Here is a 72,089-nt window from a genome sequence, read left to right as displayed (position 1 = left end):
GGGGGAACACACACATGGGGGAGGGGGTGGGGATGGGAGTTTATGGACAGAAAACTTGGAAAAGGGAAATGTTTGAAATGGAAGTAAAGAAATATATCTAATAGTAAAATTTAAAAAGAATGTTGGTTTCTTAATTGATCCCTATTACATGAATATGCTTTCTTTTAATCACAAATTTGGGATATGGTGCTGCATAAGTTTGTCCAAAGCCATTTTCAATGATTTTTTTGTGCTCTAAGAGGAGCATTTTTCCTTTTTTTTGATATTTTTAATCCAGCTATAGATATTATAATTATTATGGTGCTCAGGATGGAATAAATTTCAGAGTCTTGAGGTGGCAGGTTTTTCTGATTGAGCTGCTACTGTCCCCTGCTGTGCCTGGATGCTTTACTTGATGTTTTTCAAATAATATTGAGCCATGAGACTAGTGAAGAAAATATCATAAATAAGAATATTGGACTTGCTGCAAGGAATTTACATTTTTATCAACAGGAAAGTTAGTAGCCTAAAGAAATCTATTTTTCCTTTCTCGTCTAACCATTCTGTGTTTAGACTACTCCTTTACAATGTTGCTATAATGTAGTCCTATATGCATGTTCATGTTTTAGAAACATCTTGATATCATTATCTTTTAACAGTTTGAAAATAAAATAATATAAAATTCAGTTGATTTTTTGGTGTTACTTTGTTTAATGAAGTCAGCATTCACTAAAACGTCTTTCCCTATATTCAATCATGCTTATCTCAAAAACTTACATTGAAAGTTCTCCAAAGATAGGCAATTCATATTCCTTCCAAGATACAGAACACACATGTTACCACGAACAAAGAAGAATGCTCTGTACATTAATATTGATCTAAAGGTCAAGAAAATTGCCAGGAAGGGGAGAATTCTGGCATCCTTTGCCCACAATACTCTCTTCTGTGGTGCTCAACAACTGTGAGAACTGGGCAGAGAAAACATTTTATTCTGCCCAGAATTTATGTGTTCTGATGTTGTGTATAATGTTGTCAGAAACAGAGGGCAGTATAAGGTTGAAGCTACTGATACAGAACAAATATAAATTTCAAATATTAGGGGGCAATTGGACAGGAAACCGGGAAAGGGACTAACATTTGAAATGCAATTATGAAATACACAATTTAATAAAGATTGAAGGAAAAAAGAAAATTAGACAGTTCACTTCCTGAGGACCCAGGTATAACTCTTTTGGGCACATGCCCAAATATGCTCAAAATATAACAAATTCACCCAGATGCCCTTCAACAGAATAATGGATACAGAAAATTTGGTACATCTACACAATGGAATACTACACTGCTATAAAAAACAATGACTTTATGATTCATAAGCAAATGGATGGACCTGGAAAATATCATCCTGAGTGAGGTAACCTAATCACAGAAAAACACACATGATATGTAGTCATTGATAAGTGTATATTAGCCCAAATGCTCGAATTACCCTAGATGCACAGAACACATGAAACTCAAGAAGGATGATCAAAATTCGAATGCTTCACACCTCCATTAAAAGGGGACAAGAATACCCTTGGGATGGAATAGGGAGGCATAGTTTAGAACAGAGGCTGAAGGAACACCCATTCATAGCCTACCCCACATGTGGCCCTTACATAAACAGCCACCAAAGTAGATAAGATGGATGAAGCAAAGAAATGCAGGCAGACAGGAAGTGGATATAGATCTCTCCTGAGAGACACAGCCAGAATATGGAAAATACATAGACAAATGCCAGCAGCAAACCAATGAACTGAGAACGGGACCCCTGATGAAGGAATCAGAGAAAGGACTGAAAGAGCTTGAAGGGTTTTGAGACCAAATATGAACAACAATGCCAACCTACCAGAGCTTTCAGGGATTAAGCCACTACCCAAAGACTATTCATGGAACTTGGGCTCCAATTCATAGGTATCAATGAATAGCCTAATTGGGGCACAAGTGGAAGGGGAACACCTGGGTCTGGCCAAGGCTGGAACCCCAGTGAACAGGCTTGTTTTGGGAGGGTGGTAATGGGAGGAGGATGGGGATGGGAGCACCCATTTAGAAGAGGAGTGGGAGGGGTTAGGGGGATATTTTCCTGGAAAATGGGAAAGGTAATATCAATTGAAATGTAAATAAGAAATACACAATTAAATAAAATGGAAAAATAATACATAATTTAATAAAGGTTGAAGGAAATAAGAAAATTTCAAATATATGCGAAAGAAAATTGACAAATTAGTAAAGTTCATGAAATATCACTTTCTTCCATCTTCCTTGGTATATTGATATAGTACTCGTGAGATTTGATGTATAGTAATTATCTAGGTTTTGCATTGTTCAGCTACTTTCCATGGGAAGCAGAAGTGAACTTTCCTGAGAGCTCCTGTCTTTCCTATTACAGACTGAATCCTCATTAAATATAAATCTTGAGACGGACAAGGAAATGCATTTCTCTGATGGCTTCATCCAAACATGTGTTTGAAAGAAAAAGCTGGGCCTTACAATCTTTATCAACAGGAAAGTTAGTTGCCTAAAGAAATCTATTTCTCCTTTCTCACGTAACCATGCTGTGCTTAGTTTACATCTTTACAATGTTGCTATAATGTTTTCCTACATGCATGTTCATGTTTTAGAAACATCCTGATAGCATTGTCTTTTAAAGTTTTGAAAATAATATGAAGATCTTTTGATCATAAAGTTCAGTTGATTATTTTTACTGTTACTTTGTTTAATAAAATCAGCATTTTAGTATATGTTCTTTCTCTATTTTCAATCATGCTTATCTCAAAAACTTACAATAAAAATTGTCCAAAGATAGGCAATTCATATCCCTTCCAAGTTATAGAACACATATGTTACCAAGAACAAAGAAGAATGCTCTGTACATTAATACCTATTTAGCAGTGCAGAAAATTGCGAGGAATGGAGACATCAGGCATCCTCTTCCCACAATACTCTCTTCTGTTGTGCTCAACAACTGTAAGAATTGGGCAGAAAAAAACATTTCACTCTGCCCAGAATTTTTGTGTTCTCATGTTGTTTATAAAGCTGTCAGAAACAGAGGGCAGTATAAGGTTGAAGCTACTGATAGAGAACAAATAGAAATTTCAAGTATTAGGGTGCTAATGGACAGGAACCCTAGAAAGGGAGTAAAATTTGAAATGTAAATGAGAAATACACAATTTAATTAAGATTGATGAAAAAGAGAAAATTGGACATTGCACTACCTGGGGACCAACCTATAACTCTCTTGGGCATATACCCAAAAGATGCTCCAACATATAACAAAGAAACGTGCTCCACTATGTTCATAGCCGCCTTATTTATAATAGCCAGAAGCTGGAAAAAACCCAGATGCCCTTCAACAGAGGAATGGATACAGAAAATATGGTACATCTACAAAATGGAATACTACATTGCTATAAAAAAAAGATTTTATGAAATTCGTAGGCAAATGGGTAGAACTGGAAAATATCATCCTGAGTGAGATAACACAGTCACAGAAAAACACACATGGTATGCACTCATTGATAAGTGGATCTTAGCCCAAATGCTCGAATTACCCTAGATGCACAGAACACACGAAACTCAAGAAGGATGATCAAAATGGAATGCTTCAGTCTTTCTTTAAAGGGGAAAAAGAATACCCTTGGGAGGGAATATGGAGGCAAAGTATAGGACAGAGGCTGAAGGAACACCCATTCAGAGCCTGCCCCACATGTGGCCCATACATATACAGCCATCAAACTAGATAAGATGGATGTAGCAAAGAAGTGCAGGCTGACAGGAACCGGATGTAGATCTCTCCTGAGAGACACATCCAGAATATGGCAAACACAGAGGCAAATGCTAGCAGCAAACCACTGAACTGAGAATGGAACCCCCTTTGAAGGAATCAGAGAAATGCCTGAAAGAGCTTGAAGGGGATTGAGACTCCATATGAACAACAATGCCAACCAACCTGAGCTTACAGGTACTATGCCACTACACAAAGACTATACATGGGTTCGTGGGCTCCAAATTCGTAGGTAGCTATGTATAGCCTAATTGGGGCACCAGTGGAAGGGGAAGGTCTGGGACCTTTCAAGGCTGGACCCCCAAAGGGTGGGATTTTGGGGGGGGCAGTAATGGGAGTAGGATGTGGAGGGAACACCCATATATAAGGAAAGGGATAGGTGTTAGGGGGATATTTGCCAGGGAACTCAGAAATGTAATAACAATAGAAATGTAAAAAAGAAGTACCCAATTTAATAAAGACGGAGAAAAATGCACAATTTAATAAAGATTGAAGAAAAAAGAAAATTTCAAATATATGAGACAGAAAATTGACAGATTAGTAGAGTTCATGAAATTTCACTTTCTTCTGTCTTCCTTGGTATATTTGTTTACTACTCATGAGATTCGATGTATACTAATTACATAGGTCTTGCATTGTACAGTTACTTTCCATAAGAAAGCAGAAGTGAACTTTCTGTGGGCTCCTGTCTTTCCTATTACAGACTAAATCCTCATGAAATATAAATCTTAAGACTGCCATCAGAGTCAACACCTGACAAGTAAATGGATTTCTCTGATGGCTTCATCCATACCTGTGTTTGAAAAAAAAAAAAAAAACAACCTGGGTCTGGACCATCTTGGGTGTGCATGCAGCCATGGACAGACTTACTTCTATATTCTACCTGCTGACTGTCTCTCCATTTGAGTGTTTATTTTTTTTTCAGTTAAAGATTTGTTTATTCAAGTGTCTGAAAACATCCTACAATGGAACTTAGTAGATGGGTGCTTGTATTGTAACATGAACCATGCACATGGTGTTGTTTCTTAAGGGATAAACTTTGTAATCTCATCCTATTCCATCATTAACTTCTGCTTTTTTTCCTTACACAGTTGTCTTATCTTTGGTTACCTTACAAAGTCAGAAGGAATCTGACTTTGGGATGTTGCAGTCATCATATAACCTGACCTGTAATTTCTCTGACTTATCACTAAGTACATCTAGCATGGTGTGACCTGATTTTCTAAGCTCTCAGAAAAGGTTCTGGAGTATCTGATATACATTTGGAGGCATGATGGTAAGAACTGAAACCCATCCATGAAATGCTGGCTCACAATTTCCCAAAACAGCTTCAAAAAACAAACATTACTTCAAGATCACCAGTGTGAATACTGTGTATAATGTCACATACTACTTTCCTTGAAGAACATAATGACACTGTCTAATTTTTCAGCTATACAGTACTTTAGGATGGTTCTCAGCAATGTGCTTACTTTTTGTCATTCATAGGATTGTGAGGTAGCACCCATTCCTGCTGGTCTTTGGGGTTTCCTTTTCACTCTTACCTTCAGAGTTCTGCCTTCCTGTTCAATAACAAAAGCCCCTTTTAAATTTTGTTCAAGAATGATACTCTTTTTTTTTTTAAATTAATGTTCTCTGTTTTCTAATCCAGGTGTTCAGATGGGTGGATATACAGTCTTTGGCATAAAATTATTATAACAACAGATTCTAAATTATTGAAATGCTCACCTTCAATGAACAGTTATCTATGGTTAGCTTAACCATTTTGAATAAGCATTCATAAATTGAGTCATTGGAGGATGTGTTGTATTATTATGTAGTCATTATACTATTATGTTGTAATATTATGTATTCATTATAGAAGAAATAATGAGACTACAAGGTGGTCTTTCAAAGGAAACATGTTCAATCCCCATTGTTCACATCAAAGCTTTCGAATCTCTGCCAATCTAATTCCACTCTAAGAAATATGAAATCCTCACACATACAGGCAAAATAAAAATGCATGTGAAAATTTCACAAATAAATTAATATTTAAAAAGTACAAATAATAATTAAGGCTCTAGAAATATTATTCTGAACACATAATGAATATTTTAATGAAATCACTGTTATGTTACATCATTTTATCTGAGACATTTGGACTGTCTGTTGTTGTCCTTACGGCTCACAGAGCAGAGCAAAGACATAGCAGAAAAATATGCAAAAAGTCCCTCTCCTTCTCTTTAAAATCTGCCCAACCCAGACAATGAAGTCCAGGCAGAAAACTCAAGCCCTGTCTTCCCACTCAGCGTTCACACTGACAACAGAACATTAAGCACAATCTTGGTGCTGGACCTGGTTTCTGTGATTGCTTTTTTACAAGGTAATTATCAATAACAAACAATAATGCATGCATGAGTTGTCATGTGTGAGAATGACAGTGGGCATGTTTGACAATTTTTTGATCAGAATTCTTTATATTTGCAGGTACACTTCGTGAGTTGCATCTTGTTGTATCTGGTGGAGGATTGGTGCAGCCTAAAGGGTCATTTAAAATGTCATGTGCAGCCTCTGGATTCACCTTCAGTACCTATACCGTGAGATAGGACCACAAGGCTCGAGGAATGGGTCTGGAATAGATTGCTTGCATAAGAAATAAAAGTAATAATTATGGAAAATATTATGCTGATTCAGTGTAAAAGTGAATCACCATCTCCAGAGATGACTGACAAAGCATGGTCTACCTGCAAATGAATAACCTGAAAACTGAGGGAACAGCCATATATTGCTGTACAAAGTGGGAAGTCTTTATTGTGAACATAGACAAAATCCTCCAGTTCTGATACCCAGGACCTGCAGGAGGCACTCACTACACACAAATCACAGGCCAGTACCGATTTACATGCACACATAATTGATACCTTACTGTGGTATGTGGACTCTCTATTTGATGACTTTTTGGGAGTTGTTTACCTTTCCAAATATAGAATATAGTAATTGAGCATGTCTCAACAAATATAGTTTAGAGTTCACTTTTGAGTGTCAAATTTAAAACAAATATATCATCAAACCCTTCTATTTGAAAACAGAGTGACCTTCCAGGAGTTCAGAGGGAATGTGTGCCTTGGAGCAACCTGGGATGTGACACCACTGGTATCCACATGCATTCAGAGGTGGAGCTGTCCCACAGCCTTCTGGCAAGAAACCTACCCACAGAGACCTGGAATCCCAGGAGTGGTCTCAGTCCTAAGCTAATAGATGGGACCCCACTCTAACTCCACTGACTGTCCAAGAGGAGACCCCTGAAGCATGCAGCATGCAGGAGCCACTGGAAGGCATTGAACAGGACCATTCCTTCCAGTATCCTAGATCTTAGTCTGACCCACAACCCTCAAGGCACACATTTGCACAGAAGAGATTATCTTCCAAACGTGCTTTCTCTTATAAGATCACAGGCTCACAGGTCCACAGAAGGCTCCATTCAGAGACAAGAAGACCAGTTATACCAAGATCAGGTATAACAAGATGTCAAGAGGCAAGTGCAAGAACATATGCAACATGACTTGGCATCATCAGAACTCAGTTACACACAACAGCAAATATTTGATATCCCAATGCACCTGAAAGGGAAGATGTATATTTAAAATCACCTCTCATCCTCAAGACCCCATATGAACAACAATGCCAACCAACCAGAGCTTCCAGAGTCTAAGCCACTACCCAAAGACTGTACATGGACTGACCCTGGGCTCCAACCTCATAGGTAGCAATGAAGAGCCTAGTAAGAGCACCAGTGGAAGGGAAAGCCCTTTGTCCTGGACGCCTGAAGACCTACTGAACATGATTGTTGGGGGCAGGGTGGTAATGGGAGGGTGATGGGGAGGGGAAGCCAATATAAAATGGGAGGGCGAAGTGTTAGGGGGATGTTGGCCCGGAAACCAGGATAGGGAATAACAATCGACATATAAATAAGAAATAATCAAGGTAATAAATATTAAAAAAATTAAGTCTGGTCCCATCCCTTAGTACAGAAAATTGAAGTCTAGATTGGTGAGATTTACAAACATTATATTAGAAAATAGTTTATTCTTATGTTTAACAAGACAGTAGCATAGCAATAAAGCAGTTGGTGTCGTTTCATTGTCTTTAATAGCCATATTCATTGTTTGCATTTTTAATTCGGTAATTTAATCTTTTCAAAGTATTTTGGTAGTCTGATAATTTGCTGAACTATGTGTGTAGTTTCGGTAGTAGAACTCTTTATATATATATATATATATATATATATATATATATATATATATATATATATATATATTCGAAAAGAAATGCAGGGCAAGTGAAACCATTCGATGTTTGATAGTTTTGTTTTGTATTACAATAGAGCAAAGACTCTTGTGGGCTAAACAGATCTGGCAGTGCTATTTCTCCCAAAAGTGAATCAATCACAAATACTAATCATTTATTAGCTTTTATGATCATCTTTAGTATAGAATTCTAACTTCAACCTGTCTGGTAAAGAAAAATCACGTTGAAATATGTATGCATTCCTATATATGTATATAAAAAAATCACATCTCATGATGATGAAAAGGGACTTTAAGAAGGAATTAAATAGGTCCATTAGAGAAATATGGGAGAACACAGGAAATCAAATTGAATCCTTTAAAGAGGAAACATAAAAATCCCTTAAAGAGTTGGAGAAAAACGCAACAAACTGAGGAGTGAATTGAAGAAAACCATCCAGGATCTAAAAATAGAAATAGATACTATAACATAATGACAAGGGGGAGACAACCCTGCAGATAGAAATATAGAAAAAGGATTAGGAGTTATACATGTAAGTACCTCCAAGAGAATGCAAGAGATTGAAGAAAAAATCTCAGGGACAGAAGATACTATAGAAAATATTGACACAATTGACAAAAAAATGCAAAGAAGCAAAATGCTCCTAACACAAAACATTCAGGATAGTCAGGACCCAATGAGAATACCAAATCAAAATAATAGGTATAAAAGAAAGAGAAAAATTATAACTTTAATGGCCAGTAAATATCTTCTAGAAAATTATAGAAGAACTAGGAAATGCAATCAGAATTAAATTAGACTTCTAACCACAGACTCTCAATGTCATAATATCCAGGGCAAATGTAATACAGAACCTAAAAATAGACCCTAAGGGAACACAAATGCCAGCCCAGGCTACTATGCCCAGAAAAACTCTAGTTAAGATACCAGAAGAAAACAAGATATTCCAGGACAAGAACAAATTTGCACACCATCTTTCCTTATAGCCATCCCTACAAATTGAAAGAGATGGAAATTCCAACACAAGGAGGGAAACTACATTTTAGAAAATAATCTTTTTTCAACAAACCAAAAGAAGATAGGGACACAGATATAACTGAACTTTTAACAGCAAAAATAATAGGAATCAACAGTCGTTGGTCCTTAGTGTATCTCAATATCAATGGACTCAATTTGCCAATTCACTGACTGAATATGTAAAGAGGACCCAGTGTTTTCCTGCATGACAGAAACACACCTTGGTGACAAACAGAGGGTACAACCTCAGAATGAAAGGATGGAAAAAATGTTCAAGCTAATGCTGCCAAAAAACAAGATCAAGTAGCCATTCTAATATTGGATGAAATAAACTTGCAATCAAACTTTATCAAAAGAAGTTAAGGACACTAAAAACAAAGGAATAATCTAACAAAATGACTCTTACATATGAACATATATGCTCAAAGTGCAAGGAAACACATATTCATAAAAATAAACTTAAATAAAATTCACCCCTTCCATGAAAAGCTGGCTCACAATTTCCCCAAACAGCTTCAACAATCAGACATTCCTACAAAATAGCCAGGGTGGATAGTATAGATACTACAACTTAAATTCCAGTATGGTTCTCAGCACTGTGCTTTCCTTTTAGAAATCAGAAAGTTTGGAGGTACCACACACTCCCTGCTGACCTTTGGGGTTTCCTATTTACTTTTGGCTTCAGAGCTCTGGCTTCTTTTTACATAACAAAACCGCCTTTTAAAGCTTGTTTATGAATAACAATCTTTTTTTTTTTAATTAACAGTGTCTCTTCTCTAACAATGGTGTTCAGAGAAATGGATACAATCTCTTTGTCCTAAAATTTTCTTAACAACACATTCAAAATAATTGTAATGCTCACTTTCAGTAAGCTATTTACTATGGAAAGATTGACAATTTTGAATAAACATTTATAAATTGAGTCATTGAATGAAGGGGCTCTATGGTAATTCTATTGCATACTCATGAAAGAAGAAATGGTTAAGGTAATGCCTGGTCTTCCAGAGGACCCATGGTCGATTCTTATCATCCACATCAAAGCTTGCAAATCTCTGCCACTCTAAGACTCCTCTAAGAAATATGAAATCCTCACACATAATCAAAATAAAAACGCACATAAAATTTCAGAGTTTAATTTTTTTAAAAGGACAAATGTTAATTAATTGTTAAGTAATAAGTAATATTATTTTAAATACATGATGAATATTTTAACGAATTCATGGTAAATTCACTTCATTTTCTCTCAGAAATTTTTTCTGTATATTGCTATCCCTAAGGCTCACACAGCAGAAAAATGATATAGCAGAAAGATATGCAAATAAGTTCTTCCCCTGCTCATTAAAATTAGCCTAACACTGACCCTGAAATCCAAGCAGAAAACTCAAGCCCTGTCTTCCCATTCAGCCCTCAGCACTGACAACAGAACCTCAAGCAGAATGTTGGTGCTGCAGTGGGTTTTGGTGATTGCTGTTTAACAAGGTAATTATGGATAACAAAGAAAAGTGCATGCATGAGTTGTCACATGTGAGAATGGCAGTGGGCATATGTGACAGTTTTCTTTTTTTGATAAGTATTCTTTTTGTTTGCAGGTGTGCATTGTGAGGTGCAGCTTGTTGAGTCTGGTGGAGGATTGGTGCAGCCTAAAGGGTCATTGAAAATCTCATGTGCAGCCTCTGGATTTACCTTCGATACCTATTCCATGAATTGGGTTCGCCAGGCTCCAGGAAAGGGTCTGGAATGGGTTGCTCACATAAGAAGTAAGAGTTATAATTATGCAAGATATTATGCTGATTCAGTGAAAGGCAGATTCACCATCTCCAGAGATGATTCACGAAGCATGGTCTACCTGCAAATGTATAACCTGAAAACTGAGGACACAGCCATTTATTACTGTACAAGGGCACAGTGAGAAGTCTTTATTTTGAATACAGACAAAAACCTCCAGTTCAGATACCCATGACCTGCAGGAGGCACTCAGTGCACACAGATCACAGGTCAGTAATGATTTACATGCACACATATTTGATATTTTATATCAAATATTTTGGTTTTTGTTGGTTGTTCAACTTTACAGCTATAAGCTCTAGGAATTGAACATGTCTCAAGAAATAAAGTTTAGAGTTTACTCTTTTGAGTGTCAAATTTTAGAACAAATATATTACCAAACCCTTCTCCTTGAAAACAGAGAAACCTGCCAGGAGTTCACAGGGCACAGGATGATGTAGGAACCTGGAATGGGACACTTCCAGTATCTGTCTGCACCCAGAGCTCAGGCTTTCACACAGCCCTCTGGGAAAATCTTACCCACAGAGGCCTGGTATCCCAGGAGTGCTCTGACTCCTAAGAGCACATGTGCAACCCCACTTTCACTCTGTTGACTTTCCGAGAAGAGTCCCACCATAAGCATGCTGCATGTACGAGCTACTGGGTGGTCTGGCACAGGAACCTTCCTTCCAATATCATATTGTACACAGAACTAAGGTTTCCCCACAACCCTCCAGACCCAAATTCTGGAATAAAGAACTGGTCTTTAAAGAGTGCTCTCACTTCTAAGATCACAGGACCAGAGGCCCGCAGAAGGTACAAGTGCCAATCAGAGATAGCAAGACCAACTAACATCAGATATAACCACAATCAAGAGGCAAGTTCAAGAACATAAGCAACACTGCTTGGCATCATCAGAACTCAGTTTCCCCACCACAGCAATTATTGGATATCCCAACACATCTGAAAGCCTAGATTTAGATTTAAAATCACATCTCATGATAATAAAAACGGTCTTTACTGAGGAATTAAATATGTCCCTTAGAGAAATAAAGGAGAACACAGGAAATCAGGAAGAATCCCTTAAAGGGGAGGCACCAAATCTCTTACAGAGTTAAATAAAGTCTCAAGCAAATGGGAGGCAAGGGGTAGGGGGAATTGAAGAAAGCTGTCAGGAATCTAAAAATAGAAATGGAAACTACAAATAAATCACAGAGACAACCCTGTGTAGGAACAGAAAAAGGGCTCATGTCTCATATATACAATTATCACCAAGATGATACAAGAAATTGAAGAGAAATATTAGTGCAGTAGATACGACAGAAATTATTTACACTGTTGTCAGAGAAAATGTCAAAGGCAAAAAGCTCACAACCCAAAACATCCAGGAAATTCAGGACTCAAAAACAACAAACCAAGGATAACTGTTACAGAAGAGAGCAAAGAATTCCAACTGGAGGAGCCAGTAAATAAACCCAAAAAAAAATTATAGAAGAAAATTTATCCAATCTAAAGAGCAAGATGCCAATGAATACACACACACACACACACACACACACACACACACACACACACACACACAAAACTATAGAACGTCACATACACTGCACATAAAGAGAAATTCCTTCTGTCACATCAAAATCAAAATACCAAATGCCTAAAACAATGAAAGGATATTAAAAGAAGTGAGGAAAAATGGTTAAGTAAAATATAAAGAAAATCCAATCAGAATTACACTAGACTTCTCAACACAGACTCAAAAGTCTGATGATCCTGTGAAAATGTCACACAAACCTACAGATAGAAACTAAGAGAACACAAATGCCAGACTAGGCTACAATATTCATCAAAACTCTCAATTAGGATACACGAAGAAAACAAGATATTCCATGACCAAAAAAAAAAAAAATCGCACAGCATCTTTCCACAAGTCCAGCCCTACAAAGGGTAATACGTGGAAGATTCCAATAAAAGGAGAGAAAGTACATCCTGGAAAATGCAAGAAAAATAATTCTATCAACAAACCCAAAAGAAGATAAATACACAAATATAATTCCACATCTAACAAAAAAATAACAGTAACTAACAATCATTGGCCTCTAATACCTCTGAACATCAATGGAATCATTTCTCTAGCAAATACAGATAAACTAACTGACAATATATGTAAAGAGGACCCAGTATTTTTCTGCATGAATAAGACATACCTTAGTGACAAAAACAGGTATAAGCTCAGAGTAAAAGCTGGTAAAAATTTCCAAGTATTTGGTGTGTAAAATCAAGGTCAAATAGCCATTCTAATATTGAATAAAATCACCTTTCAATCATAAGTTATCAAAAAAGGTAAGGACACTGAAAACACAGGAAAAATCTAAAAAAATAAAAAATAAAAAACCATCTCAATTATGAACTACTATGCTCCAAATTCAAGGAAATGTATATTCATAAAAAGAAACTTTACTAAAATTCAAAGCATACATTGCACCTCACACAGTACTAATGGGATACTTCAACATCCCACTCTCAGCAATGGACAGATCGTGGAAGAAGAAATACAGTGAAACTAGAAGGTTATGAACCAATATATTTAACAGATAGCTATAGAATATTGCATCCCCCCACAAAAAAAATAGAATGTAGCTTCTTCTCAGCACCTCATGGTACCTTCCCCAAAACTGACCAAATAAATGGTCACAAAACAAGACTCAATTGATATAAGAAGACTAACAGAATTCCCTATATCTTATAATATCACCACGAACTAAGGCTTGTCTTCAATACCAACAAAATGACAGAAATACCACTTATGCACGTAAGCTGAACAATGCTCTACTCAGTGACAACTTAATCACTGAAGAATCACAGAAATTAAAGACTTTTTCAAAGTTAAGGAAAAAGAAGGCACAATATACTCAAACTTAGGGAACACAACAAAAGCAGTGTTATGGAAATGAGTCATAGCTCTGAGGGATTCCCAAGAGAAGCTTCAGAGAGGATACACTAGCAGCTTTACAGCAAACTAAAAACTCGAGAACAAAATGAATTAAAAAGACCACAGAGCAGTAGACAATAGGAAATAATCAAACTCAAATTTGAAAACTAAAATATCGGAATATAAAGAAGTATACAAAGAATCAAGTAAACCAGAAGCTAATTCTTTGAGAAAATCAAGAATATAAATATTGCATTAGCCAGACTATCAAGAGAGCACAGGAATTAGTATCCAAATTAACATACTCAGAAATGAACAATTAATCATAATAACAGAAATTTGGCTAACTTAAAAAAATCACCAGATCTTCTTCCATAAGCTATACACAACAAACTGGAAAATATGGATTAAATGGAGTTTTACAGACAAATACAGGTACTAAAGTTAAACCACATTCAGATAAACCATCTAAACATTTCCATATCCTGTAAATTAATAGAAGGAGTCATTAACAGCCTCCCAACCAAAAAATATATCCCATTACCAGATGTGTTTAGTGCAGAAATCTATGAGACCTTTAAAGAATTCCTAATAGCAGTACACATCATACTCTTCCACAAAATTGAAACAGAAGGAACACTACACCAATTCATTCTATGAAGTCACAATAATTCTTATATCTAAACCACAAAATGTATCAAGACCATAAGAGGATTTCAGACCTATTTTCATTAAAATATTGATGAAAATTACTCAATAAAAGTCACACAAACAGAATCCAAGAACACATAAAAATGATCATCAATTATGGTCAAGTAGGTTTAATCCCAGTGATGTAGGGATGTTTCGCTATTTGAAAATCCATGATCCCAACATGGACATGAGGGAAAATTTCCTGTACAAAACAACAATGTCTTTTCCTCTAAGATCAAGTGTCGGCATAAGGGATATCAAGAAATTTCAAAACTTCTTTATGTAAAATGTTGTTGTCAATAGGACAAAATGGCAAATAACTGATTTGGAAAAGATCTTCACCAACCCATTATCTGATAAATATCTAATACATACAAAGAAATAAGTAATTAGACTGCCCTAGAGTCAAATAACCCAACTAAAATGGGTACAGAGATAAAAAAGAATTGTCAACTGAGTAATATTGAATGACTTTGCACAACCTAAATGAAATTTCAACATCATTAGTCATTAGGAAAATGCAAATCAAAACCACACTGAGATTACACTTCAGAATGGGGATAATCTCAGGTTATAGTACAAGCAAGTTAGTGTGAAAAAAGAGGAACACTCCTCCAGTATGGCCTGGGGGATTGCATACTGGTACAACCACTCTGCAAACCATTCCACTGATTCCTAAGAAAATTGGACATAGTACTTCCTTAGAACCTAGCTCTACCCCTCCTGAGCATATAAGGAAATGATGCCCAAAAATATAACATGAAAATATGCTCCAGTCTTTCATACCAGCCTTATTTCAATAGCCATGAGCTGGAAAGAAACCAGATGTTTTTCCACAGAGGAATGGACACAGAATATATGGTACATTTACACAATGGATCTATTACAAGTATAGCTACTTTAAATTTGCAACAAATGGATGGAACTAGGTAATATTCTGAGTGAGCTAAACACATCAAAAAAAAAAAACACACATGGTATGCACTCACTGATGAGTGGATATTTGCCCAAAACTTTGGAATACCCACAATACAATCTACATTCCATATGGAGATCAGGAAGAAGGTAATTCAAATGTGAAAGCTCAGTCCTCCTTTAGAAGAGGAAACAATACTCACAGGATGAACTACAGCAACATAAATGGTGGATCTGGGAGAGATTGACAGGCCATTTAGAAACTGTTGACCTTGCGATCCATCTCATATGCAGCCAACATACCCACAGAGTATTGTGGATGCCAAGTAGTGAACGATGACACCTACTTGATATTGCTGTCTCTTGAGGGGTTCTGCCAGGGCCCGAAAATACAACGACAAAAAGTTCTTTGGACTCCATGTAATGAAACTTTTGATACAGTTTCTTTGAATAACATATAATATGATCTTTACCATTAAAATTTGCATAAATAATACTTATTCAAATAAAACTAATCTAATATTTTAAGTGACCTGAAAGTGTGTTGTAAACTCTGGCTTTGCTGTCTATCAGAATTTCTAGTCTTTTAGAATGTAAAATATAGAAGAGTACACAGTACCATAAGCATGATTTGTATAAGTTGATCAAATCATATCTGACAGAAACCATATATCAACTCAATATATGTACATGTAAATTGAGTTGGGGTCTGAGACTATACATAAATATTTTATTCCTTCCATCTTTATTCAATTGAGTATTACTTATTTACAGTTCAAATGTTATTCCCTTTCCCTGTTTCCAGGTCAACAGCACCCTTATCCCTCCCCCCCAATACGCCCTCCCCCCAACAATTCCACTCATTGTGACTCCGTCCTTGGCAGGACACAGGGCTTCCCCTTCTACTGGTGGCTTTACTAGGCTATTCATTGCTACCTATGAATTTGGAGTACAGGAGTCCATGTATAGTCTTTAGGTAGTGGCTTAGTCCCTGAAAGCTCTTGTTGGTTGGCACTGTTGTTCATATGGAGACTCAAGACCCTTCAGTTCTTTCAGTCCTATCTCTGATTCCTTCAATCTAGGTCCCGTTCTCAGTTCAGTGGTTTCCTGCTGGCATTCGCTTATGTATTTACCATATTCTGGCTGTGTCTCTCAGGAGAGATCTATATCCATTTCCTGTCAGCCTGCACTTCTTAGCCTCATCCATCCTATCTAGTTTGGTGGCTGTATATGTATGGGCCACATGTGATGTAGGCTCTGAATGGGTGCTCCTTCAGGTTCTGCTCTAAACTTAGTCCCCCTTCTCCCTCCCATGGGAATTCTTGTTCCTCATTTAAAGGAGTGAAGCATCTGCATTTTGTGCATTTTTCTTGAGTTTCATATGGTCTGTGCATCTTGGGTAATTTGAGCATTTGTGCTACTATCCACTTATCAATAAGTGCATACCATGTCTTTTCATAGATACTTCCTTCCTAGTCCCAATACATGAACAAAGCATCTTCTCTCACAGTCACACACAGGTATTAGGGCCATCCTTACTCTATAGATCATTTGACTTTGGACAATGAGTGACTATTAACTAGCACATAGTGGTATTTGGTTATTTTTGGATTTGATTAATAATATTTCTGTGTAGTCAGAACACTAATTTTGCTTGTGCATTTAGCAAGCATTCCCTCGAAATGTTGTATGCCATGTGCTTAATATGAAAGAGATCTCATGGTCAATACATAGTGACAGGAATCCTCTTGCTCAATTCTATATTAGACATCTTACAAAACTCTGTTGAACTCAAGGTACTGCTTCAAATACAAATTATTTCCTAAAACATCCTAATGTCTCCTCCACCAAACAAAGAATGATCAGAAGTCAAGGAAATCTTCTCTTTTGGATCCTGAATTGAACGGGACTTTCCTGCAAACCAGGAGATTTCTGTCCAGTGTTTATAATATCTTAATTCAAGGAATTGTCCGTTACATGTTGCATAAAGTGCTATGAAGTGCCCAGATACCTCACTCCACTGTGGGAAACACTATGGAGACCAGTATGACTGTTTCACTTGAATCTGGGGATGGATCTATGAAGTGGAAAATTAAGGATTCTTTGAAAAGTCAATTGTGTTGGATGGAGTTTTGCTGGGGCAAACATGTTAAGGAGTGTTTTACTGAAGTGGATACAGCTGATTGACTAATTCAGACTCATGATGGAAAGTTACACTAAAAGAGACACAGGAGATAGGGTATTTCACTAAAGCACACACAGGAAAGGGCACGTGTTAAAGTCTTTGTTAAAACATATGGATATTTCTCTGTCTTACATTATATTGTTGAGCTACGTTGGTCAGGACTCCTTGGACTCAGGCTCATTAGATACATGTGTTGCAGCATGACATGTAGAGAATACATGATGTTTGTAGGGAACAAATAGGACTCTACAGAGTAACAGAGGCTGAGCTAGACTTGTTATAGAGCTAGTTGTACAACACTTGTGGGTCTGAATCATTGTTGGCCTTTGCATTCCTGAAAGACTCATAGCCAAAAATTTCTACTGGTGTTACTACTGCTCCCTTCCTGCTAACTCCACCTGAGTCAGAGTCTTGGCTGTCCCTTCTAGATTGGGTCACCATTGCTACTAACCTGCCTCTATGGAATTAGTCTACTGATATATCTGTAAAGTGTTTGTGAGTAGAAAGAGCTGTCATTCATCACCTGCTAAACTGTAAACTAAACTATTTCCAGACAATACCAAAAACAGTTGCTCAAAAGAACCATTCAAACAGGTCTAATTCTCCCAACCCCCAGTATCCTTTCTTTTGCACTACCTCTGTTGGGTGGTGGGGTACATGAGAGGTTAAAGCATTTAAAATCATTATTTAAAATGATTCAAGAATTAATGTAGCATATATACCTCAGTTTTCTATACCATCTTGGATCATACACCCAAAGGACTCCACATCCTACTAGAAATACTAGCTCAATCATATTCATTTCTGCTCTATTGATATTAACCAACATATTAAAGACCCTGGATATCCTCAATGGAAAAAAACAGAGAAATGTAGTCCTACATGGAAAGTTGTAATATATACGAAGAGGATCTTGTGCTGATCCATATCAGTACAGTTTGCTGCTTCAGTCTCTTTGAGTCCATATGACCTCTGTTCAGTGGATTTAGGTGGTCTCTCATATCTGTTGTCCTCCATCTACTCTGGCTCTTACCCTCTTTCAGTCCCATCTCCTGTGGTTTTCCCTGAGATCTAATGGCTGGGAATATTTGGAGGATTTACATTTAGAGCTGCATGTTCAAAGATCTCAGTTGCTGCACAATGATTACCACGGGACTCTTTATTTGTTTTCTTTAATTTTTATGAGAATCCTAAGTGTATGAACAAATGGGTCTCTCATTTTTTGCCTCCTTTTGTGGCTTTATTCTTTCTTTGTTTTGCCTTGTAAACTTCTGTGGTTTTGTTTAGACCATTATAATGTATTTCTGTCCTAAGCCACATGGGGTTTAGTGTTGAGACACAAGACACCATCCCTATCCTGGAAGCTATCACCCACTGAAAGATTTTCAAAAAGGAAATTACCTTCCTCCAATTGAGTTTCACTGGACATACAAAGACAATTCATATCAGACCTATGTCTTTCTGTAAATGTAAAACACAAATTAACTCAATGAACTGTTAAATATTATTTGTAAGGAAGACTGTAATCATAACAAACCCATATAAAAGACACATTATCCAATTATTTTATTCAAAAACCATAATTCTAGATTGGGTATGTCTACAGCTATACTTACCTATTCTCCACTACACAGCCCTTGTTATTTCTCCTGGACATGAAGTTTTGCGACAGGGCAGCTTCTTTCTTCTCAGGATTCCTTCCTCCTCTCTGTACCTGCAACCCCTAACTCAAAGCTCTGGTTCCAGCTTTCTCACTTCAATGCCCAATAGTAATATCTACTCGTTTATTGACCAGTTACATCATGGATAAGTTGCACGTAGCATCACTTTGAGTGTGTGACAATCGGCTCATTTCGGCAACAATACCTTTAGAAACAAGTAGATCGCATTAGAATACAAGGAAAACCATATGATATGACTCCACTACACTCTCTCATGAATTTTGTATGGGCTCCACCCCTCATGTGTCTTATTTGTATGTATTACAATGTTCTCTTTTGTGTATTTATGAATTTTCTATGTGTTCAAATTTGTTTCTTTCTGTATTATCACAGTCATATCCACTGCAAAGGGTAAAAATCATGAATCTAGCATTACTCATTGACACAGTTTTACTGAATCCAAGCAGATAGTTACAGTCATTCTCCCTCTATCTCTAACTTTTGGGGTTTGGTGTTTTGCAGTATTGAAAACTTTATGCTTTTTTATTACATTTTTGTCTTTACTTGAGAACGATTATATCTGATCCTGTTTAGGAAAATCTTAATATGCACTTTATCTGTCTATTCCTTTGAATTCTACCTTTTGCCCTGCAGATCATTAAAGATAGAAAAGCACAAAGCTAATTGAGGCCATTTCTCTAGGCTTCTTTTCTGTGTATCTGCCCTTCAACAAACTCAAACAGTAATTGATGAAGGGTAAACGGGGACAAATGAAAAATTATGACTGGTCAGAAAAATAGGTTGCAGATTCAGGGTCTTCTTTTAGTATAGGCTTAGAGGTCTCTGAAAATGTACTTTAAAAATAGTAGTTCATACAGGGTATACCTCTACAAGAATAGAACTTAGTAAATAAGAAAGAATGGCTAATATATTCTTGTCCTACTTCATGGTGTAAACGATAAAATATATAGTAAAGAATGTCATTTTTATTATTTGCGATTCATAAAAAAATTGGTTCAGATATTTTCTGTTTGTCTGGCATGCCAAATATTGCCAACGAAAAGATCAGGCTGTAATTCATTAAATGTTTAATTTGGAGGTGACATTCCTTACATTCTTTAAATTTTAATTTAGGTTTAATAAAAATAAGATTACTCTCCTATGCTTGTTAATTCTTATTGTGACTAACTATTTAACCCTGGAAACATAAACACAAGTAAGATATATATTCTGTATCATTAGGACAATCATTAGATTTTCTTTGATCTGTGAAACTTTTATGAATAAAGACGCATGCAATTGCTACTAAACCAGAGCACACAAGAAGCCTTATTGATAGCAGTGCATTTGCAAGTTTTCTCTATCATATCTAACTTCCTCCCTCCACTCAACATAGGTATTTGATATATGACCAAGTGATCTTTTGATGTCTGTTATTATGCCCTCCCCTTTTTTCTGATTTTGTCAATTTGGATATTTTGTCTTTTAGTCAATTTAACTAGGAGATTTTAAATCGTGTTAATTTAATGAAAGAAAAACTCTTTGTTTCACTTATTCTTTATATTATTGTTTGTTTTTACTTTATTTCAGCCTCAAGTTGATTATTTCCAGACAACTACACCTTTCAAGTTTTTTGGTTCTTTTTGTTCTAGAGATTTGGTGTGTGCTCAAAAGTATATAGCATGTGATCTCAATAAATTCTCTATGAAGGCATTAATAGTAGGAACTTCCCACATAGCACTCTTTTTATTGTTATCCATAAGTCTGGGTATGTTCTGCATTCAATTGTACTGATTTCTCTGAATTCTTCCATGTTTTCATTATTTCATCCTGGATCCAATTATTATCCAGTAGATAATTATTCAGATTCCTTGATTTTGTAGCCTTTCTGTCTTTTTTTTAATCCAGCATTAATCCATAGTGATTGATATACACATTTGATAGGATACAGATGGTTAATTAAATTTTCCTCTATCTGTTGAGACTTGATTGCTGGTCAAGTATTCAAGTATATGACCAGCTTGGGAAAATGTTCCATGAGATGTCGAGAAAACTGAATATTATTAGGTGTTTGGATGGAATTTTCAGTAGATATCTGTTAGGTACATTTGAAACACAATATCTGCTAGTTTCACTAATCGGCTGCCTTATTTCTGAATGAACTGTCATTTGGTGAGCATGAGGTTCATGAAGTCTCTCACTATAATCTGTGGGGTTGAATTGCGGTGTAAGCTTTAGTAATGTTTCTTTGATGAATGTGAAAATACATGTTCAAAATTGAGATGCTCTGTTGGTGCGTTTTTCTTTTGAAGAATATCTAATGTCAATCCACCCACCAATTTTGATTAACTTTGTGTGAAAGTGTATTTGTTAGATATTACAATGTTTACACTGGCATGCTTCTTGTATCCATTTGTTAGGAAAATCTTTTTCTAGCACTTTACTCAGTTGTAATGTCTGTTCTTTATGCTGAGGTGTAATTTTTATAAGAAGCATTTTGGTGGTCTTTTTGCTTTTGTTCTGTTAGTTTGTGCTATGTTGAGATGGTTATTGTTGTTAGTTTGTTTTTTAATTGGGAAATTGAATTCACTGATCTTGAGTGACATTAATGGCCAATAATTGATAATCCCTGCTATTTTGATGCTTGTGTGTGTGTGTCTGTGTGTGTGTGTGTTTGCTTTCATTTGTTTGAATTTGATATAGTGCAATTATTTATTTCTTGTGTTTTATTGAGTGAAGTTAACCTCCTTGGTTTTGAGTGTTTTCTTTTAGTGTTGTCTATAGGGCTAAATTTGTGGATAAATACAATTTAAATTTAATTTTTTTGTGGAGTATCTTGTTTTCATCATTTATGGTGATTGAAATATTTCTGCATTTAGTAGTCTAGGATGGGCTGGAGAGATGGCTCAGCATTTGAGAGCATTGACTACTATTTCAGAGATTCTGAGTTCAATCCCCAGCAACTGCATGGTGGCTCACAACCATCTGTGATGGGATCTAATACCCTCTTCTGGTGTGTCTGAAGACAGCTCCACAGTGTACTTACATATAATAAATATATAAATCCTTAAAAATAAATATAAATAAATAAATAAATCTTTAAAAGTACTCTAGGATGCTATCTGTACTCTTTCTGAGACTGCAATACATTTTTCTAGGCTTTTGTGGCTTTTACTTTATTTATTGACAAGTAGGAATAATTCTCATAGGTCTGACATTATATCTTACTTGACATTTCCCCCTTTCCTCCTTTATATTCTGTATTCATTCCGTACATTTAGGGTTTGATTATTATTAGGCAGAGGCAATTCCTTTCCTGATACAGTTTATTTCCACTTTTCTAAGTTTTCTGTGCATTTATAAGTATTTCATTTTTTTGTTTAAAGAAGGCTTCTTGTATGATGTTGTTGAAAAAATTTCTGGACTTCTGAACTAGGAATATTCCCATCCTTCTATTCATATTATATCGTGACTATAAATTTCACCCTGCTTATACTCTTTCTTTAATATTTTATATTGTATGTCCTGTCTAATTACATAGTTTACCATTTCCAAAATTTCCCCAATTTGTGTTTTCATTACTTCTTCTATTTATTTGGCCATTCTTGAAAATTTCTTCACAAGTTTTTTTTTTTTCCTTTTTTAAGCATTCTTATAATGCTTTATGCGACTTATTGGTTTTCCCCATCTTTGTTATTTTCATTTCTCCCTTAAGAAACTATTAAAGGTTCAGAACCATCATCAATAACTTAGTTTTAAGGCCATTTACCCGTTTTTCAATGCACTGTAATAATGAGGTCTTCCTGTCATAGGATAACTGGACATTGGTGATATCATTTTATTCTGGCCATTGTTGATTATGCTTTTACACTGGTGTCTTCTGACAGATGTCCTATGTTCATTATGTGCATTCATTTCTATTCCACTCTGTTATGCAGCTACAAGGATCATTACTAGACTACAACTATGTGAGAATTTTTATGAGTATTTCCCAACAATTTTGTGAGAAAAAATCCATTCAGATGATGACATCGTTGTGTGAAAATGGACATAGAGCTCAAAAGAAGCCATGCAGGGGAAGAAAAATATCTATATTCTAGTACTGGATGACTTCTGCCCACTCTCCAGAATCTGGATTAGAAACAAACATTCATAACAGATCAATCTTGATGCATGGGGAGGAACATTAATGTCGGATTTTCACTTTTCAGTCATTCAGGAAAATTAAAACAGGTGCCAAGAAGGTACAGCAAGGGTTATTATTGTATCCAAGCAGAATTTACTCCTTTCATGTAGCCACATATAACATAGCTAAGTAAACAAAACCTGTAAGACCAATGTAGTCAAGGAAGCCACAGCATACATGACTTCAGAGCACCAATTTAGGTTTTGATATTTTAAATGAATTTTTTTTCCTGCAAATGCCGAAAAAAATAAGGTCATAGTTCATTAAACCTCTTAGACATAACAAACCCAGTTTCTCTAATGGTAGAATTAACTTCAACATCAAATAATTAGTCCCAAATTCTTCTTTATAATACAAAGATAACTATTTCTAGGGTGCTTGAATTGAGAGAGGTTTCACAACCACCAAATCTTTAGAAGCATTGAGAGATTAGCAGTCCTATAACCATCAGCTTTCAGACCAGGTAAAAGATTGATCTCTTTCCTATTCTAATTACAGAAAAATAATCTATACATAACTGAATACATTAAAATCGCATATATCTCAAGTATGGTACTTTGCAACGCCCACCTAGTCCAGCAAGGAAGACGCAACACCGTTGGATTCTTCTCAACAGCCTTATTGCAGGAACACCTCATTTTTGATATGGGGACCCCGAGCAACAAAGGCACCAGCCTTATATACAAAACAGGCTATGGCTATATACTTGTCCTCTAGGGATTGGTGGAGCATGAAATACCTCATTAGCATGAATATCACTCCAGCCTGAGCTGCCAGAGAAATGCCAGGAGATGACAAACGACCACCAGATGTCAGTGCCATCTTTTTCCTGTATGTGCCACTCCCTGCAATTCTTAATACAGCCCAAACAAAAATGCTCAATATATTTATGAACAAAGCTTAATATATCATTATAAATCAAATAATCTCTTATAGTAATACTCTTTATATAATATATATTACTTTTTCAGTTATGAATATAAAACTTTAATCCATATTCCTATTGTGCCCCCCTCCATTCTATTTATGCAGGTAAGTTTTGCAACTTTAGTTTAATGTCTACTCCATTATTCATTGGCATTTACATTCATTTCCCTAAAATTATCAAATTGTAATTTTTATTCTATAAACTTCAATGTATTCATCACATTCTATCTGGTAAGATAAACTGTAACAGAGGCATGTAAAAAAAAACCACAAAATTGTGGGGCAGATTGCTGTGTGTTTATAGTAGTAGCTGGCCTTCCAGAGGACCCATGTTCAATTCCCATTATCCACATGAAAGCATGTAAATATCTTCCTCTCTAAGTATCCTCTAAGATATATGAAAGCTGCACATCTATAGGACAAATAAAAATGAACATAGAATTTCACAAATAAATTAATATTTAAAAAGGGCAAAAATGAATTAATGTTGTAAAAATATTATAACATAATTAATATTTTAATGAAATATGGTATGTTACTTCATTTTCTCTCAGACACTTGCACTGTTTATAGCTGTCCCTAAACAGCAGAACAAAGATATAGCAGAAATGTATGCAAATTAGTTCCAACCACGCTCAATAAATTCTGCCCAGCGTTGACCCTGAAATCCAGGCAGAAACCTCAAGTCCTGTCTTCCCATTCAGCACTAACAACAGAACATTAAGAATAGTGTTTCTCCTGGAGTTGGTTTCCATGATTGCTCTTTTTCAAGGTAATTATAGATAACAAACATTACAAGATTTCATTTGTGATAGTAACAGTGGGCTTTCAGGACAGTTTTATTGTTTTAATCAGTATTCTTTCTGTTTGCAGGTGTGCATTGTGAGGTGCAGCTTGTTGAGTCTGGTGGAGGACTGGTGCAGCCTAAAGGGTCATTGAAACTCTCATGTGCAGCCTCTGGATTCGACTTCAATACCTATGCCATGAGCTGGGTCCGCCAGGCTCCAGGAAATGGTCTGGACTGGGTTGCTAGCATAAGCATTAAGACTTATAATTATGCAACAGTTTATGCTGATTCAGTGAAAGACAGATTCACCATCTCCAGAGATGATTCACAAAGCATGGTTTACTTGCAAATGAACAACTTGAAAACTGAGGACACAGCCTGGTATTACTGTACTGTAGCACAGTGAGAAGTCTTTATTGTGAGAATAGACAATAACCTCCAGTTTAGAGACTCATGGCCTGCAGGAGGCGCTCAGTACACACAGATCTCAGATCAGTAGCAATTTACATACACACATATTTGATATTTTATTTTTGTATATGCACACACTATCTGATGTCTTTTTGTTGTTGTTCATCTTTACAACTATAAACTTTAGGGATTTGATCATGTCTTGAGATATAAACTTTAGACTTCAATGTTTTGAATGGCATGTTTTAAAACATATATATCACCAAAACCTTTTATTTGACAAAAGGGAGTACTGCCAGGAATTAAGAGGGCTAGGAACCACGGAGCAGAATGGGTCTCCATTTCCAAACAGTGCTGGGGATGTTCCATGGCACTCCAGGCCCAAAACTTATCCTTAGAGTCCTGATTTCCCAGGAGTGCTGTAACAAATAAGCCCACAGTCATGACCCCAATGTCACTCCACTGACTGTCCAAGGAGATAAACTCCAGGAGCTTACATAATCCAAGAGCCACTGGATGGCCTGAGAGAGGAACAGTCCTTCTTGTATACAATTGGGTCACGAGATAAAGCTGTTCCACATCTTTCTAGACTCAAAATCAGCACAGAACAGCTGGTCTTCCAGGAGTCATCTCAATTCTAAGAACACAGGCTTACAGCCCCAGAGAAGGAATAAGATCCAGTCAGAGATGGAAAACCAAATAACATCAGAGATACCCAGAGTATAAGCAACAGACCCCAAGACTAAGTGCTGTCATCAGACTACAGGTTTCCCACAACAGAAAGTATTAGATATCCCAACACACAGTAAAAGGAAAGATTTAGATTTAAAAACACATCTCATGATGATGACAGAGGACTCTAAGGAGGACTTAAACAACTTCCTTAAAGAAACACAGGAGAACACTGGTAAACAGGTGTGTTCCCTTAAAGTGGAAACACAACAATCCTTTAGGAGTTACAGGATAATTCAACCAAACAGCTGAAGGAATTAAACAAAAACATGCTGAATCTAAAAATAAAGGAATCACAAAGAGTAAAAACCCTGTAGAGATAAACAAATGAAAAAAGTCAGGAGTCATTTATGCAAGCCAAGAGAAAACAAAAGATGAAGAGAGAATCTCAGCAGGAGAAGATATCATAAAATATTGACACAATAGTCAAAGAAAATGCAAAAAGAAAAAAAAGTCTGAACTGAAAACATTCAGGAAATCCAGGACACAATGAGAAGACCAAATCAAAGATAATAGGTATAGTATAGAGCAAAGAATTCCAACTTAAAGGGTCAGTAAATATTTTCAACAAAATTATAGAAGAAAAGTCCCTAATGTAAAGAAAATAGATGCCAATGAACATAAAATAAGCCCGCAGAACTCCAAATACACTGGACATAAAATGAAACTCCTTCTGTCACGTAAAGAAACAAAACACCAAATGCACAAAACAGTGAAAGAATATTAAAAGCAGTGCGGGAAAAGGGTCAAGAAACGTATAAACGAAAGCCAATCAGAATTACTGTAGATTTCTCATCACAGATTCTAAAAACCAGAAGATTCTGGGTAAATATCATAGAGACCCTACACAGCTACCCTAAGTAAAGACAAATGCCAAACTAGGCTACTATACCTAGCAAAACTCTCATTTAAGATACATGAAGAAAACAAGATATTCCATAACAAACTAAATTTGCACAATATCTTTCCACAAATCCAGGCCTACAAACGATGACAAATAAAACACTCCATCACAAAGTGGAAAACTACACACTGGAAAAAGCAAGAAAATAATATTCTTTCAACAAACCCAAAAAAAGTAAGCCACACAAATATATTTCCACCTCTAACAACAAAAATATCAGGGTAAAAACAATCCTTGGCCCCTAATATCTCTCAACATCACTGGAATCAATTCCCCAATATAAAGACATAGACTAACTGGCTACATATACAAACAGGACCCAGTGTTTTGCTCCGTGAAGGAAAGATACCTCAGTGAAAATGACAAGTACTATCTCAGAGTAAAAGGCTGCAAATTGTTTCTAAGAAAATAATGCAAATAAACAACCTCGATTAGGCATTGTAATATTGAATAAAATAAAATTTCTACCAAAATTTATCAAGGAATGTAAGGAAATTAAATAATCAAAGGAAAACCTTCCAAAAATGAAATCTCAAATATGAACATCTGTGCTCCAAATGCATGAAAACACATATTCATAAAAAGGAAACATTACTAAAATTCAAAGCACACATTGCTACTCACACAATAATAACAAGAGACTTCAACACCACACCCTCAGTAGTGGATAGATCATGGAAATAGATAATAAGCAGAGACCCATTGAAACTAAAAAGTTATGAAACACATGGATTTTTACAGATATCTACAGAATATTTCATCTTAAAACAAAGAAAATTGCTTATTCTCAGCACCTCATGGTACCTTCTCTGAAACTGACCAAATAACTGGTCACATAACAGGACTCAATAGAGACAAGAAGACTGACTTAATACTCTGTATCCTATCAAATCACCACAGACTACGGCTGGTCTTCAATAACAGCAAAAATGTGAGAAATTCCACATATACATTTGAGCTGAACAACGCACTGATCTGTGATAATTTAGACAAGGATGTAATCAAGAAATAAATTAAAGACTTTTAGAAGTTAATGAAATTAAGGCACAATATATCCAAACGTATGGGACACAACAGAAGCGGTGTTAAGAAAAACACTCATTGCTCTCAGTGATGCCCTGTCTCAGTTTACACTGGATGGCAAATCAGTTATTTCTAAATTTACTTCTCAGGTGCTTGTGAATTTCTGACGAATGATGATTTCATTTTTTCTAACAATTGTTCCCTCTGCATTGAATGTGTACTTAATACATTTGATTAACAGGGAAACACCATTTGCCTGCAACAGTGATTGTAAATACACATTAAATAAAATTTATGATTGTCTATAACTGGATTTTATAAAGATTTGCGAACAAAGCAGATCAGGAACTTCTACCTCTGCTCTTTGCTGGTAAGGAGTCCTTAAATTTGGAACACTCTAAAGCTGTGGAGTGGAATGTTCTGAATGCTGTGTTATTTTGGTCCAACTTTACAGTAATAATTCCTAATTTTTGATTTGTATTGGCAGGGTGTTTAATATCTGCCTTTGTGTAAATCTTTGTTGGATTAAATTTATACATTTAATTTTAGAAACACATAGTTCATATTTCCAGATTTGTACTCAGGGACTTCTGAAAAAAGTTCAGGAAAAATGTCTACATTCACTGCATCTTTTATCACGGACTTAAAGCATCTTCTTTTTATGCCCTCCATGGTGAAAGCATATGAGAAGCAGCAACTCTGTTCCTGGTTAGCGATGTAGTTCGGTCTCAGAAAAGTCTGAGGACTGCCTTTCCAATATGCAGGAACCAGAATTCCTTGCATCTCTGGCCTTCTAGCCTCTTCTTCTAAATCTGGCAATCTAGGCTCTTTATTATCCTTTAATAAGAATTTTGGTTTCTTTTTTTTTTAAATTTATTTAATACTTAGTAATAATTCTTTGGTTTCTGGGCAAACATCTCCCTCCCCCCTCCCCTTCCTTATGGGTGTTCCCCTCCCAACCCTCCCCCCATTGTCGCCCTCCCCCCAACAGTCCAGTTCACTGGGGGTTCAGTCTTAGCAGGACCCAGGGCTTTCACTTCCACTGGTGCTCTTACTAGCATATTCATTGCTACTGATGAGGTCAGAGTCCAGGGTCAGTCCATGTACAGTCTTTAGGTAGTGGCTTAGTCCCTGGAAGCTCTGGTTGCTTGGCATTGTTGTACATATGGGGTCTCGAGCCCCTTCAAGCTCTTCCAGTTCTTTCTCTGATTCCTCCAACAGGGGTCCTATTCTCAGTTCAGTGGTTTGCTGCTGGCATTCGCCTCTGTATTTGCTGTATTCTGGCTGTGTCTCTCAGGAGCTATCTATATCCGGCTCCTGTCGGTCTGCACTTCTTTGCTTCATCCATCTTGTCTAATTGGGTGGCTGTATATGTATGGGCCACATGTGGGGCAGGCTCTGAATGGGTGTTCCTTCAGTCTCTGTTTTAATCTTTGCCTCTCTCTTCCCTGCCAAGGGTATTCTTGTTCCTCTATTAGAGAAGGAGTGAAGCGTTCACATTTTGATCATCCGTCTTGAGTTTCATTTGTTCTAGGCATCTAGGATAATTCAAGCATTTGGGCTAATAGCCACTTATCAGTGAGTGCATACCATGTATGTCTTTCTGTGATTGGGTTAGCTCACTCAGGATGATATTTTCCAGTTCCAACCATTTGCCTACGAATTTCATAAAGCCGTTGTTTTTGATAGCTGAGTAATATTCCATTGTGTAGATGTACCACATTTTCTGTATCCATTCCTCTGCTGAAGGGCATCTGGGTACTTTCCAGCTTCTGGCTATTATAAATAAGGCTGCGATGAACATAGTGGAGCACGTGTCTTTTTTATATGTTGGGGCATCTTTTGGGTATATGCCCAAAAGAGGTATAGCTGGATCCTCAGGCAGTTCAATGTCCAATTTTCTGAGGAACCTCCAGACTGATTTCCAGAATGGTTGTACCAGTCTGCAATCCCACCAACAATGGAGGAGTGTTCCTCTTTCTCTGCATCCTCGCCACCATCTGCTGTCACCTGAGTTTTTGATCTTAGCCATTCTCACTTGTGTGAGGTGAAATCTCAGGGTTGTTTTGATTAGCATTTCCCTTATGACTAAAGATGTTGAACATTTCTTTAGGTGTTTCTCAGCCATTTGGCATTCCTCAGCTGTGAATTCTCTGTTTAGCTCTGAACCCCATTTTTTAATAGGGTTATTTGTCTCCCTGCGGTCTAACTTCTTGAGTTCTTTGTATATTTTGGACATAAGGCCTCTATCTGTTGTAGGATTGGTAAAGATCTTTTCCCAATCTGTTGGTTGCCGATTTGTCCTAACCACAGTGTCCTTTGCCTTACAGAAGCTTTGCAGTTTTATGAGATCCCATTTGTCGATTCTTGATCTTAGAGCCTAAGCCATTGGTGTTTTGTTCAGGAATTTTTTTCCAGTGCCCATGTGTTCCAGATGCTTCCCTAGTTTTTCTTCTATTAGTTTGAGTGTGTCTGGTTTGATGTGGATGTCCTTAATCCACTTGGACTTAAGCTTTGTACAGGGTGATAAGCATGGATCAATCAGCATTCTTCTACATGTTGACCTCCAGTTGAACCAGCACCATTTGCTGAAAATGCTATCTTTTTTCCATTGGATGGTTTTGGCTCCTTTGTCAAAAATCAAGTGACCATAGGTGTGTGGGTTCATTTCTGGGTCTTCAATTCTATTCCATTGGTCTATCTGTCTGTCTCTGTACCAATACCATGCACTTTTTATCACTATTGCTCTGTAATACTGCTGGAGTTCAGGGATAGTGATTCCCCCTGAAGTACTTTTATTGTTGAGGATAGTTTTAGCTATCCTGGGTTTTTTGTTATTCCAGATGAACTTGCAAATTGTTCTGTCTCACTCTTTGAAGAATTGGATTGGTATTTTGATGGGGATTGCATTGAATCTGTAGATTGCTTTTGGTAAAATGGCCATTTTTACTATATTAATCCTGCCAATCCATGAGCATGGGAGATCTTTCCATCTTCTGAGGTCTTCTTCAATTTCCTTCTTCAGTGTCTTGTAGTTCTTATTGTACAGATCTTTTACTTGCTTGGTTAAAGTCACACCGAGGTACTTTATATTATTTGGGTCTATTATGAAGGGTGTCGTTTCCCTAATTTCTTTCTCGGCTTGTTTCTCTTTTGTATAGAGGAAGGCGACTGATTTATTTGAGTTAATTTTATACCCAGCCACTTTGCTGAAGTTGTTTATCAGCTTTAGTAGTTCTCTGGTGGAACTTTGGGATCACTTAAATAAACTATCATCTCATCTGCAAATAGTGATATTTTGACTTCTTCTTTTCCAAACTGTATCCCCTTGACCTCCTTTTGTTGTCTGATTGCTCTGGCTAGAACTTCAAGAACTATATTGAATAAGTAGGGAGAGAGTGGGCAGCCTTGTCTAGTCCCTGATTTTAGTGGGAATGCTTCAAGTTTCTCTCCATTTAGTTTAATGTTAGCAACTGGTTTGCTCTATATGACTTTTACTATGTTCAGGTATGGGCCTTGAATTCCTATTCTTTCCAGGACTTATATCATGAAGGGGTGTTGAATTTTGCCAAATGCTTTCTCAGCATCTAATGAAATGATCATGTGGTTTTGTTCTTTCAGTTTGTTTATATAATGGATCACGTTGATGGTTTTCCGTATATTAAACCATCCCTGCATGCCTGGGATGAAGCCTACTTGATCATGGTGGAAGATAGTTTTGATGTGCTCTTGTATTTGGTTTGCCAGAATTTTATTGAGTATTTTGTGTCGATATTCATAAGGGAAATTGGTCTGAAGTTCTCTTTTTTTGTTGGGTCTTTGTGTGGTTTAGGTATAGGAGTAATTGTGGCTTCATAGAAGGAATTCGGGAGTGATCCATCTGTTTCAATTTTGTGGAATAGTTTGGATAATATTGCTATGAGGTCTTCTATGAAGGTTTGATAGAATTCTATACTAAACCCATCTGGAACTTGGTTCTTTTTGGTTGGGAGACCTTTAATGACTGCTTCTATTTCCTTAGGAGTTATGGGGTTGTTTAACTGGTTTATCTGTTCCTGATTTAACCCTCCCCTACGGGAACCCAGAGGCCTTATACAGTTTCCTCTTGGGCCAGGGATGTGGGCAGGGGTGGGCAGTGTTGGTGGTCTCCTCCACTCTGCAGCCTCAGGAGTGCCCACCTGACCAGGCGGTGAGGTCTTTCTCCCACGGGGTTTGGGAGCAGAGAGCAGAATTTTGGTTTCTTAATTAATCCCTGTTCTGTGAATAAGTTTTATTTTAATACCAAATGTGGGAAGTGGGGATGCTTAAGTTTGACCACAGCCATTTTCAATTATGGTTTTGTGCTCTAAGAGGGGCATGTTTTTCGCTGACTTTAGATATCATAATTCTTGGGACTCTTGTTAGAGAATAAATTTCAGAGCTGTGAGAGGGGCAGGTGGCTCTCATTCATCCACTTTTCGTCACTGCTGCTCCTAGTTGCTTTACTTGATTTTTGTCAAATAATATTGAGCAACAACAGTAGAAAAAGTAAATATCCCAAATATGAATATTGGACTTGCTGCAAGGAAACATACAATCTTTATCATAGGTTAGGCAAAAGTCTAATAAATCTATTTCTCTTTTCTCCTCTATCTTTCTTTTTCTCCTATTGATTGTTGATGTATTGGAAATGAACAGGGTACAATAAAAGTTGAAAAGTAGGTAAAGGTATAATACCTCATAAAGTAGCCCAAACATATGTCAGCGTTATCCATTCCAGGATTATTTGCCACTTGGTAACCTTTATTATTTCTTGTCTTAGTGAAGATATTTGTGATTACATTTGAATGAGAGATGGATGATATGTCATGTGTTATTCTCTTATAAGATACCAAATTTACATAATCAGAAATGAAAAGGGAGAATAACCACAGAAACTGATGCAATTCAAAAAAAATATTCAGATCCTTCTACATAAGCTTATACTTGAAATTCTGAACGACGATGACAATTTTCTAGAAAAATACCAGGTACCAAAGTTAAATCAGGATGAAATAAATCACCTGAACAGTTACATATGCCCAAAGTAATAGAATGTAGTCATTAAAAGATTCCCAACCTAAAAAGCCCAGGACCAGATGGTTTTAGTGCAAAATTGTATGAGCCCTTCTAAGAAGACATGATACCGACACCCTTCAAACTATGGAAAACAATGGAAACAGGAGTAACAATGTTCCATTCCTTTCTAAGAAGCCACAATTATGGTTATATCTAGAAAAAACAAGTTGTAACATATGAAGAGAATTTCAGACCTATTTCCTTACAAATATCAATGAATAATATTCAATAAAATTCTCACAAACAGAATCCAATAAGAAATGAGAACAATCAGCAATCATGATCAAATAGGCTTCATCGCAGAGGTGCAGGGATGGTTTAATATGTGGAAACCAATCAACATAATCCATTACAATAACAACCTCAACCTCAACTAAAACACCTACATGATCAGAAAATTGGACGTAGTACTACATAAGACTCAGGTATACCACTCAATTGCATATACCTAAATGATGCTGCATCATACAACAAGAACACCTGCTCCTCTCTTTTCATAGCAGCCTTATTTTAATAGCTAGAAGCTGGGAAGAAAAGAGATATTTTTCCACAGAGCAATGGAAAAGGAAAATATGGTACATTTATACAACACAGTACTATTCAGGTATTAAAACAACATTAAATTCTCAGCAATTCAATGTAACTAGAAAATATCATTCTGAGTGAGCTAAAACAGTCACAAAAGAAGACACATGGCATTCAGTCATTTATGAGTGGATATTTTCCCAAAATCTCAGAATACCCAAATTACAATCTATAGACCATATGAAGCTCAAGAAGAAGGAAAAGCAAAATGTGAATTCTTCAGTCCTTCTTAGAATGGCAAAGAGACTACTCGAGGGATGAAATACAGCAACATGATATGGCAGAGCAGGGACTGATGGAAAGACCATCTAGATACTGTTGACCTTGGGATCCATCCCATATGCAGTCACCATACCCAGACAGTATTGTGGATGTCAAGAAGTACATGCTCACAGATACCTGATATTACTGTCTCCTGAGTGACTTGCAGGCAACAGTTGTTTTGAGAATGGGGTCCCCAACTGAGGAGTTAAAAAATGAACTGAAAGACTTTAAGGGTTTTGAAACCATATAGGAAGAGAAGCAGTATCAATCAACCTGACTCCCCTGATCTCCCAAGAACTGAAGAACCAACCAAAGAGTACACATGGAGTGGCCCATGTCTCCAAACATATGTATAGGAGAGGATGTCCTTTTAGGGCATTAGTGGGAGGAGAGGCTCTTGGTCCTTTAAAGACTTTATGCCTCAGTGTAGGGGAATGCCAGGGCAGGGTGTCAGGACAGAATAATTCTGTGACTGTGGAACACCCTCAGATAATCAGGGGAGTGTGATAGGATCATGAGTTTCCAGGGGGAATCTGAGAAAGCACATAACATTTGAAATTTCCCTAAACCCTGAGCTGATGATGGCTATTAGTCTCTGAGACAGAGAGCCAATCTCACATTCAAGCCTACACCAATCAGTGACATTTTTATTTCATTCTATATGATTTTAATTTGTGTTTTTTGCATTTCATATAGAAACATATCAAAGCAATAAGAGTGTTGTCCATATTACAAAAATGTAGTTAAAGGAAAAATTCAACAAAATAAAAGAAATAAAATGAAATCATGAGTATTTTATATAAATGAATAGAACCTGAAAAAGAACATCATGCTAAGTGAGGTTACTCAGACCCAGAACAAAGAAATAGTGCAAATATAGATGTAAAAAGTAAAGGATATAGACCTGTGGTGGGTCGTGAACAGGTCCCTAGGAAGTAGAAATATGTATGGGAAAGAATAAGACCATCTGAAAACCATGGCTGCAGACAGGAAGAAAAAAATTAAAAAGAATACACAGTAAAGGTAACATGGTTTGCTGATTCATATATATGGAAACGTCCCTGAAACTGGCTGAGACCTAAAAGATCTCTCTCCACAACTTCTTATTTACATAGCCTATGGATCTTGTTGCCCACGGCATCTTCAAGATTCACTTAATTCTTTCATACAACATTAATGAAGATTTATATTACCATTTGCTTAATGATCAAATTAATTCAAAATAAGTCTTTTGTCCACTGAAACAAGCAGCAAATATTCATCATTAAATGATGTGTGTAGCTTACACAGTTCATGCAAATAACCTTATGGAACTAAGCATTACTTGTAAAGTTTACATATCAGAGAATGAAATACCAAGAAGGCAGAAGGGGCATGATTTATCTTTGGAAATGATCTGTAGTTCAAGCTCCCTGCATGATTCTGTCTCTAGCAATGCTGATTCCAGTGACTTGCTTTGAGAACAACTTCAGAAAGGGATGCTAAATTCTGAAGACCTTGGATCATACAGCCTTTCATAGCCTTCCGGTCAGGTCTTTTGTTAAGCCATGCAATTTCTTAACACCTTATGACTGGACAACAAATAATGAATGACAACCAGTTTTATTTTGACTCACCATTTCTCCAATTTCCTTTCAGGCCCCAGACTGTAATTTTTCCAGCAATTCAGAAGGAAGCAATTTTAATGAGACTGTGGTTCTACTTACTTATGTTGGGGTGGATAGTTTTGGTTATCTTATAAGTTATAGATTTGCTGTTATTTTAAAAGACAATTTAAAAATAATTATTACCTTATCCAGGAAAGACAAAAAATAGGGAGCTTAGAGGAGCACAGAAGACTACCTGTCCTTCAGACTTCATGCAGTGATGAATCAGTCCTCTGTTTGTTGTATTCACAATCTTTACATCCTTTCTGATCTAAGAATTTTACAGAAATTGTAAGAGCTTTTTCCCACCCTCGCTGGGCAGTTTCACTGCCACTTAAAATAGAGTGGTTGTTTGCCTTCACACATTGCTACTGGAGTAGATTAATGATTCCATCAACACCAATCTAGGAAATAAAGTTGAATTGTAGATGTTGACCAATGACTCGTCTACTTGGAAAGCACAACCGGGGCCAGCTCTCCTACAATGCTCAAGGTATTGGTAGAGTTAGTCTTGTACAGCCCTCAGGCATCAAGTGCCTGGGAGCAAAATATACCATACTTCTACATCTGTGCTTTACTGGTAAAGGAAATCTGTAGTTTGGAACACTATTAAGGAGTTCAATTGATTGCTCTGAAATGCTGTGTTATTTTGGTCCAAATTTACAGTAGTATTTTCTTATTTTTGGCCTATATTGGCAGGGTGCTTAGTATCTAGCTTTGTGTAAAATTTTGTTGGATTAAATTATATGTCTAATTTTAGAATTACATAGTACACATTTCCAGATTGGTACTCAGGGACATCTGAAAAGTGTTCAGGAAAAATGATTTCATTCACTTCATCTTCTATCACGACTTAAAACACCTCCTTACTTTTATGTCCTCTGTGGACAAAGTATCTGAAAAGCAGCATCTCTGTCCCCAGTTAGAGATGAAACTCCATCTCAGCAGAGTTTGAGGATTGCCTTTCCCATATGCAGCAACCAGCATTCCATACATCTCTGGCCTTCTGTCCTCTTCATCTACATCTGGCAATTCAGGCCTGTATTATCCTGTAATAAGAATTTTGGTTTCTACTGAACTGAGAACAGGACCCCCTTGTGTGGAATTAGAGGAAGGCTTTAAAGAGCTGAAAGTACTTGCAACCCCATAGGAACAAGCATGCCAAAAAACCAGAGTTTCCAGGGACTAAATCACTACCTAAAGACTATACATGGACTGACCCAGGGCTCCAACTGCATGTGTAGCAGGGAATAGCCTTGTTGGGGTACTAGTGGAAGAGGAAGCCCTTGGTCCTGACAAGGTTGAATCCCTAGTGCAGGGGAATGTGAGAGGAGTGGTATGGGGTGTTCCTTCGGGGAACACCCATATGGGGGAGGGGAAGGGGATGGGAGTTTATGGACAGGAAACTTGGAAAGTGAAAATGTTTGAAATGGAAGTAAAGAAATAATAATAAATAATAATAAATAATAAAATAATAAATAATAATAATAAATAATAAATAATAATAATAAATAAATAATAAAAATAATAATAAAATTTAAAAAGAATGTTGGTTTCTTAATTGATCCCTGTTACATGAATATGCTTTCTTTTAATCACAAATTTTTTGATATGGTGCTGCATAAGTTTGTCCAAAGTCATTTTCAATGATTGTTTTGTGCTCAAAATGGACCCTATTTCCTTTTTTTCGATATTTTAATCCAGCTATAGATATTATAATTATTGTGATGCTGGAGATAGAATAAATTTCAGAGTCCTGAGGTGGCAGGTTGTTCTCATTTATCTGCTACTGTTCCCTGATGCTCTTGGTTGCTTTACTTGATGTTTGTCAAATAATATCGAGTCATGAGACTAGTGAGGAAAATATCATAAATAATAATATTGGACTTGCTTCAAGGAACCTTACAATCTTTATCAACAGGAAAGTTAGTATCCTAAAGAAATCTATTTCTCCTTTCTCATCTAGCCAGTCTATGTTTAGATTACTCCTTTACAATATTGCTATAATGTTGTGCTACATGCATGTTCATGTTTTAGAAACATCTTGATATCATTACATTTTAAAGATTTGAAAATAGTATGAACATGTTTTGATCATAAAATTCAGATTTTTTTTTGGAGTTTCTTTGTTTAATGAATTCAGCACTTTAGTAAAACTTCTATCCCTATATTCAATCATACTTATCTCAAAAACTTACATTGAAAGTTGTCCAAAGATAGGCAATTCATATTCCATCGAAGTTATAGAACACACATATTACCAAGAAAAAAGAAGAATGTTCTGTACATTTATATCTATCTAGCAGTGAAGAAAATTGCCAGGAAGGGGAGACTTCTGGCATCCTCTGCCCACCATGCTCTCTTCTGTGATGCTCTACAACTGTGAGAATAGGGCAGAAATAACATTTCACTCTCCCCAAAAATTTTGTGTTCTGATATTGTTTATAACGTTGTCAGAACCTGAGGGCACTATAAGGTTGAAGCTAACGATAAAGAACAAATCTAAATTTCAATTATTAGGGGGCTAATGGACAGGAAACCGGGAAAGGGAGTAACATCTGAAATGTAAATATGAAATACTCAATTTAATAAAGATTGAAGGAAAAAAGAAAATTAGACAGTGCACTGAGGACGCAGCTATAACTCTCTTTGGCATATATCCAAAAGATGCTCAACATATAACAAAGAAACAGGCTCTACGATGTTCATAGCAGTCCTATTTACAATACCCAGAAGCTGGAGAGAACCCAGATGCCCCTCCACAGAATAATGGATACAGAAAATGTGGTACATCTACACAATGGAATACTACCCTGCTATGAAAATCAACGACTTTATGAAATTCATAAGCAAACGGATGGAACTAGAAAATATCATCCTGAGTGAGGGAACCCAATCACACAAAAACATACATGGTATGCAATCATTGATAAATGGATATTAACCCAAATGCTCGAATTACCCTAGATGCACAGAACACGTGAAACTCAAGAAGGATGATCAAAATTTGAATGCTTCATTCCTTCTTTAAAAGGGAACAAGAATACCCTTGGGAGGGAATAGGGAGCCAAAGTTTAGAACACAGTCGGAAGGAATACCTATTCAGAGCATGTCCCACATGTGGCCCTTACATAAACAGCCACCAAACTAGATAAAATGGATGAAGCAATGAAGTTCAGGCAGACAGGAACCAGATGTAGATCTCTCCTGAGAGACACAGCCGGAATAGGTAAAACACATAGACGAATGCCAGCAGCAAACCACTGAACTGAGAACAGGACCCCTGTTGAAGGAATCAGAGAGAGGACTGAAAGAGATTGAAGGGTCTTGAGACCAAATATGAACAACAATGCCAACCTACCAGAGCTTCCAGGGACTAAGTCACTACCCAAAGACTACTCATGGACTCCTGGGCTCCAAATTCATTGGCAGCAATGAATAGCCTAATTGGAGCACAAGTGGAAAGCGAAGGCCTTCGTCCTGTCAAGGCTGGACCCACAGTGAACGGGCTTGTTGGGGAAGGGCGGAGGATCAGGAGGGGAACACCCATTTAGAAGAGGAGGAGGAGCCGTCAAGGGGATATTTGCCTGGAATCTGGGAGAGGGAATAACAATTGAAATGTAAATAAAACATACTCAATTTAATAAAATGGGGAAAATAATACATAATTTAATAAAGATTGAAGGAAAAAAGAAAATTTCAAATATATGAGACAGAAAATTGACAGATTAGTAAAGTTCATGAAATATCACTTCCTACCTTCTTCCTTCATATATTTATATATTACTTGTGAGATTTGATGTATACTAATTACCTAGGTCTTGCATTGCACAGCTACTTTCCATAGGAAGCAGAAGTGAACATTCTTGAGAGCACCTGTCTTTCCTATCACAGACTGAGTACTCATGAAATATAAATTTTAAGACTGACAAGGAAATGCATTTATCTGATGGCTTCATCCAAACCTGTGTTTGAAAGAAAAAGCTGGGTCTGGACTGTCATTGGTGAGCAGCCGTGGACAGACTTACTTCTATATTGTACCTGCTTATTGTCCCTCCATTTGAATGCTTCTTAAGGGATGAATTTTTATATTCTCCTGCTATTTCATCCTTACCTTCTGCTTTTTTTCCCTTACACAATTGTCTTGTCTTTGGTTACCTTGAAGGAATCTAACTGTGGGATGTTGCAGTCCTTATATAACCTGACCTTTATTTTCTCTGAGTTATCACTAAGTACATCTAGCATGGTGTGACCTGATTCTTTAAGCTCTCAGAAAAGGTTCTGGAGAATCTGATATACATTTGGAGGCATGATGGTAAGAACTGCAACCCATCCATGAAATGCTGGCTCACAATTTCCCAAAACAGCTTCAACAAAAAACATTACTTCAAGATCACCAATGTGGATACGCTGGATACTGTCATATACTACTGTCCTGGAAGAGCATAATAACTCTGTATTAATTTTCAGCTATACAGTATTTTAAGATGGTTCTCAGCAATGTGCTTTGCTTTTATCATTCATAAGCCTGGGAGGTAGTATCAATGTCCTGCTTGGGTTTGGGGTTTCCTTTTCACTCTTAGCTTCAGATTTTTGCCTTCTTGCTATATAACAAAACCCCCTTTTAAACTTTGTTGAAGAATGACACTCTTTTCTTTTTTAATTAAGGTTTTCTGTTCTCTAACCAGGGTGTTCAGAAAGATGGATATACTGTTTTTGGACTAAAATTTCCATAACACCAAATTCTAAATTATTTTAATGCTTGCTTTTAGTGTAGAATTAACTATGGCTAGATTGACCATTTAAAATAAGAATTCATAAATTGAATCATTGGCGAAGGGGTTGTATTGTAAGACTATTAGGTATACATTATAGAAGAAATGATGAGAGTACAAGCTGGCCATTCATAGGAAGCATGTTCAATCTCCATCGTTCACTTCAAAACTTTCAAATCTGCCACTCTAAGTCCACTCTAAGAAATGTGAAATGTTCAAACATATAGGCAAAATAAAAGTACACGTAAATTTGAAAAGTAAATTAATGTTTAAAAAGTACAAATAATAATTAAGGCTCTAGAAATATTATTCTGAACATATAATGAATATTTTTATGAAATCACTGTTATGTTACATCATTTTATCTGAGACAATTGGAAAGTCTGTTGTTGTCCCTAAGGCTCACAGAGCAGCACAAAGATATGGCAGAAACATATGGAAAAAGTCCCTCCCTTGCTCTTTAAAATCTGCCCAACCCAGACAATGAAGTCCAGACAGAAAACTCAAGCCCTGCTTTCCCATTAAGCATTCAGCATTGATGACAGATAATTAAGCATAAGGTTGGTGCTGAAATTGGTTTCTGTGATTGCTTTTTTTAAAGGTAAATATGGATAACAAACAATAATGCATGCATTAGTTTTGAGATGCAAGATTGACAGTGCACATGAGTGACAGTTTTTTTTTTTAAATCAGGATTCTTTATGTTTGCTGGGACACATTGCGTGATACAGGTTTTTGAGTATGTGGAGGATTTGTGCAGCATAAAGGGTCATTGAAAATTTCTTGTGCAGCCTCTGGATTCACCTTCAATACCTTTGTCATGTACTGGGTCTGCCAGGCTCCAGGAAAAGGCCTGGATTGGTTGCTTGCATAAGAAGTAAAAGTAATAATTATGCAATATATTATGCTGATTCAGTGTAAGACCAAATCACCATCTCCAGTGATGATTCACAAAGCAAGGTCTACCTGCAAATGAACAACCTGAAAACTGAGGGAACAGCCATGTATTACTGTACAAAGTGAGAAGTCTTTATTGTGAACGTAGACAAAAACTTCCAGTTCTGACACACATGACCTGCAGGAGGCACTCAGTACACACAGATCTCAGGCCAGTACCTATTTACATGCGTACATAATTAATGCCTTACTGTTGTATTTGTACTCTCTATTTGATGACTTTTTGTGAGATGTTCAATTTTACAGCTATAGCCTCTAGAAATTGAGCATATCTCAAGAAATAAAGTATAGAGTCCACTACATTTTATGTCATATTTTAAAACAAATATATCACCAAACCCTTTTGTTAGAAAACAGAGAGACCTCCAGGAGTTCAGAGGGCACATGTGCCTTGGAGCAACCTGGGATGTGACACCACTGGTATGCACCTGAACTCAGAATTGGGGTTGTCCAACCGCCTTCTGGCAAGAAACCTATCCACGGAGACCTGAACTCCCAGGAGTGGTCTCACTCTTAAGCCAACCGGTGGGACCCCACTGTTATATCACTGAATGTCCAAGAGGAGAACCCCTGAAGCCTGCAGCATCCAGGAGCCACTGGATGGCTTGGACAGGACAATTCCTTCCAGTATCCTAGATCTAAGGCTGTTCCACAAACCTCCAGACTCACATATGTACAGAAGAGATTGTCTTCCAGGAGTGCTCTCACTTCTAAGATCACAGACTGACAGGCACACAGAAGGCTCCAGTAAGAGACAGGAAGACCAATTAACATCAGATATAACAAGATGTCCAGAGGCAAGTACAAGAACATATGCAACACTACTTTACATCATCAGAACTCAGTTACCCACAACAGCAAATATTTGATATCCTGAAAGGCAAGATTTATATTTAAAATCACATCTCATGATGATGAGAAGGGAATTTAAGGAGGAATTAAATAGGTCTTTTTAGGGAAATATGAAAGAACACCGGAAATCAGATTGAAACCCTTAAATAGGAAATATAAATATCCCTTAAAGAGTTGGAGAAAAATGCACCGAACTGGGGAGGGAATTGAAGAAAACCATCCAGGATCTAAAAATAGATATAGATACTATAAAGTAATCACAAGGGAGAGACAACCCTTCAGATAGAAACATAGAGAAAAGATGAGGAGGTATACATTCAAGTACCTCCAAGAGAATGTAAGAGATTGAAGAAAGAATCTCAGGGACAGAAGATACTATAGAAAATATTGACACAATAATCAAAGAAAATGCAAAAAAGCAAAATGCTCCTAACACATAACATCCAGGAAATTCAGGACACAGTGAGAAGACCAAATCAAAGTTAATAGGTATAAAAGAGAGAAAAGAATTACAACTATATTGGCCTGTAAATATCTTCAATAAAATTATTGAAGAAAACTTCTCGAACCTAAAGAAAGAGATCCCAATGAACAAAGTAAAAAAAAAAACATAGAGTTTTAAATAGACTGGACATAAATTGAAAATCCTTTTCTCACATAAATATCAAACCACCAAATGCACAAAACAATGAATGAATATTAAAAGCAATGCAGGAAAAAGTTCAAGTAACATATGAAGGAAAACCAATCAGAATTACACTAGACTTCTCACCACAGACCCTCAATGTCAGAAGATCCTAGGCAAATATCATACAGACCCTAAAAATAGACCGTAAGGGAACAGAAATGCTAGCCCAAAATACTATGCCCACTTAACTCTCAGTTAAGATATCGGAAGAAAACAAGACATCCCATGACAAAAACAAATTTGCACACTGTCTTTCTGTATATCCAGACCTACAAATGGAAAGAGATGGAAAATTCCAACACAGGGAGGGAAACTACATTTTAGAAACAGCAAAAAATAATCTTCTTTCAACGAACCCAAAAGAAGTTAGTCAAAGAAATATAACTGCAGCTCTAACAGCAAAAATAATAGGAAACAACAATCACTGGTCCCAAGTATCTCTCAATACCAATGGAATCAATTCACCAATAAAAACAAATACACTCACTGACTGGATATGTAAACAGGACCCAATATTTTGCTGCATGACACAAACATACCTTAGTGACAAATAGAGGGTACTACCTCAGAATCAAAGGAAGGAATAAATTTTCAAGCTAATGAAACAAGAAACAAGTTAAAGTAGCCATTCAAATATTGAATGAAATCAACTTGCAATCAAAACATATCAAAAAATTAAGGACACTAAAAACAAAGGAAAAAAATCTAACAAAATTATTCTTACATGTGAACATATATGCTCAAAGTGCAAGGAAACACATATTCATAAAATCAAACTTTAATTAAATTCAACCCTTTCATGAAAAGCTGGCTCACAATTTCCCCAAACAGCTTCAACAATCAGACATTCCTACAAGAGAAACAGAGTGGGTAGTACAGATACCACCACTTATTACTCTGCTATAAGTGCATATTGACACTCCCTTGTTTTTCAGCTATACAATATTTCGGTATGGTTTTCAGCAATGTGCTTTCCTTTTAGAAATCAGAAGGTTTGGAGGAACGACACATTTCCTGCTGAACTTTGGGGTTTCCTATTTCTTTTGATTTCAGAGCTCTGGCTTCCTTTTATATAACAAAGCCCCTTTTAAAAGTTTTTTATGAATAACAACCTATTTTTAATTAAAGGTGTCTCTTCTCTAACAATGGTGTTCACAGAAATGGATACAATATCTTTGTCCTAAAATTTCCTTAACAACACATTCAAAATAATTGTAATGTTCACTTTCAGTAAGCTATTTACTATGGAAATATTGACAATTTTGAATAAGCATTTATAAATTGAGTCATTGTATGAAGGGGCTGTATGGTAATCCTATTATGTACACATGATAGAAGAAATGGTTAAGGTAATGCCTGGTATTCCAGAGGACCCATGGTCGATTCCTGTAATTCACATCAATGCTTGCAAATCTCTGCCACTCTAAGTCTCTTCTTTAAGAAATATTAACTCCTCACACATATTCAAAATTAAAATGCACATAAAATATCAGAGATAAATTAATTTTAGAAGGGCAAATATTAATTAATTTTAAGTAATAAGTAATAAGTAATATTATTTTAAATACATTGCGATTATTTTAATGAAATCATGGTAAAGTCACTTCATTTTCTCTCAGACATTTGTTCTGTATATTGCTATCCCTAAGGCTCACACAGCAGAAAAATGATATAGCAGAAAGATATGCAAATCAGTCACTCCCCTGCTCATTAAAATTAGCCTAGCCCTGACCCTGAAATCCTCGCAGGAAACTCAAGTCCTGTCTTCCCATTCAGCGGTCAGCACTGACAACAGAACCTTAAGCAGTATGTTGGTGCTGCAGTGGGTTTTGGTGACTGCTCTTTTTCAAGGTAATTATGGATAACAAACAATAGTGTATGTATGAGTTGTCACATGTGAGAATGACAATGTGCATGTGTGACAGATTTTTTAATAAGAATTCTTTTTGTTTGCAGGTGTGCATTGTGCGGTGCAGCTTGTTGAGTCTGGTGGAGGATTGGTGCAGCCTAAGGAGTCATTGAAAATCTCATGTGCAGCCTCTGGATTCACCTTCAGTAATGCTGCCATGTACTGGGTCCGCCAGGCTCCAGGAAAGGGTCTGGAATGGGTTGCTCGCATAAGAACTAAACCTAATAATTATGCAACATATTATGCTGATTCAGTGAAAGGCAGATTCACCATCTCCAGAGATGATTCAAAAAGCATGGTCTACCTACAAATGGATAACTTGAAAACTGAGGACACAGCCATGTATTACTGTACAGCAGCACAGTGAGAAGTCTTTATTGTGAACACAGACAAAAACCTCCAGTTCAGTTACCCATGACCTGCAGGAGGCACTCAGTGCACACAGATCACAGGTCAGTACTGATTTACATGCACACATATTTGATATTTTACAGTTGTATCTGGACTACCTATCAGATGTCTTTTTGTTGGATGTTCAAATTTACAACTACAAGCTCTAGGAATTGAACAAGTCTCAAGAAATAAAGTTTAGAGTTCATTATTCTGAGTGTCAAATTTTAAAACAAATATATGACCAAACCTTTCTATTTGAAAACAGCGAAGCCTGCCAATAGTTCACAGGACAGTATCTGTCTGCACCCAGAGCAAAGACTTTCACACAGTAATATGAGAAAATCATACCCACAGAGACCTGGTATCCCAGGAGTGCTCTGACTCCTAAGAGCACCGGTGCAACTCCACTTTCACTCTGCTGACTTTCCGAGGAGAGACCACCATAAGTATGCAGCATGTAGGAGGTACTGGGTGACCTGTTACAGGACCCTTCCTTCCAATATCCTTTTGTACACAGAGCTAAGGTTTTCCCAGAACTCTCCAGACCCAAAATCTGGAATAAATGTCTGGACTTTAAAGAGTGCTCTCACATTTAAGATCACAGGCTCAGAGACCCACAGAAAGTACAAGTACCAATCAGAGATAGCAAGACCAACTAACATCAGATATAACCACATGTCAAGAGACAAGTTCAAGAACATAAACAACTCTTCTTGGCATCATAAGAACTGAGTTCCCCTACCACAGCAATTATTGGATATCCCAACACATCTGAAAGCCTAGATTTAGATTTAAAATCAAATCTCATGATAATGAACATGGTCTTTATGGAGGAATTAAATATGTCCCTTAGAGAAATAAAGGAGAACACAGGAAATCAGGAAGAATCCCTTAAAGGGGAGGCACCAAAACTCTTACAGAGTTAAATAAAGTCTCAAGCAAATGGGAGGCAAGGGGTAGGGGGAATTGAAGAAAGCTGTCAGGAATCTAAAAATAGAAATGGAAACTACAAATAAATCACAAAGACAGACAACCCTGTTTAGAAACAGATAAAAGCATCAGGACTCATATATACAATTATCACCAAGATAATACAAGAAATTGAAGAGAAATCATAGAGGAAGTAGATATCACAGAAATTATTGACACTATTGTCATAGAATATGTCAATAGCAAAAAGCTCCTAACCCAAAACATCCAGGAAATTCAGGACTCAAAAAGAACAAACCAAGGATAATTGTTACAGAAGAGAGCAAAGGATTCCAACTGGTAGAGCCAGTAAATAACTTCAAAAAAAGTATAGAAGAAATTTTCTCTAATTTAAGGAACAAGATGCCAATGAATATACAAAAAAGCCTATAGAACGCCACATACACTGCACATAAAGAGAAATTCCTTTAATCACATTAAAATCAAAATACCAAATGCCTAAAACAATGAAAGAATATTAAAAGAAGTGAGGAAAAACGGTTAGTAAAATATAATGGAAATCCAATCAGAATTACACTAGATTTCTCAACAGAGACTGAAAAAGTCAGATGATCCTGAGCAAATGTCATACAAACCCTACACAGAGACCCTAAGAGAACACAAATGCTAGCCTAGGCTACAATATCCAGCAAAACTCTCAATTAAGATACACGAAGAAAACAAGATATTCCCTGACCAAAAAAAAAAAAAAATGCACACCATCTTTCTACAAATCCAGCCCTACAAAAGGTATTATGTGGAAGATTCCAATAAAAGCAGAGAAAGTACATCCTGGAAAAAGCAAGAAAAATACTTCTTACAACTAACCCAAAAGAAGATAAATACACAAATATAATTCCACATATAACAACAAAAATAACAGGAACTAACAATCATTGGCCCCTAATATCTCTGAATATCGATGGAATCAGTTCCCCAGCAAATACAGATAAACTAACTGACTAAATATGTAAACAGGACCCAGTATTTTTCTGCATGAATGAGATATACCTTAGTGACAAAAACAGGTATAAGCTCAGAGTAAAAGGCTGGTAAAAATTTCCAAGCATATGGTGCCTAAAACAAAGGTCAAATAGCCATCCTAATATTGAATAAAATCACCGTTCATCCTTAAGTTATCAAAAAAGTTAAGGACACTGAAAACACAGGAAAAATCTATAAAAAAAACCTCTCAATTATGAACTACTATGCTCCAAATTTAAGGAAACATATATTCATAAAAAGAAACTTTACTAAAATTCAAAGCACCTCACACAATAATAATGGGATACTTCAACATCCCACTCTCAGCCATGGACAGATCGTGGAAGTAGAAAATAAAATAAATACAGTGAAGCTAAAAAGTTATGAACCAAATGTATGAAACAGATATCTATAGAATATTGCATCCAAAAACAATAGAATATAGCTTCTCAGCACCTCATGGTACCATTCCAAAACTGACCAAATAATTGGTCACAAAACAAGACTCAATAGACACAAGAAGATTAACAGAAATCCCTGTATCTTATCATATCACCACGAACTAAGGCTTCTCTTCAATAGCAACAAAATGACAGTAATCCCACTTATGCAGGTAAGCTGAACAATGCTCTACTCAGTGATATTTTAATCACTGAAGAATTACAGAAATTAAAGACTTTTTCAAAGTTATTGAAAATGAAGGCACGATATACCCAAACTAAGGGAACACAACAAAAGCAGTTTAAGGAAATGAGTCACAGTTCTGAGGGATTCCAAGGAGAAGCTTCAGAGACGATATACTAGCAGCTTGACAGCAAAACTAAACACTCGAGAACAAAATGAATTAAAAAGACCACAGAGCAGTAGACAATAGGAAAAAATAAAAATCAAAGCTGAAATCTAAAATATCGAAATATAAAGAAGCATACAAAGAATCAAGTAAACCAGGAGCTTATTCTTTGAGCAAGAGTATAAATATTGCATTAGCCAGACTATCAAGAGAGCACAGGAATTAGTATCCAAATTAACATAATCAGAAATGACAATTAGTCACAATAACAGAAATTTGGGTAACTTAAAAAATCACCAGATCCTCTAACATAAGCCATACTCAAAAAAACTGGAAAATATGGATTAAATGGAGTTTTACAGACTAATACAGGTACTAAAGTTAAACCACATACAGATAAACTAAACAGCCCCATAACCTGTAAATTAATAGAAGTAGTCATTAAAAGCCTCCCACCCAAAAAATATATCCCATTACCAATGTGTCTAGTGCAGAATTCTATGAGACCTTTAAAGAATTCCTAATAGCAATACACATCAAACTCTTCCACAAAATTGAAACAGAAGGAAGACTACACCAATTCATTCTATGAAATCACAATTATTCTTATATCTAAACTACAAAAACTATCAACATAGTAAGAGGATTTCAGACCTATTTTCATTACAAATATTGATGAAAATTACTCAATAAAATTCACACAAACAGAATCCAAGAACACATAAAAATGGTCACGTAGGCTTAATCCCAGTGATGTAGGGATGTTTTGATATATGTAATACATAATCCCAACATGGACATGAGGGAAAATTTCCTGTACAGAACAACAATGACTTTTCCTCTAAGATCAAGTGTCGACATAAGGGATCTCAAGAAATTTCAAAACTTCTTTATGTAAAATGTTGTTTTCAATAGTACAAAATGGCAACTAACTGATTTGAAAAGATCTTGACTAACCCAATATCTGATAAAAATCTAATACATACAAAGAAATAAGTAATTAGACTGCCCTAGAGTCAAATAACCCAATTAAAATGGGGTACATAGCTAAACAAAGAATTGTCAACTGAGGAATGTTGAATGACTTTGCACAATCTAAACAAAATTTCAACACCCTTAGTCATTAGGAAAATGAAAATCAAAACCGCACTGAGATTACACTTCACACCAATCAGAATGGGTATAATCTCAGGTCACAGTACAAGCAAGTTAATGTGAAAAAAGAGGAAAACTCCTCCAGTATGATCTGGGGGATTGCATACTGGTACAACCACTCTGCAAACCATTCCACTGATTCCTCAGAAAATTGGACATAGTACTTCCTGAGAACCCAGCTATACCCTTCTGAGCATATAACCAAATGATGCCCAAGAATATAACAAGAAAATATGCTCCAGTCTTTTCATACCAGCCTTACTTCAATAGCCATGAGCTGGAAAGAAACCAGATGTTTTTCCACAGAGGAATGGACACAGAATATATGGTACATTAACACAATGGATGTATTACAACTATAGCTACATTAATTTTGCAACAAATGGATGGAACTAGGTAATATTCTTAGTGAGCTAAACACATCAAAAAAAGCACACATGCTATGCACTCATACAGGAGAGAGGATATTTCACTAAAGCAAACACATGAGAGTGCATGTGATAAAGAGTTTTTGCTAAAAACATATGGATATTTGTCTGCCTTACATTACATTGTTGAGCTACGTTGGTCAGCACTCCTTGGACTCAGGCTCATTAGATACATGTGTTGCGGCATGACATGTAGAGAATACATGATGTTTGTAGGGAACAAATAGGACTCTACAGAGTGACAGAGGCTGAGCTAGACTTGTTATAGAGCTCGTTGTACAACACTTGTGGGTCTGAATCATTGTTGGCCTTTGCTTTCCTGAAAGACTCATAGCCAAACATTTCTACTGGTGTTACTATTGGTCCCTTCCTGCTTACTGCACCTGAGTATGAGGCCTGGCTGCCTCATCTAGATTGTGTCACCATTGCTAATAACCTGCCTCTATGAAATTAGGCTACTGATGTATCTGTAAAGTGTTTTCGAGTAGAAAGAGCTGTCATTCATCACCTTCTAAATGTAAACTAAACTATTTCCAGACAATACCAACAACAGTTGCTCAAAAGACCCATTCAAAACAGGTCCACAGCTCCCAACCCCCATTATCCTTTCTTTTCCACTACTTCTGTTGGGTGGTGGGGTACATGAGAGGTTAAAGCATTTAAAATCATTATTTAAAATGATTCAAATATTAATGTTGCTGATATACCTCAGTATACTATACCATCTTGGAGCATACACCCAAAGGACTCTACATCCTACTAGAGATACTAGCTCAATCATATTCATTTATGCTCTATTGATATTAACCAACATTTTAAAGAGCCTAGATATCCTCAATGGAAAAAAAGATTGAGAAATGTAGTCCTAAATTGAAAGTTGTAATACATACAAAGAGGATCTTGTGTTGATCCATATCAGTTCGGTTTGCTGCTTCAGTCTCTTTGAGTGCATATGACCTCTGTTCAGTGGATTTAGGTGGTCTCTCATTTCTGGTGTCCTCCATCTACTCTGGCTCTTACCCTCTTTCAGTCACATCTGCTGTGGGTTTCCCTGAGATCTAAGGGCTGGGAATATTTGGAGGGTTTACATTTAGAGCTGCATGTTCAAAGATCTCAGTTGTTGCACAATGATTACCACAGGACTCTTTATTTGTTTTCTTTTATTTTTATGAGAATCCTAAGTGTATGAACAAATGGGTCTCTCATTTTTTGCTTCCTTTTGTGGCTTTATTCTTTCTTTGTTTTGCCTTGTAATCTTTTGTGGTTTTGTCTTGGCCATTATACTGTATTTCTGTCCTAAGCCACATGGGGTTTAGTGTTGAGACACAGACCCCATCGCTATCCTGGAAGCTATCACCCACTGAAAGATTCTCAAAAAGGAAATTACCTTCCTCCAATTGAGTTTCACTGGACATACAAAGACAATTCATATCATACCTATGTCTTTCAGTAGATGACAAACACAAATTCACTCAATGTACTGTTTAACATTATTTGTAAGGAAGACAGCAATCATAACAAAACCATATAAAAGACACATTATCCAATTATTTTATTCAAAAACCATAATTATTGATTGGGCAGGTCTGTAGCTGTACTTACCTATTCTCCAGCTCACATGAAGTTTTGCGACAGGGCAATTCTTTCTTCTCAGGATTCCTCCCTCCTCTCTGTACCTGCTGCACTCTAACTCAAATCTCTAGTTCCAACTTTCTCACTTCAATGCCCAATAATAATATCTAGTCGTTAATTGACCAGTTACATCAAGGATAAGGTGCACATAGCATCACTTTGAGTGTGTGACTATCTGCTCATTTGGGCAACAATATCATTAGAAACAAGTAGGTAGCATTAGAATACAAGGAAAACCATGCGACTCCAGTACACTCTCCTATGAATTCTGTATGGGTTCCACCCCTCATGTGTCTTATTTGTATGTATTACAATGTTCTCTTTTGTGTATTTATGAATTTTCTATGTGTTTATATTTGTTTCTTTCTGTATTATCACAGTCACATCCATTGCTAAGGATAAAAATCATGAATCTAGCATTACTCATTGACACACTTTTACTGAATCCAAGCAGATAGTTACAGTCATTCTCCCTCTATCTCTAACTTTTGGGGTTTGGTGTTTTGCAGTATTGAAAACTTTATGCTTTTTGATTAAATTTTTGTCTTTACTTGAGAAAGATTATATCTGATTCTGTTTAGGAAAATCCTAATATGCACTTTATCTGTCTATTCTTTTGAAGTCTACCTTTTGCCCTGCAGATCATAAAAGATAGAAAAGCACATCGCTAATTGAGACCATTTATCTAGGCTTCTTTTCTGTGTATCTGCCCTTCAACAAACTCAAACAGTAATTGATGAAAGGTAAACAGGGACAAATGAAAAATTATGAATGGTCAGAAAAATAGGTTAGAGATTCAGGGTCTTCTTTTAGTATAGGCTTAGAGGTCTCTGAAAATGTACTTTAAAAATAGGAGTTCATACAGGGTATACCTCTGCAAGAATAGAACTTAGTAAATAAGAAAGAATGGCTAATATATTCTTGTACTACTTCATAGTGTAAATGATAAAATAAATAGTAAAGAATGTCATTTTTATTATTTGCAATTCATAAAAAAATTTGTTCAGATATTTTCTGTTTGTATGGCATGCAAAATATTGTCAACCAAAAGATGAGGCTGTCATTAATTAACTGTTTAATTAGGAGGTGACATTCCTTACATTCTTTACATTTTAATTTAGGTTTAATAAAAATAAGATGATTCTCCTATGTTTGTAATTTCTAATTGAGACTAACTATTTAACCCTGGAAACATAAAGACAAGTAACATATATGTGCTGTATCATTAGGAAAATTATTAGATTTCTTTGTTCTGTGAAACTTTTATGAATAAAGAGGCATGCAATTGCTACTAAATCAGATCACAGAAGAGGCCTAGGTGATAGCAGTGCATTTTCTAGTTTTATCTGACTATCATATCTAACTTCCTCCCTCCACTCAACATAGGTATTTGAAATATGACCAAGTGATCTTTTGATGTCTGTTATTATGCCCTCCCCTTTTTCTGATTTTGTCAATTTGGATATTTTGTCTTTTAGTCAATTTGAATAGGAGATTTTTAAATCTTGTTAATTTTCTGAAAGAAAATACTCTTTGTTTCACTTATTCTTTATATTATTGTTTGTTTTTATCTTATTGTTTTCAGCCTCAAGTTGTTTATTTCCAGTCAACTACACCTTTCAAGTTTTTTGGTTCTTTTTGTTATAGAGATTTGGTGTGTGCTCAAAAGTATATAGTATGTGATCTCAATAAATTCTCTATGAAGGCATTAAAAGTAGGAACTTCCCATATAGCACTCTTTTCATTGTGATCCGTAAGTCCGGGTATGTTCTGCATTCAATTGCACTGATTTCTCTGAAGTCTTCCAGTTTTTCATTTTTCATCCTCGATCCAATTATTATCCAGTAGATAATTATTCAGTTTCCTTGACTTTTTTGGCTTTCTCTCATTTTTTTCCTTTTTTTTAAGTCCAGCATTAATCCATAGTGATTGATATACACATTTGGTAAGATACAGATGGTTAATTAAATTTTCCATTATCTGTTGAGACTTGATTGCTGGTCAAGTATTCAAGTATATGACCAGCTAGTGAAAATGCTCCATGAGATGTGGAGAACATTACATATTATTAGGTGTTTGGATGGAATTTTCAGTAGATATCTATTAGGTACATTTGAAACACAGTATCTGCTAGTTTCACTAATTCCGTGCCTTATTTCTGAATGAACTGTCATTTGGTGAGCATGAGGTTCATGAAGTCTCTCACTATAATTTGTGGGCTTGAATTGCAATGTAATCTTTAGTAATGAATCTTTGATGAGTGTGGGTGCCCTTGCCTTTGGAAAATACATGTTCAAAATTGAGATGGTGAATTGGTGGATTTTTCTTTGAAGAATATATGATGTCAATCTACCCACCAATTTTGATTAACTTTGTGTGAAAGTGTATTTGTTAGATATTACAAGGTTTACATTGGCATGCTTCTTGTATCCATTTGTTAGGAAAAGCTTTTTCTAGCACTTTACTCTGTTGTAATGTCTGTTCTTGATGCTGAGGTGTAATTTTTAAAAGAAGCATTTTGCTTTTGTTCTGTTAGTTTGTGCTATGTTGTGATGGTTATTGTTGTTTGTTTGTTTTTTAATTGGGAAATTGAACTCACTGATCTTGAGAGGCATTAATGGCCAAACATTGATAATCCCTGCTATTTGGTGTTTGTGTTGGCAGTTTGTGTGTGTGTGTGTGTGTGTGTGTGTGTGTGTTTGCTTTCTTTTGTTTGCATTTGATATAGTGCAATTATTTATTTCTTGTGTTTTATTGAGTGAAGTTAACCTCTTCGGTTTTGAGTTTTTTCTTTTAGTGTTGTCTATAGGGCTAAATTTGTGGATAGATACAATTTAAATTTAATTTTTTCATTGAGTATCTTGTTTTCATCATCTATGGTGATTAAAATATGGCTGCATTTAATAGTTAGGGAGGGCTGGAGAGATGGCATAGCATTTGAGAGCATTGACTACTCTTCCAGAGATCCTGACTTCAATCCCCAGCTACTGCATGGTGGCTCACAACCATCTGTAATGGGATCTGATACCCTCTTCTGGTATGTCTGAAGACAGCTGTACAGTGTACTTACATATAATAAATACATATCCTTAAAAATAAATATAAATAAATAAATAAATAAATAAATAAATCTTTAAAAATAGTCTAGGATGTGATCTGTACTCTTTCTGAGACTGCAATACATTTTTCCATGCCTTTGTGGCTTGTAGTTTATTTATTGACAAGTAGGAATAATTCTCATAGGTCTGACATTATATCTTACTTGACAATTCCCCCTTTCATCCTTTATATTCTGTATTCATTCCGTACATTTAGGGTTTGATTATTATTAGGCAGAGGCAATTCCTTTCCTGATACAGTATATTTCCTCTTTTCTAAGTGTTCTGTGCATTTATAAGTATCTCATTTTTTTGGTTAAAGAAGGCTTCTTCTAATATGTTGTTGAAAATATTTTCTGGACTTCTGAACTAGGAATGTTCCCATCCTATTCATATTTTCTCGTGATTATAAATTTTACCCTGCTTATACTCTTTTGATAATATTTGTATTTGTTTGTTCTGTCTACTTACATAGTTTACCATTTCCAAAATTTTCCCAATTTGTGTTTTCTTTACTACTTCTATTTTAATTGGCAATTCTTCAAAATTTCTTCACAAGTTTTTTTTCCTATTTATGCGTTTTTATAATGCTTTACAGGACTTATTAGATTTCCCCATCTTTGTTAATTTCAATTCTTCCTTAAGAAACTATTAAAGGTTCAGAACCATCTTCAAAAACATAGTATTAAGGCCATTTACCTGTGTTTCAATGCCTTGAAATATTGAAGTCTTGCTGTCATAGGATAACTGGACAGTGGTGATGTCATTTTACCCTGGCCATTCTTGATTATGCTTTTACACTAGTGTCTTCTAACAGATGTCCTATGTTCATTATGTGCATTCATTTCTAATCCACTGTGTTATGCAACTACAAGGATCATTACTAGACTACAACTATGTGAGAATTTTTATGAGTATTTCCCAACAATTTTGTGAGAAAAAAATCCATTCAGATGATGACATCGTTGTGTGAAAATGGACATAGAGCTCAAAAGAAGCCATGCAGGGGAAGAAAAATATCTATATTCTAGTACTGGATGACTTCTGCCCACTCTCCAGATTCTGGATTGGAAACAAATATTCATAACAGATCAATCTTGATGCATGGGGAGGAACATTAATGGTGGATTTTCACTTTTCAGTCATTCAGGAAAATTAAAACAGGTGCCAAGAAGGTACAGCAAGGGTTATTATTGTATCCAAGCAGAATTTACTCCTTTCATGTAGGCACATGTAACATAGTTAAGTAAACAAAACCTGTAAGAGCAATGTAGTCAAGGAAGCCACAGCAGAAGTGACTTCAGAGCACCAGTTTAATAGGTTTTGATATTTTAAATGAAAATTTTTTCCTGCAAATGCCGAAAAAAAAGGTTATAGACATTAAACCTCTTAGACATAACAAACCCAGTTTCTCTAATGGTAGAGTTAACTTCAACATCAAATAATTAGTCCCAAATTCTTCTTTATAATACAAAATAACTATTTCTAGGGTGCTAGAATTGAGAGAGGTTCCACAACTACCAAATCCTTAGAGGAACTGAGAGATTAGAAGTCCTATAACCATCAGCTTTCAGACCAGGTAAAAGATTGTTCTCCTTCCTATTCTAATTACAGCAAAGGAATCTTTACTTAATTGAAGACATTAAAATAACATATATCTCAATTATGATACTTAATAGAGCCCAAACAAAAATGTTCAACATATTTAGGAACAAAGTTTAATACATCATTATAAATTAAATAAACTCTTATAGTATTACTCTTTATATAATATATATTACTTTTTCTGTTCTGAATATAAAACTTTAGTCCATATTCATATTATCCCCCTATCCATCCTATTTCTCCAGTTAAGTTTTGCTACTTTAGTGTAATGTCTACTCCATTATTCATTGGTATTTACATTAATTTCCCTAAAATTATCAAACTGTAATTTTTATTCTATAAACTTCAATGTATTCATCATCTACTATCTGGTAAGATAAACTGTAATGGAGACATGTTAAAAAAAACCACAAAACTATGTCTGGGCAGATTGCTGAGTGCTTATAGTACTAGCTGGTCTTCCAGAGGACCCATGTTCAATTTCCATTATCCACATGAAAGCATGTAAATATCTTCCACTCTAAGTCTCCTCTAAGATATATGAAATCTGCACATCTATAGGGCAAATAAAAATGAACATAGAATTTCACAAATAAATTAATATTTAAAAAGGACAAAAATAAATTAAAGTTGTAGAAATATTATAACACATAATTAATATTTTAATGTAATATGGTATGTTACTTCATTTTCTCTCAGACACTTGCACTGTTTATTGCTGTCCCTAAACAGCAGAACAAAGATATAGCAGAAATGTATGCAAATAAGTTCCTACCACGCTCAATAAAATCTGCCCAGCGTTGACCCTGAAATCCAGGCAGAAACCTCAAGCCCTGTCTTCCCATTCAGCACTGACAACAGAAGATTAAGAATAATGGTTCTCCTGGAGTTGGTTTCCGTGATTGCTCTTTTTCAAGGTAATTGTAGATAACAAACATTATGAGATTTCATTTGTGATAATGAGAGTGGGCTTTCGGGACAGTTTTTTTTTTTTGTTTTTTTTTTTTTATTTTGTTTTTTTTTATTAACTTGAGTATTTCTTATATACATTTCAAGTGTTATTCCCTTTCCCGGTTTCCGGGCAAAATCCCCCTCCCCCCTCCCCTTCCTTATGGGTGTTCCCCTCCCAACCCTCCCCCCATTGCCGCCCTCCCCCCATAGTCTAGTTCACTGGGGGTTCAGTCTTAGCAGGACCCAGGGCTTCCCCTTCCACTGGTGCTCTTACTAGGATATTCATTGCTACCTATGGGGTCAGAGTCCAGGGTCAGTCCATATATAGTCTTTAGGTAGTGGCTTAGTCCCTGGAAGCTCTGGTTGCTTGACATTGTTGTACTTTTGGGGTCTCGAGCCCCTTCAAGCTCTTCCAGTTCTTTCTCTGATTCCTTCAACGGGGGACCTATTCTCAGCTCATTGGTTTGCTGCTGGCATTCGCCTCTGTATTTGCTGTATTCTGGCTGTGTCTCTCAGGAGCGATCTACTTCCGGCTCCTGTCGGTCTGCACTTCTTTGCTTCATCCATCTTGTCCAATTGGGTGGCTGTATATGTATGGGCCACCTGTGGGGCAGGCTCTGAATGGGTGTTCCTTCAGTCTCTGTTTTAATCTTTGCCTCTCCCTTCCCAGCCAAGGGTATTCTTTTTCCTCATTTAAAGAAGGAGTGAAGCATTCACATTTTGATCATCCGTCTTGAGTTTCGTTTGTTCTAGGGATCTAGGGTAATTCAAGCATTTGGGCTAATAGCCACTTATCAATGAGTGCATACCATGTATGTCTTTCTGTGATTGGGTTAGCTCACTCAGGATGATATTTTCCAGTTCCAACCATTTGCCTACGAATTTCATAGACTCGTTGTTTTTGATAGCTGAGTAATATTCCATTGTGTAGATGTACCACATTTTCTGTATCCATTCCTCTGTTGAAGGGCATCTCGGTTCTTTCCATTTTCTGGCTATTATAAATAAGGCTGCGATGAACATAGTGGAGCACGTGTCTCTTTTATATGTTGAGGCATCTTTTGGGTATATGCCCAAGAGAGGTATAGCTGGATCCTCAGGCAGTTCAATGTCCAATTTTCTGAGGAACCTCCAGACTGATTTCCAGAATGGTTTTACCAGTCTGCAATCCCACCAACAATGGAGGAGTGTTCCTCTTTCTCCACATCCTCGCCAGCATCTGCTGTCACCTGAGTTTTTGATCTTAGCCATTCTCACTGGTGTGAGGTGAAATCTCAGGGTTGTTTTGATTTGCATTTCCCTTATGACTAAAGATGTTGAACATTTCTTTAGGTGTTTCTCACCCATTCGGCATTCCTCAGCTGTGAATTCTTTCTTTAGCTCTGAACCCCATTTTTTAATAGGGTTATTTGTTTCCCTGCGGTCTAACTTCTTGAGTTCTTTGTATATTTTGGATATAAGGCCTCTATCTGTTGTAGGATTGGTAAAGATCTTTTCCCAATCTGTTGGTTGCCGTTTTGTCCTAACCACCGTGTCCTTTGCCTTACAGAAGCTTTGCAGTTTTATGAGATCCCATTTGTCGATTCTTGATCTTAGAGCCTAAGCCATTGGTGTTTTGTTCAGGAAATTTTTTCCAGTGCCCATGTGTTCCAGATGCTTCCCTAGTTTTTCTTCTATTAGTTTGAGTGTGTCTGGTTTGATGTGGAGGTCCTTGATCCACTTGGACTTAAACTTTGTACAGGGTGATAAGCATGGATCGATCTGCATTCTTCTACATGTTGCCCTCCAGTTGAACCAGCACCATTTGCTGAAAATGCTATCTTTTTTCCATTGGATGGTTTTGGCTCCTTTGTCAAAAATCAAGTGACCATAGGTGTGTGGGTTCATTTCTGGGTCTTCAATTCTATTCCATTGGTCTATCTGTCTGTCTCTGTACCAATACCATGCAGTTTTTATCACTATTGCTCTGTAATACTGCTTGAGTTCAGGGATAGTGATTCCCCCTGAAGTCCTTTTATTGTTGAGGATAGCTTTAGCTATCCTGGGTTTTTTGTTATTCCAGATGAATTTGCAAATTGTTCTGTCTAACTCTTTGAAGAATTGGATTGGTATTTTGATGGGGATTGCATTGAATCTGTAGATTGCTTTTGGTAAAATGGCCATTTTTACTATATTAATCCTGCCAATCCATGAGCATGGGAGATCTTTCCATCTTCTGAGGTCTTCTTCAATTTCTTTCCTCAGTGTCTTGAAGTTCTTATTGTACAGATCTTTTACTTGCTTGGTTAAAGTCACACCGAGGTACTTTATATTATTTGGGTCTATTATGAAGGGTGTCGTTTCCCTAATTTCTTTCTCGGCTTGTTTCTCTTTTGTATAGAGGAAGGCAACTGATTTATTTGAGTTAATTTTAAACCCAGCCACTTTGCTGAAGTTGTTTATCAGCTTTAGTAGTTCTCTGGTGGAACTTTTGGGATCACTTAAATATACTATCATGTCATCTGCAAATAGTGATATTTTGACTTCTTCTTTTCCGATCTGTATCCCCTTGATCTCCTTTTGTTGTCTGATTGCTCTGGCTAGAACTTCAAGAACTATATTGAATAAGTAGGGAGAGAGTGGGCAGCCTTGTCTAGTACCTGATTTTAGTGGGATTGCTTCGAGTTTCTCTCCATTTAGTTTAATGTTAGCAACTGGTTTGCTGTATATGGCTTTTACTATGTTTAGGTATGGGCCTTGAATTCCTATTCTTTCCAGGACTTTTATCATGAAGGGGTGTTGAATTTTGTCAAATGCTTTCTCAGCATCTAATGAAATGATCATGTGGTTCTGTTCTTTCAGTTTGTTTATATGATGGATCACGTTGATGGTTTTCCGTATATTAAACCATCCCTGCATGCCTGGGATGAAGCCTACTTGATCATGGTGGATGATTGTTTTGATGTGCTCTTGAATTCGGTTTGCCAGAATTTTATTGAGTATTTTTGCGTCGATATTCATAAGGGAAATTGGTCTGAAGTTCTCTTTCTTTGTTGTGTCTTTGTGTGGTTTAGGTATAAGAGTAATTGTGGCTTCGTAGAAGGAATTCGGTAGTGCTCCATCTGTTTCAATTTTGTGGAATAGTTTGGATAATATTGGTATGAGGTCTTCTATGAAGGTTTGATAGAATTCTGCACTAAACCCGTCTGGACCTGGGCTCTTTTTGGTTGGAAGACCTTTAATGACTGCTTCTATTTCCTTAGGAGTTATGGGGTTGTTTAACTGGTTTATCTGTTCCTGATTTAACTTCGATACCTGGTATCTGTCTAGGAAATTGTCCATTTCCTGAAGATTTTCAAATTTTGTTGAATATAGGTTTTTATAGTAAGATCTGATGATTTTTTGAATTTCCTCTGAATCTGTAGTTATGTCTCCCTTTTCATTTCTAATTTTGTTAATTTGGACGCACTCTCTGTGTCCTCTCGTTAGTCTGGCTAAGGGTTTATCTATCTTGTTGATTTTCTCAAAGAACCAACTTTTGGTTCTGTTGATTCTTTCTATGGTCCTTTTTGTTTCTACTTGGTTGATTTCAGCTCTGAGTTTGATTATTTCCTGCCTTCTACTCCTCCTGGGTGTATTTGCTTCTTTTTGTTCTAGAGCTTTTAGGTGTGCTGTCAAGCTGCTGACATATGCTCTTTCCTGTTTCTTTCTGCAGGCACTCAGCGCTATGAGTTTTCCTCTTAGCACAGCTTTCATTGTGTCCCATAAGTTTGGGTATGTTGTATCTTCATTTTCATTAAATTCTAAAAAGTTTTTAATTTCTTTCTTTATTTCTTCCTTGACCAGGTTATCATTGAGTAGAGCATTGTTCAATTTCCACGTATATGTGGGCATTCTTCCCTTATTGTTATTGAAGACCAGTTTTAGGCCGTGGTGGTCCGATAGCATGCATGGGATTATCTCTATCTTTCTGTACCTGTTGAGGCCCGTTTTTTGACCAATTATATGGTCAATTTTGGAGAAAGTACCATGAGGAGCTGAGAAGAAGGTATATCCTTTTGCTTTAGGATAGAATGTTCTATAAATATCCGTTAAGTCCATTTGGCTCATGACTTCTCTTAGTCTGTCGACATCACTGTTTAATTTCTGTTTCCATGATCTGTCCATTGATGAGAGTGGGGTGTTGAAGTCTCCCACTATTATTGTGTGAGGTGCAATGTGTGTTTTGAGCTTTAGTAAGGTTTCTTTTACGTATGTAGGTGCCCTTGTATTTGGGGCATAAATATTTAGGATTGAGAGTTCATCTTGGTTGATTTTTCCTTTGATGAATATAAAGTGTCCTTCCTTATCTTTTTTGATGACTTTTAGTTGGAAATTGATTTTATTTGATATTAGAATGGCTACTCCAGCTTGCTTCTTCTGACCATTTGCTTGGAAAGTTGTTTTTCAGCCTTTCACTCTGAGGTAGTGTCTGTCTTTGTCTCTGAGGTGTGTTTCCTGTAGGCAGCAGAATGCAGGGTCCTCATTGCGTATCCAGTTTGTTAATCTATGTCTTTTTATTGGGGAGTTGAGGCCATTGATATTGAGAGATATTAAGGAATAGTGATTATTGCTTCCCTTTATATTCATATTTGGATGTGAGGTTATGTTTGTGTGCTTTCATTCTCTTTGTTTTGTTGCCAAGACGATTAGTTTCTTGCTTCTTCTAGGGTATAGCTTGCCTCCTTATGTTGGGCTTTACCATTTATTATCCTTTGTAGTGCTGGATTTGTAGAAAGATATTGTGTAAATTTGGTTTTGTCATGGAATATCTTGGTTTCTCCATCAATGTTAATTGAGAGTTTTGCTGGATACAGTAACCTGGGCTGGCATTTGTGTTCTCTTAGGGTCTGTATGACATCAGTCCAGGATCTTCTGGCCTTCATAGTTTCTGGCGAGAAGTCTGGTGTGATTCTGATAGGTCTCCCTTTATATGTTACTTGACCTTTTTCCCTTACTGCTTTTAATATTCTTTCTTTATTTTGTGCGTTTGGTGTTTTGACAATTATGTGACGGGAGGTGTTTCTTTTCTGGTCCAATCTATTTGGAGTTCTGTAGGCTTCTTGTATGTCTATGGGTATCTCTTTTTTTAGGTTAGGGAAGTTTTCTTCTATGATTTTGTTGAAGATATTTACTGGTCCTTTGAGCTGGGAGTCTTCACTCTCTTCTATACCTATTATCCTTAGGTTTGATCTTCTCATTGAGTCCTGGATTTCCTGTATGTTTTGGACCAGTAGCTTTTTCCGCTTTACATTATCTTTGACAGTTGAGTCAATGATTTCTATGGAATCTTCTGCTCCTGAGATTCTCTCTTCCATCTCTTGAATTCTGTTGGTGAGGCTTGTATCTACAGCTCCTTGTCTCTTCTTTTGGTTTTCTATATCCAGGGTTGTTTCCATGTGTTCTTTCTTGATTGCTTCTATTTCCATTTTTAATTCCTTCAACTGTTTGATTGTGTTTTCCTGGAATTCTTTCAGGGATTTTTGCGATTCCTCTCTGTAGGCTTTTACTTGTTTATTAATGTTTTCCTGTGCTTCCCTAAGTGTGTTCATGTCTTTCTTGAAGTCCTCCAGCATCATGATCAAATATGATTTTGTAACTAGATCTTGCTTTTCTGGTGTGTTTGGATATTCCATGTTTGTTTTGGTGGGAGAATTGGGCTCCGATGATGGCATGTAGTCTTGGTTTCTGTTGCTTGGGTTCCTGCGCTTGCCTCTCGCCATCAGATTATCTCTAGTGTTACTTTGTTCTGCTATTTCTGACAGTGGCTAGACTGTCCTATAAGCCTGTGTGACAGGAGTGCTGTAGACCTGTTTTCCTCTCTTTCAGTCAGTTATGGGGACAGAGTGTTCTGCTTTCTGGCGTGTAGTTTTTCCTCTCTACAGGTCTTCAGCTGTTCCTGTGGGCCTGTGTCTTGAGTTCACCAGGCAGCTTTCTTGCAGCAGAAAATTTGGTCTTACCTGTGGTCCCGAGGCTCAGGTTCGCTCATGGGGTGCTGCCCACGGGCTCTCTGCAGCGGCAGCAACCAGGAAGACCTGTGCTGCCCCTTCCGGGAACTTCAGTGCACCAGGGTTCCAGATGGTCTTTGGCTTTTTCCTCTGGCGTCCGAGATGTGTGTGCAGGGAGCAGTCACTTCTGGTTTCCCAGGCTTGTCTGCCTCTCTGAAGGTTTAGCTCTCCCTCCCACGGGATTTGGGTGCAGAGAACTGTTTATCCGGTCTGTTTCTTTCAGGTTCCGGCGGTGTCTCAGGCACAGGGGTCCTGCCGCTCCTGGGCCCTTCCCCACGGGAGCCCAGAGGCCTTATACAGTTTCCTCTTGGGCCAGGGATGTGGGCAGGGGTGAGCAGTGTTGGTGGTCTCTTCCGCTCTGCAGCCTCAGGAGTGCCCACCTGACCAGGCGGTTGGGTCTCTCTCTCACCGGGTCTGGGAGCAGAGAGCTGCTGCGGGCCGGGATCCGCGGGTGTGGGACTTCCGGTAAACACAGAACGTGCCAGGTCCTAGAGAAATTCTGCTTTCCTGTGTCCCAAGCTCACCAGGCAGCTTTCTTGCAGCAGAACATTTGGTCTTACCTGTGGTCCCGAGGCTCAGGTTCGCTCGTGGGGTGCTCCCCACGGGCTCTCTGCAGCGGCAGCAACCAGGAAGACCAGTTTTTTTTTTTTTAATCAGTATTCTTTCTGTTTGCAGTTGTGCATTGTGAGGTGCAGCTTGTTGAGTCTGGTGGAGGGCTGGTGCAGCCTAAAGGGTCATTGAAACTCTCATGTGCAGCCTCTGGATTTGACTTCAATACTTATGCCATGAGCTGGGTCCGCCAGGCTCCAGGAAAGGGTCTGGATTGGGTTGCTAGCATAAGCATTAAGACTCATAATTATGCAACACTTTATGCTGATTCAGTGAAAGAGAGATTCACCATCTCCAGAGATGATTCACAAAGCATGGTTTACTTGCAAATGAACAACTTGAAAACTGAGGACACAGCCTTGTATTACTGTACTGTAGCACAGTGAGAAGTCTTTATTGTGAGAATAGACAATAACCTCCAGTTTAGAGACTCATGGCCTGCAGGAGGCGCTCAGTACACACAGATCTCAGATCAGTAGCAATTTACATACACACATATTTGATATTTTATTTTTGTATATGCACACACTATCTGATGTCTTTTTGGTGGTGTTCATCTTTACAACTATAAACTTTAGGAACTTGATCATGTCTTGAGATATAAAGTTTAGAGTTCACTCTTTTGAGTGTCATATTTTAAAACATATATGTATATATCACCAAAACCTTTTCTTTGACAAAAGGGAGTACTGCCAGGAATTATGAGGGCACAGGAACCATGGAGCAGACTGGGATGGGTCTACATTTGCACCCAGTGCTGGGGATGTCCCATGGCACTCCAGGCCCAAAACTTATCCTTAGAGTCCTGATTTCCTAGGAGTGCTCTCACAAATATACCCACAGGTGGGAGCCCAATGTCACTCCACTGACTGTCCAAGGAGATAAACTTCAGGAGCTTACATAATACAAGAGCCACTGGATGGCGTGAGAGAGGAACAGTCCTTCTTGTATACAATTGGGTCAAGGGCTAACGCTGTCCCACATCTTTCTAGACGCAATATCAGCACAGAACAGCTGGTTTTCCAGGAGTCATCTCAATTCAAACACACAGGCTTACTGACCCAGAGAAGAAATAAGATCCAGTCAGAGATGGAAAAACCAAATAACATCAGAGATACCCAGAATATAAGCAACAGACACCAAGAATAAGTGCTGTCATCAGACTTCAGTTTTCCCACAACAGAAAGTACTAGATATCCCAACACACAGTAAAGGGAAACATGTAGATTTAAAAACACATCTCATGATGATGACAGAGGACTTTAAGGAGGACTTAAACAACTTCCTTAAAGAAATACAGGAGAACACTGGTAAACAGTTGTATTCCCTTAAAGAGGAAACACAACAATCGTTTAAAGAGTTACAGGAAAATTCAACCAAACAGCTGAAGGAATTAAACAGAAACACGATGGATCTAAAAATAAAGAAATCACAAAGAGTAAAAACCCAGTAGAGATAAACAAATGAAAAAAGTCAGGAGTCATTTATGTAAGCCAAGAGAAAACAAAAGATGAAGAGAGAATCTAAGCGGGAGAAGATATCATAAAATATTGACACAGTAGTCAAAGAAAATGCAAAAAGAAAAAAGTGAACTGAAAACATTCAGAAAATCCAGGACCCAATAAGAAGACCAAATCAAAGATAATAGGTATAGTGTAGAGCAACGAATTACAACTTAAAGGATCTCTAAATATTTTCAAAAAAATTATAGAAGAAAACTCCCCTAACCTAAAGAAAATAGATGCCAGTGATCATAAAATAAGCCTGCATAACTCCAAATACACTGAACATAAAATGAAACCCCTTCTGTCACGTAAAAAAAAAAAAAAAACACCAAATGCACAAAACAGTGAAAGAATATTAAAAGTTGTGCGGTAAAAGGGTTAAGTAATGTATAAAGGAAATCCAATTAGAATTATAGTAGATTTCTCAGCACAGATTCTAAAAACCAGAAGATTCTGGGTAAATATTATAGAGACCCTACACAGCAACCCTAAGTAAAGACAAATGCCAATCTAGGCTACTATCTCGCAAAACTCTCAGTTAAGATACAAGAAGAAAACAAGATATTCCATGACAAAGTAAATTTGCACAATATCTTTCCACAAATCCAGGCCTACAAACGATGATAGGTGAAACACTCCATCACAAAGTGGAAACTACACCCTGGAAAAAGTAAAAAAAAAATATATATATAGTATTTTTTTAACAAAACCAAAAAAGTAAGCCACACAAATATATTTCCACCTCTAACAACAAAAATATCATGGTAAAAACAATCCTTGGCCCCTAATATCTCTCAACATCACTGGAATCAATTCCCCAATATAAAGACATAGACTAACTGGCTACATATACAAACAGGACCCAGTGTTTTGCTCCGTGAAGGAAAGATACCTCAGTGAAAATGACAAGTACTATCTCAGAGTAAAAGGCTGGAAAATGTTTCTAAGAAATTAATGCAAATAAACAACCTCGATTAACCATTGTAATATTGAATAAAATAAATTTCTACCAAAATTTATCAAGAAATGTAAAGACACTAAATAATCAAAGGAAAACCTTTCAAAAATGAAATCTCAAATATGAACTCCTATGCTCCAAATGCATGAAAACACATATTCATAAAAAAGAAACTTTACTAAAATTCAAAGCACACATTGCTCCTCACACAATAACAAGAGACTTCAACACCCAACTCTCAGTAGTTGATAGATCATGGAAATAGATAATTAACAGAGACCCATTGAAACTAAAAAGTTATGAAACAAATGGATTTTTACAGATATCTACAGAACATTTCATCTTAAAACAAAGAAAAAGAGCTTCTTCTCAGCACCTCATGGTACCTTCTCCGAAACTGACCAAATATCCGGTCAGAAAACAGGACTCAATAGATAGAAGAAGATTGACTTAATACCCTGTATCCTATCAAATCAACACAGACTAAGGCTGGTCTTCAATAACAGCAAAAATGTGAGAAATTCCACATATACATTTGAGCTGAACAATGCACTGATCTGTGATAATTTAGTCAAGGATGTAATCTAGAAATAAATTAAAGACTTTTACAAGTTACTGAAATTAAGGAACAATATATCCAAACATATGGAACACAATGGAAGCAGTGTTAAGAAAAACACTCATTGCTCTCAGTGATGCCCTGTCTCAGTTTACACTGGACGGCAAATCATATATTTCTAAATATAGTTCGCAGGTACTAGTGAATTTCTGAAGAATGATCACTTCATTTTTTTCTAACAATTGTTCCCTCTGCATTGAATGTGTACTTAATACACTTTGATTAACAGGGAAACAACATTTGATTGCAACACTGATTGTAAATACACATTAAATAAAATCTATAATTGTCTATATCTGGATTTTATAAAGCCTTATGAGCAAATCAGATCAGGAACTTCTACCTCTGCTCTTTGCTGGTAAGGAGTCCTTAAATTTGGAACACTCTCAAGCTGTGCAGTCGAATGTTCTGAATGCTGTGTTATTTTGGTCCAACTTTACAGTAATAATTCCTAATTTTTGATTTGTATTGGCAGGGTGTTTAATATCTGCCTTTGTGTAAAGTTTGTTGGGTTAAATTTATACATTTAATTTTAGAACCACATAGTCCATATTTCCAGATTTGTACTCAACGACGTCTAAAAAAAGTTCAGGAAAAATGTCTACATTCACTGCATCTTGTATCATGGACTTAAAACATCTTTTTATGCCCTCCATGGTGAAAGCGTATGAGAAGCAGCAACTCTGTTCCTGGTTAGCGATGAAGTTCTGTCTCAGAAGAGTCCGTTGACTGCCATTCCAATATGCAGGAACCAGCATTCCTTGCATCTCTGGCCTTCTAACCTCTTCTTCTAAATCTTGCAATCTAGGCCCTTTATAATCCTTTAATAAGAATTTTGGTTTCTTTATTAATCCCTATTATGTGAATAAGTTTTATTTTCATCCCAAACGTGGGATGTGGGGATGCTTAAGTTTGACCACAGCCATTTTCAATTATGGTTTTGTGCTCTAAGAGGGCCACGTTTTTCGCTGACTTTAGATATGATAATTCTTGGGACTGTTTAGAGAAAAAATTTCAGAGCCATGGGAGGGGCAAGTTGCTCTCATTAACCCACTTTTCGTCCCTGCTGCTCCTAGTTGCTTTACTTGATTTTTGTCAAATAATATTGAACAATGAGAGTAGAAGAAGAAAATATCCCAAATATGAATATCGTACTTGCTGCAAGGAAACATACAATCTTTATCAACAGGGTAGGCAAAAGTCTAATAAATCTATTTCTCTTCCCTCATCTATCTTTCTTTTTCTCCTATTGATTGTTGATGTATTGGAAATGAACAGGTAAAATAAAAGTTGAAAAGTAGGTAAAGTTATAATATCTCATAAAGTAGCCCAAATATATGTCAGCGCTATCCATTCCAGGATTATTTGCCACTTGGTAACCTTTATTATTTCTTGTCTTAATGAAGATATTTGTTATTACATTTGAATGAGAGATGGATGATATGTCATGTGTTATTCTCTTACAAGATACCTAATTTAATCATAGATGAAATGCTATTGTAAGACATTAAACTTGCTGGAAATATAAGCCTTGCTTTAGTTCATGTATTCTTGCATATCATATCCTAAGCATTCAATGTTATAAACTGGCCTGCCCTGTTCTGTGTTTAGATTACTCCTTAACAGTGTTGTTTTAATGTTGTGGCACATTCATGTTCATGTTTTAGACACCTCTTCAAATCATTATCGTTTTTAAAGGTTTGAAAATAACATGACAACATTTTGTTCATAAAATTGAGTTGATTATTTTGGTGTACCTTTGTTTAATGAAATCAGAAGTTTACTCAAACTTCTTTGCCTATATTCAGTCATATTTATTTCAAAAATTCAAAGTGAACGTTGTCCAAAGACATGCAATTCATATACTTTCTAAGGTTTACAACATGCATGTGAACAAGAACAAAGAAACTGCTCTGTGTATTAATGTCTCTGAAACAGTGAAGAAAATGTTCAGGCAGGAGGAAATTCCTGCATCCTCTGCCAACAATGCCCTACTCCCAGTTGCTTAACATGTGTGAGACCTGGGCAGAAAATCCATTTTACTGAGCACAGAGTTTTTGTTATCTGATGTTGTTTAGAAAGCTCGAATTACCCAGGATGCAATCCACAGACCACAGGAAATCTCAACAAGAAGGATGACAAAAAGTGGATGCTCCCAATCTTGTCTTAAAATGGGAAAAAATATCCATAGGAGGGGATATAGAAGCAAACTTTAAGGAGCAACTCAAGGAACAGCCATTCAGAGCCTGCTCCACATGTGGCCTATATATATATAAAGCCACCAAAACTAGATAAGATGGATGAAGCTAAAAAAATGCATGCTGAAGTAACGGATATAGATATCCTGAGAGACACATCCAGAACATGGCAAATACGGAGGCCAATGCCAGCAGCAAAGCATTAAACTGAGAATAGTACACACTTGGGGGAATTAGAGTAAGTATTGAAAGAGTTGAAGTAGATTGCAAATCCATAAGGAAAACAATGCCAATTTACAAGAGCTTTCAGGGACTAAACCACTACCGAAAAACTATACATGGACTGAGACAGGGCTCCAACTGCATATGTAGCAGAGAATAGTCCTGTTGGGACACCCGTCGAAAGGGAAGCCCTTTGTCCTTCCAAAGTTTGACCCCCAGTGCAGGGGAATATGAGGGGAGCACTAAGGGGGATGTATGGGGAAATACCCGCATGGGGGAGGGGGAAGAGAGTGTATGGGGGTTATGAACAGAAAACCTGGAAGGAGAATAAAATTTGAAATGTATGTACAGAAATATATATAATAAAAATTAAAAATAAAGTGGTCAGAAACAGAGATCATATAAATTTGAAGCTACTCATGTAGAACAAATAGAAATTACAAATATAAGATACAGAAAATTGACAATTAGTAAAATTAATGAAATATCACTTTATTCTATGGAATTATGGAGTACCAACTGCAGATGGCACACACTCTTCCTTGCTGTATTTATATAATACTCATTACATTTGTCTTATACTAAATGCCTGGGTCTTGCTGTGTAGAACTACTTTCCATAGAAATCAGGAGTGAACTTTCCTGAGAGCTTCTCTCTTTCCTATCACAGACTGAATCCTCATAAGTTATAAAGCTGTAGTCTCCCATCAGAGTCTCACCGGGAATGGGAATGCAAATCTATGATGGCTTCATCCCACCCTTTGTTTGAAAGTCTAAGGTAAGTCTGGACTGTCAGTGGTATGCAATCATGGACAGACTTACTTCCACATTCCTTCTGCTGACTGTCCCTTCATTCGAATGCTTTGTAAGGAATGAACTTTTTTATCCTCATCCTAATTCAACCTCCTGTTCTGCCTTTTTTCCTTATACAGCTCTCTTGTCTTGGGTTACTCTGAAGGAATCTGGCTCTGGGATGTTGCATTCCTTCTTGAATTTGACCTACATTTTCTCTGAGTTATCACTGAGTACTGCCAGCATGGGTGTGACCTGATTCTGTAAGCCCTCAGAAAAGGGACTGGAGTGTATAATAAACATTTGGTGGGATGATGGTAAGTCATATAACCCATCAATGAAGAGCTGGATCACAATTTCCCAAAACAGCTTCAACAATCAGATATTCCTTCAAGATAACCAGAGTGGATTGTGTAGATACAACCACATAATACTGTGCTTGAAGAGCATATTGACACTGCCTTCCTTGGTTTTCAGCCATACAGTATTTCATGATGGTTCTCAGCACTGCACTTTCATTTTAAAGTTCAGAAGGTTAGGAGGTAACACACATTTCTTGCTGGCCTTTGGGGTTTCCTATTTACTTTTAGCTTTAGTGCTCTGGATTCCTGTTATATAAGTAAAGCTCCTCTTAAAAAATTGTTCATGAATGACGATTTTTTTTAAACTAAGGGTATCTGTTCTCTAACTAGTGTGTTCAGATAGCTGGATGTACTGTCTTTGGCCTAAACTTATCATAAGAGCAAATTCAAAATTATTGTAATGTTTGCCTTCAGTAAGCAATTGACTATGGAAATATTGACAGTTTTGAATAAGCATTTATAAATTGAGTCATTGAGTGAAGGGGCTGTATGGTAAGCCTATTACGTACACATGATAGTACAAGTAGGATGGGGATGAAAAAAGTAGCTTATGGAGAGGAACTCGGAAAAGGGAATAACATTTTAAATGTAAATACAAAATATCTAGTAAAAAATAAATTTAAAAATAGTATTAGTGATGTGTTTCAAAATTAAAATGCACAAATTCAATCCAATAAAACATTGTATAAAAGTTGATTTTAACCCCTGCTTATGACAAATTAAAAAACATTACTATATGGTTGAAGAAGGTAATTTTGCCACTCAGAATATTCACCACATTAGTAAGACATAAACACAGGCCAGCAAGAAGAAGCAGGGTTTGAATCTTTTGACATGCTAATGTCATTTATGTAGAAAAGAAAATGAATCCCGTACAAGAAATTTTCATAATTATCAGCATTAACCTCAATAAACTGATATTCTAAAATTACAACAGGGAACCACTGATTGTTATTATATATTGTATTATATTATATATTAATTTATTACATTAAACAGATTATTAAATATTTTGGAGGTAAATGTGAAAAGTAGCATGGATACAGTACCTGGGACTTCACGCCAGATTGAAGGACTTTCATTCCTTCAAGGCAAAAAATAAAAATGAGGATGTAATCTTGGGATAGATCTGGAGAATTTGAACAGATGAAGGTACCCTCACTATCTAGAATGCTGTAGGAGGAACATTGACTACACTCATGTGTATTTGGCAATTCTATTGTGGAGGAAAGAATGTCACCTCTTCTTCGACATTACAATGCTAAAAGTGCACAGGAACACTGTGCACTTATTTTCCACCAAATCACTAAGAACCATATATTAAGGCATAAATTGCTATCTTGACTAAGCATCCTTTGTTCTAGGAAAAGATATGCAGAGAAAAAAATGAATGATGAAACCATATAATAAAGACAAGTATGTTAAAAAAAAAAGTGAAGGCTGAAGGAGCTGCTCTTCCTTCTCTACCTTCCTTGCGATGAGGGATCCACATGGCAGGTGGCAACACCGTGTAACCAGGTCTCCCACTGTTCTGCAGCAGAGTTGCATGTGTTCAGCACTGGGCATGAACCATACAAGACTCTGCCCCCAAGTCGAATCATTTATTCCAGCTAATATCCTTCCTAATAGAGGAAAGAAAATGCAAATAGATTTAAAGATTCTGTTGCTGAAGGTGAAGAAAATGAATGGATGATGACACCATGCTTATATATTCAATTGGTTTTTTCCTTTCCCGAAAGTCCACACATCCACACATAGTAAATAAAAACATATCTGCAATATCAACTATTAAAGA

At 36.6% G+C, this 72,089-nt stretch overlaps 2 gene segments (V, D, J or C); both read left to right on the top strand.

Moving 5' to 3' along the window:
- Positions 1 to 44,832: 44,832 nt before the first annotated feature.
- LOC108348035 (immunoglobulin heavy variable 3-73-like) lies at positions 44,833 to 45,382 on the top strand. The segment is given in 2 exon segments: positions 44,833 to 44,941; positions 45,047 to 45,382. Coding segments are annotated over 2 exon segments (363 nt in total).
- An 11,483-nt stretch (positions 45,383 to 56,865) lies between these two features.
- Positions 56,866 to 64,025, top strand: LOC120103445 (immunoglobulin heavy variable 3-73-like). The segment is given in 2 exon segments: positions 56,866 to 56,970; positions 63,706 to 64,025. Coding segments are annotated over 2 exon segments (363 nt in total).
- The last annotated feature ends 8,064 nt before the right edge of the window (positions 64,026 to 72,089 follow it).

The sequence above is a fragment of the Rattus norvegicus genome, chromosome 6 (genome assembly GCF_036323735.1).
Source record: "Rattus norvegicus strain BN/NHsdMcwi chromosome 6, GRCr8, whole genome shotgun sequence".
In the NCBI taxonomy this organism is placed as follows: Eukaryota; Metazoa; Chordata; class Mammalia; order Rodentia; family Muridae; genus Rattus; species Rattus norvegicus.
The sequence above is the reverse complement of the archived record's forward strand: the minus strand, read 5'-3'. Positions and strand labels throughout refer to the sequence as shown.